Source organism: Prosopis cineraria, unplaced genomic scaffold, assembly GCF_029017545.1.
Source record: "Prosopis cineraria cultivar Desert tree isolate PC_DT_omini unplaced genomic scaffold, ASM2901754v1 PC3, whole genome shotgun sequence".
NCBI lineage: Eukaryota > Viridiplantae > Streptophyta > Magnoliopsida > Fabales > Fabaceae > Prosopis > Prosopis cineraria.
Genome location: NW_026555334.1, coordinates 13,535,928 through 13,608,016, shown reverse-complemented (window position 1 = coordinate 13,608,016; position 72,089 = coordinate 13,535,928). Strand labels below are relative to the sequence as shown.

At 32.2% G+C, this 72,089-nt stretch overlaps 4 protein-coding genes across 4 annotated transcripts; 2 read left to right on the top strand and 2 right to left on the bottom strand.

Annotated features, from left to right (window-relative positions):
• Positions 1-28,794: 28,794 nt before the first annotated feature.
• LOC129305013 (ethylene-responsive transcription factor 4-like) lies at positions 28,795-30,266 on the top strand. The gene has a single exon (XM_054944911.1). It carries the CDS (start codon positions 29,236-29,238, stop codon positions 29,929-29,931), a length of 696 nt encoding a protein of 231 aa, XP_054800886.1. The 5' UTR covers positions 28,795-29,235; the 3' UTR covers positions 29,932-30,266.
• Positions 30,267-37,894: 7,628 nt separating this feature from the next.
• On the top strand, positions 37,895-43,424 carry LOC129306157 (protein yippee-like At5g53940). The gene is made up of 5 exons (XM_054946562.1): positions 37,895-38,201; positions 40,524-40,567; positions 41,968-42,076; positions 42,888-42,943; positions 43,035-43,424. The coding sequence occupies exons 1-5, from the start codon at positions 38,106-38,108 to the stop codon at positions 43,111-43,113; spliced, it is 384 nt and encodes a 127-aa protein (XP_054802537.1). The 5' UTR covers positions 37,895-38,105; the 3' UTR covers positions 43,114-43,424.
• Positions 43,425-49,513: 6,089 nt separating this feature from the next.
• Positions 49,514-50,402, bottom strand: LOC129306522 (ethylene-responsive transcription factor 12-like). The gene has a single exon (XM_054947160.1). The coding sequence runs from the start codon at positions 50,242-50,244 to the stop codon at positions 49,708-49,710; it is 537 nt and encodes a 178-aa protein (XP_054803135.1). The 5' UTR covers positions 50,245-50,402; the 3' UTR covers positions 49,514-49,707.
• Positions 50,403-54,786: 4,384 nt separating this feature from the next.
• Positions 54,787-62,152, bottom strand: LOC129306256 (receptor-like protein 4). Its single transcript, XM_054946732.1, has 9 exons — positions 61,869-62,152; positions 59,790-60,845; positions 59,005-59,152; positions 58,415-58,486; positions 58,062-58,133; positions 56,124-56,195; positions 55,954-56,031; positions 55,637-55,818; positions 54,787-55,242 (listed from the first exon to the last, which is right to left on the bottom strand). The coding sequence occupies exons 1-9, from the start codon at positions 61,936-61,938 to the stop codon at positions 55,118-55,120; spliced, it is 1,875 nt and encodes a 624-aa protein (XP_054802707.1). The 5' UTR covers positions 61,939-62,152; the 3' UTR covers positions 54,787-55,117.
• Positions 62,153-72,089: the final 9,937 nt, after the last annotated feature.

Below are 72,089 nucleotides of genomic sequence, written 5' to 3'. Positions count from 1 at the left end.
GAGTAGAGATTTTTAAAATTGTAATGTTTTAATTAAAAGTGATTCCATTATTTAAAAGGAGAGATTTTTTAAATTATATTATTTTATCAAATTTAATATTACTTTTTTTTTTGTGTGTGAAACTAAAAATTGCACAACCTTATTTTTAAAACTTGGGTAGTACTCTATGTTAATTTTAAGGCCGACAAATTTTAAACTAAGGTTATAATAGTCAATTATACTTACATTGGTATTTTATCCTATTTTTTTTATGGTCTTTTATGATAAATTTTAGTATGATTAGATCTCCTTTCCTAATTTTTTATGGAGTATATGGCATGATAAGAACGAGAAAGTACTAGCATATATTAACTGACTAGAATCTAATTAACCAATTAGCGCACATGTGACTCTTATTTGCACGTAATTGCATTGATTTCAGTCGAGGAGACAAGCATAAAATTCACTAAAAAAATTTCTGGCCGAAAATTATTTTATGTCAATATATAAGAACACGAAACAAATCAGTCACGCATGTCAGAATTCAACATTTGTATTGGAGGGGGGAGACCAAGAAAGTTCCTATATTATAACGTCCACGATACACAAAATATTTAAATATATATATCATGATACCTCATATTAAAACATCGAGTAAGAGAATTGTCAAAGTTCCAACCAAAGATATTGCAATCCTGGTCTGAGAGTCATTCGTAATCAAAGCATATTTTAGAAATGTCAAGACTTCGAAATCTTGATCCAAATTCTTTATTTAAATATAAAAAAATTATTTATAAAAATTTATTTTTTATTATATTTCCTATATAATTTTAAATTTTATCTACACTCTAATCATATAAAATTATTGTCACTTCAAACATATAGTTCTCTTTGTATTTTCAATATTAATGCCTTTATAACTTTGATATTTTTCCTTATCTCTTATTTTTGTCTCTCATGAATTGAAAAATAAAAGTAAACTCATCACTTTCAATTTTTTTATTTTAAATCTCAATTCATATATCTTTTTCATTTGAAATTTTTTATACTATTTAAATAAAAGATTTTAAATACATAAATTTTAAATGTAAGAATTAAAATGAGAGAATTTTGTTTTTGGGTATATGGAGGGGGCTCAAAGCCCAAATCAACAAGAAAATAACAAAAAACTATCCATCCCTTTCAAATCTAAAACCACATCTATCAGTAAACAATATTAGCTTCACAAAGTCCACCACCTACATTGAAACATGCAATCCCAAACCAGGCTCAAAACTCAAATTTACTAAAGAACCAGCACATTGATTTCCTTCCCTAGTAACATGAGTCACATGGATCTCCTAGTCCATCTCCCATCATTTCCAAATCTAATCCATAACATGATAGTAATCTTCACCAACACCCCTTCTGCAGCCTATGAACAATAGCAACAAAATCCAACTTTAGTGAGAGTCCGAGAGGACGGTTAATTAGGCTTAATTAAAATTTGACTAATTAAGCAAAATAAAAGTATAAGTTAAAAGAGATATCACCAAACACAAATGACAGTAGAGAAGAGAAGATTGCATAGGTCAATTATCTTGATTTGGCTCTAACCTCTTGAGCCTACCTTCAGTCCCCAAATTACACTTGAAATTTTCTCCACTTACTATATCAAGATTAAGCTAAAGTTTTAGTTACCTCAGTACAATCCCAAACTTACACTTAAGTTTGAATCACTCCCCTTACAAAGGTAATGATTAAACCCTCTTAAAATCCTTGAGTTTAACATCATCTATTTCAAGAATATAAAACAAGGATAAACAGAGAAAGTTCAAAAATGAACTACTACTATCCAATGCTCTCTCCAAGAGTTGATTTCTAATCAATAAAGCTCACTAGTAATGAATATTATAATAGAGAGTAGGTGAAACAAAATGAATATGCTAGCGTATTAACTTAGTTGTTCATTTGTTCCACCGTCTTTGTAAACGCAACTATTTATAATGTTCTTCAAAAATGATCTGTTAGGCATAAGTAGAAAGCCCTTAGAAGCTTCACCTTCTCTCTTCTGAGTTTCTCCTAAAATGAGGCAATAGCACATTGCTTTATGATAGATTTTCTCTTTCATAGCAAGTAAGGAAAGTAATGACTCTTTGAAATAAATGTTCTGACAAAAAATAGAAGAGACTTTATATTGAAAGAACAATGCTATTCGGGAATAAAGATATCCAAAGAATTAATAAACGTTTAGTCTAACCCAAAGTTGTGTTTAAAAGGCTTCTATGAAGATTATAGAACTAATGCAACTCATAGAATGTAAAAAGAATGAATATATAATGAGATTCAAAGAATCTAAATTGAACACGTAGAACAAAGCAACATTCTTCATGCTTATATTGGAATAAAGTGCATATACCAGAATAGTTAAGAACGTTCAATGAATTATCACAGTATTCATTATTTTGAAATAGCTGGCATATATTGGAATAAATCTTTTGTGAGAAATGGTGACTTACAAAGCACTTTTTAGGAATAAAGATGCTATGTTTGAATAAGGAACATGAAACCCAAATGAGAAGGTTTATTTTAGAACAGGGATGGTTATACTTGAATAAAAAAAAGTATTCTAGAATAAAGCAAATAGGTCATAACTTAGACAGAATAACCACTATACTAACATAAAGGAGTTATACCAAAATAAGGAATTTTGAAAGTGAGAAAATACGATTACTTCAAAATAATAAAGAGACATGGGAATTAGCTATTCTGGAATACACTAGTACAAAATAGTCCTTTTACACCACCATATCTACACTGATTCATGTGCATACAGTGTAGAAATAGGAAGCAGTAGCATTTTTGTAAATAAGTGTAGTTCTAATGATATCTACACAAGTAACGAGTATAGATATTAATATCTACACCGGTTATAATACATTACCAGTGTAGATGTCTATTATTTTTTAATATTTTTTATTTCGAAGAGATATCTAAAGCAGTTATAAGTTATAACTAGTGTAGTTATATATTCTCTTTTTTTTAAAGTATTTTTTTAACATACCTACACCAATTATAATGTAGTAACCAATGTAAATCTTATGGATTCCACCCCAAATTTTCACATGTCCTAATCTCTTATCTCTAAACCCTAGCCTTCTCTTATCATCCCATTCTCTTTCTTCAACGCTAAGGTTGTTCCTCACTGTTGCAAGATCAGTACTCATTGATTGAGGAGCATCAATGGTTTGGAATCATCATCGTTGCTTGTTAGGTGGCATTGTTTGTTTAAATTGCTTCTTTTCGTCACTCGTTTAAACTTGTTCTAGCTCTCCATTACTCAGTCTCCACTGCCATTCTTCCTCTTTTCTCGCTCTCTCAAATGATTTATTATTGCCATACATCAGGGGAAAAGGACCAGTGAACTCTCAAAGAGAATCAATTTGTATTATCTCAACTGATGATACCTTGATCTCAAATTTATTTTGGAAAAGACTGAACCACCAGCCAACTAATTTAAGAGATCATTAATTCTCGACAAAAGATACTTGTTCTTCACAGTCACTTTGTTCAGCTATCGGTAGTTAATACAAAAATGCAAATTACTATCTTTCTTTCACACAAACAGAACTAGCAATCCCCAGGGTGATATACTCAGCCGAATAAATCCTTTATCCAACAAGTCCTTTATTTGTTTCTTCAACTTTGATAACTCTGATAGTGACATCCGATAAGAAGCCTTTGATATTAGTTCAGTTTTAAGAACCAAATCAATCAAGAATTTCACTTCTCTTTCCAAAGACAATCCAATCATCTCATTCAAAAAACCCCTTAAGAAGCTCACTTATTACCCTTATCTTCTCAATACCACCATCATACATTGTGTTAGAGGTAAAGAATACCATATAAGTGTCACAACCCTATTGGATCAACTTCTTAGCACCAACCACCGATAAAAACTTAGACTGCTCATATAAAGTTACTGTTATGGAGAGCACAAACAATGAAACCATTTTTTTGGCGCAATCTAGCTTAGCATTATTTGATGCTATCTAGTCTATGCCAATAATGACATCTATTCCGTTCGTAGGAATACAAATCAAATCATCTCTAGAAACTCTGTGCTTAAACTAAACTTTACCCCTTGATAAGCCCTACTCGTGATATTGGAAGATCCTAAAGGTGTAATCACTCTAATAAGCACTGGTAACTCTCGCAAAGCCAATTCTAATCTATCCACACATTCCTCAAACTCAAAGGAATGTGTTGCATCAGAATTAAATAATACTTTTGCCTCTTTTCCACAAATAAAACCATATCCCTGATCAAATTCGGAGACACTCTGGCCTCTTCTTGTGTTATTACAAATACCCATCTGGGTATGGTAGATTGATACTCTGCCACCTCAGCTCTACCCTCTAGGCATTGTCTCACAAAATGTCTCGATTTGCCACATTTAAAACACGCCCAACACCTTTCCGTATGCATATCTACCATAAATGTTACACTTAGGTGACCTTCCTGTGCTCAATGTCAGCACTGAAACATTCGACGCCTGATTTGAAGACTACAGAGACCTAATTCTCACACCTACACTCCTCTGAATCGATTGAGACTGGGATCCTCTATAACACCCAAACCTTACTGAAAACTTAACCAAAATACCATAGTAATACAGAGTTAAACTTATAATAAAAATGATTACCATGGTATAACAATTTAAAACCAATTTTCAAATTTTTTTAAAGGTAACCATGGTAGAAAAGAGTTAAAGTAAATTTTAAAAACTACCTAATAATAAACATGTATTTAAAAAACTAACTATGGTAGAATAATTAAACTAATTAAAAAATGGCTACCAAGGTTATAAAAGTTTAATGTTAATATTTAAAACCACAAGATAAATATTAATTATCATAAATTATAGGTTTACCAAAGCCCATAGCTATGCATGTCACATCCGATAACACATATTCAAATATTCATTTATTTGAAAACATCTCAATACTAAAATTTTATAATAAAATATGTATTCCAAAAATAAGTCAAGCAGTTCTTATGGCCTCAGGCTTCAGCTAATAGCATTCTCATTAGTCATAAATAAATACCAAACAGTTTAGAAAATTAATCCCGAATGATAAATAAGTCATAAACTGGCAATTGATTATTCTACAAACTAAAATGAGACTTAAGGCTTACTCAAGTTAAGCCTTAAATTTCCATGTGCTTCCCCTTTACTCTGTTAGGCTTACTTAAAATGTTAAAGAAATGGGTAAACATCTCAATAATTGAAAATTTTACTATACATGTTGTTGCTCATCGCAAGTGCACGGGTTATAGCAAGTAATATAATGAAAGTAAAGTATTGTTCCCTCGAGGATTTGTTCAAAAACAATGATCAAATAAAAAACTAAGCAAATTTGATCAAGTTGAGCTACACATAGTTAGGTAAAAATGATTTTGCAAATGAAACTAATACTAGAAAATAAAGAAAGTGATTTATTCACAAACTTCAAACACAAATTAGGACCTAGAATTATTTATCCCCTTTGCATTTCATAACACCAAAATTATCTCCTCTCATAAATGCTTTTAATGAAAATAAATGCTAACCTAAGGTTCTACAAATACTTGGAGAAGCTCTCTCAAGTCATGAACAAGTGTTTAGTTAAATTGATTGTTCAATCTCTTGTTACAATTAATAAAACTCAATTTTAAACACCAACCCTAATGTGGCTATGTAAGACTAGCAAGTATATCTCTATCTTACTAGTAAAACTATCCATTCAACATACAAATATCAAGTTCTTACATAATTTTACCCAAATTCTACACTCAATCTAGCCCTCTCAAGCATTAATTAAGTGAACCCAACATCTAAATGGTGGCCAATCATGTAGAAGCATTAAGGAAAGAGTAAAATAAACACATATATATCATTAATCACAAAAAGAGAGGAGAAATATAGTGTTAATCTATACAAGGGTTTCAAATAATCCTAGAACAAAGGGTTTAGCCACTAATAATCATCCACAAGCTACAAATATATAAAATAAGTGGACCCATTTCACATTACAAGAGAGGAAAGGGAAGAGGAATAGAAAAACTAAAGAAAATGAGCTCCAAATGTCTTCAAAGCTTCAATCTTTTGATCCCAACTCTTTCAATGCCTAAACCCTAGCACAACCAAGCTTAAAAAGTGTCTAAAAGTCTGAAGAATGTGTTCTGGGTCAAGCTCTCAGCTTATATGTGTCCTAGCCAACTAATTTCTGATAAATGAAACGCAAGTCGCGAACGAAAGTCACGACTTTAGGACGACTTTGGTAGTTTTGCATTGTTTTTACAGCTGACGAAAATCATTCATTTTGCTCTTGACTTCTTCATCCAAAATCCTTCCAAAAGCATTCATAAAGCTCCAAAAATGCTTCTAATCAAAACTTCAATCAAAATAACATAAAATTTGGCTAAAAATATCAAATTAAAGCGAAGGACACAAGCCCAAAATAAAATGTACATTTTCCTAAATTGGGAAATAAAAACATATACAATTGAACCAAAATGAATTAGAATCTAAGAAAAATGTGATGAAATAGCATAAACTTTTAGAGGTTAACACATGTAAAACTAACAAACACATAAAATAACATAAGTATACATGTAATTCCATTATGGTTAATTAATTATGAATATAAAAGCTTAAAGGACACAATTCATAATCATTAGATGCAACTCATGATCAAATTCAAAATAGGTAACCCCCTTATTACTCCGTCCAACCTTATACCGTTGATCGAAACCATAGGTGTAACATCTGAAAAAATTTTAACCTTAACTTATTAACCTAATGAGGGTAGTTAGTGAGTTAATATGTTGTGTAGCCAAAGCAGCTTAACTTAGCATAATTTTTATAATTTTAGCCCTAGAAGTGGGTCTGGATCAAGGGCGGGTCACCCAGCCAAGGAAAGAGGATAAAAAAAGTGAAAAATTGTGTTCTGTGCCACACATCACGACGTGTGGTTGGTCCATCATGGCACACGAAGATAATTTAAACATAATGAATTCCTCTATACCATGGGCCACAGCGTAGGGCATCATGCACTGAGGCGCACGGCCAAAAATCAAATATATCTAATTTGTTTTTGCGTGAAAATAGAAGGGAGAAAAAGAAAGAAAATAAAAAGCTCACTTTTGGCTCTGCTAGGGCATGAAATTTGGTTCCATTATTGATGGATTGAAGCTCCTAAACAACCAAGGTAAGATCATGGTGCCTTCTTCTTCCTTTCTCTCCCTCATTGTAATGATTTATGATAGGGTTTGAGTTGGAGATGAATTTTTGGTCCATAAGAGTATGAGTCCAATTCTATTAGTTAAAATAAGTTAAATGGGAGCTGTTTAATGTATTGAAACACCACATTGATGATTTTTTAAATGGTTGGTCCATGAGAGTATTTAATATTTGAATTTGATATTTATGAAGTATTTGGGAGAGGTTAATGTGCATTAATGATGGTTTGAGGTGTTATCAATGATAATGTGCATTAATGGAATCTAATGAGCCTATTAGGTAAGAATGGGTAGTGATTATGAGTTGGTTAAAATAGTATTTATGGAGTTTTATGTTCAAGAGTTAAGTAATAATGATGTTCTTGTGGTTTAGATGAATAGAGGTTTGTTTTGGCACCATTTGAGCTTGTTGAAGCTTTAAAAAGTTGATAAAATGAGGGGTAAACCTTTGACCTCTCAAAGGTTTAAGGTAATCGAAAAAAACTTAATTTTTACTGTTGAATGTTAATTGTATTGTAAAATATGATTTATGAGTTAAATTGATTATACATATTGGCAAAAACTTGATTGTGAAATGGTTTTGGGAAAGAGAAAACTTTGATTCTATCACCCTAGATGTTTTATAAAATTAATCATGATTTATTACTATGGGTGGAGAATTGTGATGAATTATGTGTCAAATCATGGAGTATTTGTGTTATGTGAGTTCATGTGTTGAGAAATGATTGTTAAAATGCATATTATGTGTAAAATGTTCATAATATGATCATTGGCAAGAGTTCGCCTAGGAAGAGGAGTAGATTGGTTGAAATCCACGTGGTATTGGCAGTGACCGTTGGAATCGGGAACTAGCCTTGGCACCAACCATTGGAATCGGGAGGTAGCCCTTGTCCCACAGTTAATTGGAGACTGTCCCACTTTTTCTATGAGGGACTCAAACCTAATTAGTTTTCACCGATTTATGAAGAGGCTAGATTAGGGGTACGACACCCCATGGTTATTAGTATTAGGGGAAACCAGATTACATAAGTGAGTGAGTTAACCTTGGCCCGGTAGCTCCTCATGAGTGAAAGGTTGGGTTAATTCGTGAAAGACGTAGCCATGTGATAGCCACCGATTTTGTGTCAGAAGTAACAGGAGGATATAAGGTTAGTATATGATCATGCATATAAGTACGGTCATATGGTTGTTAATTTTATGGTCTAACACGTGTTAAGGGCACATGGTTGTTATTTTTGCGACCCTATGCTATGTTTTTGTGAAATAACATAATATAGTATTTTATGGCAAGGCTGGTCATATGGTTGTTAGTTTTGTGAACCGTAGCCTAATGCTATGTAATATATGTGTTTATGTGCCTAATTACATCTATTTACAATTAATATGTAACTATAAGGGTTAAGTGAAACTTGATTACTAAGTGGTTGTACTTACCCCCTCAATTCTTAATATTTTCAAGACCTAGCTCATCATATTTGAGTCTGGGAAAACATATTGAGACTTAGGGTTAGTGGAGTAAATCCTCTATATGCCTCTCTTTTGCTATTTACATATGTATTTGTTAATGTAATTGCCAACTAGGGTTAATTGTCATGATTGGTGCACTATTTGCATGATTTTGTATTCAACTAGTGTATTTTATGCCCTGAGTTAGTGAATTTTTATTGTGAACCTGTGGATAGGGCTAAAATACTTGTGCAAGTAGGAACATTTATATTTTTGAGAAATATGAATGAAATGGTTGATTTTAAGCAACTTTTCCTCCCCCTCTATTTTGTAAAAATTGGGGTTGAGTAGTAATTTTATGAAATAAGTATATTTGATTGTGTGTGATGTGTTGCATAAGTCCGCAATAGTCCATTGAGTGTGCTAGGAGGGTTGGTGTAGGCTATTGGCATGTGTAATTAAGTTGGGACACCCCATTTGAAAAATTTTATGAAAATATGGTAGAAATGAGTTTTGGTATCGAACTTATAGAAAATGAGTTTGAATTTGAAACCTATGCCATTAGCTAGAACTAGGAGAAAGCTCCGTGTAGACACTGAAACCACCTCAATCGAACGTAAGACAGAGATTTGGGACGTGTCGGAAGTCTGCTCCCTGTGCTATCAAATCACAATATGTCAAATTTCATGCAATGCGTCGCGGCACATGCATCATTTTTTGCACAGAAATGGCTTTTAAGTTTTAAAACTCATTTTTTAGGGTCCCAATTAATTTTCAAGCTTCCGCTTTATTTTCAAAACTCTGATTTGGAGTCCTTAAACTATGTTTGAAATTTGGATTGGCAAATTGGGATTCCTATGAAATAATTTTGAGAAATTCTTCTTTTAAAACCTTAAATTTATGATTTGGAGTAAATTGTGGTTTAACCTCAGAGAGATTACAAGAGGCTTATCCACGATTTAGCCCGCACACTGGATTAACCAAAGGTAATGCGCCCAAGTCCAAGCTATGGCTCCCCTTCCTAAAGAACCCAATCAAGAGGTATCACTATCACACATTTCCTCTTTACAAACCTAGAGAGATAAGTATTGAAGAACAAGGCCCTGAATAAGGCCAACCGCTATGTGCAAAACCACATGGTCACTGAATCTCATATATACATATACATACATACATATACATGTGTGTGTGTGTGTGTGTGTGTGTATTAACATCAATATCATCAGCTCATCAGCCCATCCCCGATACATGTCATGAACATATGCAACAATTAAAGCTTACAAGACTGCTTTAAAACAAATATAATACCTTATTGGTTATAAGCCACAATCATGCAGGCAAGATTAAAGTAAATAGTCACATTTTTTATGATTTCTGCACAGTTTGTCACACACACACACGATCTCCATATAGGTTTAAGGTATCATAATCAATTAGATAAAATTATATATGAGCATACTTATATAAATCACCACATCAAACATAGTTTGTATCCACATGAAAAAACACCAAGCTACCTATCCTCCTTGAACTAACAAGCAACCACATGTCAAATCCAATTAAAAAAAGCTCTCAACATAAATCACACATGTACAAACATATTAATATATAATTCAAAATTGTTAAAAGATCATCCTAAAGCTACTTTTCGTTACTGTAAAGTTATTTTAAAATTGAAAGCTATATTAGAGAACCCAAAAATTATCTTTTAAATACCTATCCATTTGTATAAACTAGTCTATCTATAATTAGAATTCTAATAACCCCTTTTTCCATAGCTCAAGTATTAGTTTACAGTCTCTACTAGTCTTAAATATTTGTTCTAAGACTCAAACCTTACTTTCAAAGTCCTCTAATATCATAAGAAATTTATATATAGAGATTAAATCTTTTAAAAACTCTAAAATAGATATACAACTATTTCAAAGCAATTCTTTATTAGCAAAAAGATCCAAAAATTCTAAATATGTCAGGCTCTAAATTTTTCTACCATCAAAAATATGAAAAATGAGAAGATAAATACGTAAAATAAAATTCTTAGGGTACTTACATAGCTTTGAAAAATTTCAAACCATCCTCAAAATATCTACCCATAATGCCTAGAATCTAAAATCACTCACCCTCGCTCGCTACGCGCGCTCCTCCCTCTCGTATTCATGCAAAATGCCGCTGTAATGGAATTATGCAATTGTTGTGGGCGCCATACGTAGAGCTGGCAAAAAGGGCCGGCCCGACCCTGTAGGGCCAGCCCTTGAAGGGCTCGGGCCTAAAAGGGCCAGCCCTTTTAAGCCCAAGTTCCTTTAGGACCCTGATTTTTGAAGCCCAACCCTTGACATGACGGGCTCAGGGCCGGTCCTGCGGGCTTTAGGCCCTTTTAACTATTTTTATTTTTTTAAAATTTTTTAATCAAACAAAAAATTACTTCATTCTAATATAATACTCAATCAAGAAAAGTATAAAAAAACTAACTAAATAACATCTAAATGAACTAAAAACACAAATAAAATAATAACAATGCAATAAATAATAGATCGGTTAAGCCGACAAACACCCAATCAAAATTAGAAGAGTAAATGTTGAACTGAATGAATCATTATCATGGATCTAGATGAATTAGGGGATTTAAGGTTGTATTTTTTTTAGAAAATAGCAGCCAAGGATTTCTATATGAAATTTATATCAATTAAGAATCAATTATTGTTAAAACCTGAATGAAAAACAAGCTACAATGAACTATTGTTAATTTAAAATGAATTGTTATTAACATCTAAATGAATACTTATTGATAAAGGCTAACTCGAATTTACAAGTATCTACTCAATTTTGACAACAAGTGATCTTTGACTGATATAATTTTTGATCAGTGATTCTTCATTGCTATTTTTCCTTCTTCTTTTTTACCTTCCATCCTCAGTAAATATGGGCTAACATGTGATGTGGAGTAACATTTAGTTTAATTTTTTTTCAAATGTAAAAAGAGTAAAAATTATAAGAATTAATTAAAAAAATACATATGTGGGCTTAAACGGGTTGGCCCTCGGCCTGCAGGGCCGGCCCTTTTAAGCCCTAGATTAAACGGCTTAAACGGGCAGCCTATTCAAGCCCGATTTATTATTTTGGAGTCATATTTACAAGCCCGACCTACTTTTATACGGGCTTAAACGGGCTAGCCCGACGGGCTCGGCCCATTTTTCCGACTCTAGCCATACGCTAGGTCTACTTAATGGGATGGGAGTGGGCCTTAACCCACATCCAAATCCTTTTCCTTTATTATTATTTTTTATATAATATAAATTATTAAGATATATATATATATATATAATATTATAAATTATAAATTATAAATATACATGTATACGTATTATATATTTTTTATTTCAATCAACCACCAATTCTATAATATTATAAATTATAAATATACATGTATACGTATTATATATTTTTTATTTCAATCAACCACCAATTCTCTTATATATATATATATATATATATTTTTCATTCTTTAAATTTAATTCTCACAATTCATTCTATTTTAGAAAAATTCTCCGTAATTTCTTATGCCTTCCCTTTCTATATTTCAAAGTTGTCTAAAATCAATTTATTACTTCATGAATTAAAAATAGGATGTTACATCCTTTGATAAAACCCTTTCTACCTGTTGATCCGAAATTACCAAAACTATCTATAGATTTCTTCCAAACTCCACCTATTGGACTCAATGGGGACAAGAATCTCCCCAAACTATCGCGTCTCCTCTCAACTTTTGCCTCTCTACCTCTCCTAGAAGCTACTTTCAGCTTATGACACATCTTCTCATACATTGTCACATCAAGCAAAGTAAGTTGCTATCTATACTCGGGTATCATCTTTTTCAACAATCTCTTAACCTTCCACTTTATATCATTACTGTGCTAAAGATATGTGAAATATGCCGATAAGTCATTGAATCTTCTAATAAACTCTTCTTTAGCCAGATCTCTCTGCTTAAACGCATAAAATTCTTCTTCTTTTTCAATTTTGAAAGAGACTAGGAAATACTGATCAAAGAAGGTCTTCTTAAATTCTTCCCAAGTCAATACTGATCAAGACGTGATCCTTGCACTTGTATCTGTTTGTCCGACATTTCAAAGAGTCAAAATATTAAATTATCATCTAAACCTTAATCACTCACTAATTTACTAATTTACTCTTAATTAGACATTAATTTCAAACTTGAGAAATCAAAATGTTACAATTTTCATGTAGGAGAACACGCAACAGTCAGAGCAACATTAGCAGCTGCAACTATCAAGGTTTAGTTTCCACTATCTTTAGTCTTACTGTAGTTCATTGCTAAGCGTACCTTATTTCTTATAGTTTCCTTTTATTATTAGCTCCAATACAAAATCAATAAGGGACTAGTATGTGTGCATTCTGCCTTAACCATTCTCTTGCCGCTTGATTGATTTTCATTGTTTGTTTTCAGACACCATCATCATGGGCTACTTCCAGTGTTGAGGATGTTGCTTCAATTGGACCTTGCATTTTATTTTTCCGACTTTATGTGAGTGCATGAGGATATTTGTCATCTTCTCTTTACTTTACCCTTCTCTTTCATATGTTTAATTTTTTAGTAATTCTTAATTACATTGAATCATCAATTCTCATATGAATTAGGTAGTTATAATATTTTACTAAAGGCCACTTGTGACTTGTGGGTTAGTAGCATTATTAGCTTACTGCCAGCTTCATATGAGCCTATAAGGTCACACACAAGAACAACCCAACTTAAATTATAATGTCCAAATTCATTGAATCTCGAATGTGTCTAGATTTAATAAATGTAATACCTTATCTAAGATGAATGAATTTTATATATAATATATATAAATATTTATTAAATAGATATATGTAAATATTTATCAAATAGATATGATATATATATATATATATATTTGAATATCTATTTCATAAATATTTATATATATTGATATGAAATATAAAACTTAAATTATAATATATTTGTGTGTGTGTGTGTGTGATATATATATATATATATATATTTGTATGTATGTGTATATATAATATCTATATATTATATTATATTATGTTATGTTATTATGTTAGTTTTAAATTTAGTTTTATATGATAAATTTAAACTGAATAACTAACATAATATGAGAAAATATCATATCAATTATATAATTTAAATTTATGAAATAAATTAAATTAGATATGATATCATAAATTAAATTTATGAGATAAATTTAATTTAATTTTTGTTTGCTCAAGATATAATTTTTAAAATAATTATAATTATTTTTAAAAATTCAAAAGAAAAACAAAAACCCTAATCTATATATAATATAGAGAGAAGACATACTTCAAGTATGTAAAAATTGAGAGAGTCTCTTAACAGAAAAATTCTGAGAGCCATAAAAATTCCTTAGAAAATAAAAAGAGCATTTAATTAACAGATGGATGGACATTAAATACAAAGAGCACTGGCACACGGTTTGTGTGGATATCAGTAGAGAAAACAGATCTATATTATCAGCTCCTGAAATTCAACTACTTGAGGACAACACATGAGAAATTTTAAATAAAAGTTAACTCTTCTATCCACTTGACTTAAATGAGTTCGATCGATCTGTAATCGTGATTGGAGTTTAAATTTTTTTAATCTTCCACTATACCTTTCAATCCAACATAAACTTTCCACAAGAAAAGCATAGTAGATGCAATCCTTCATACTCAACCATATACTCCTTTTCTTCTATAATGTATTTCGGCAGGAGTAATTCATTCAAATCAAATTCCACTCCTACACAAGCAAATCTCCTACTCGTCAACAAAGAAGTAGAAATGTCAACTTTCAATAGTCTCTCCAATCCTATTTCCAATACATTCCAAAATATCTTCATCATAATATTCCGAAGGTAAATTGGGAAAACGCACCCATGCCAACACCCTATCAATTGTAGCTATCATCGAGTTGAAATTCAGAATCCATTTTCTCACAATCAAATAATGATCAAAAAGCATCTAAGGATCCAAAGATAGCCAATTGAAAATCCTCTGCATTTCTAAAATGAACCACAAAATAGTCATTCCACAAATCAACAACGTAAACAGTACTTAATTTTCCCCATAATATTTCCTACTTCTTCTCCATCGAGCTCCGATTCGTTCTATACCCCCAACAACTTCCCAATCAAACTCAGAACAAAAGGTTTCCTAAGCTGTTCTTTCTCTTCACTTGTCAACACAAATTTTGGAATAGTCCAATTACCTCTCTTATGCTCAACAATCTTCACTCGCAATTTGGTATCACCATTCTTTGAAGGACTATTGTTTCAATGATCTGCTTGACCTGCTTCAACTCCCATTAAAGTGTGACTATAAGATCTCTTCCCCTCCACAGCCTTCAGATCTATCACATTTGGCTTTTTCATCAAGTTACTAGCACTATTAGATGCATTGTCTTTAATCTTGCATTTACTCCGATAGAGGAGATCAGCCTCCTCCATAGAACTTTTGGTAGTCCCAAGTGTTGGAAAATTTGATATAGAGAACATTCATTTACAAAGAGAGAAGATCTAACAACAAAAATAAGAGATTTTAAATTTAAAATTCAAATCCAAATTTACCAATTTAAATACTATCTAAAATTATGTTTCTCATGTAAGGGGAGCCTTGTCTCTCATATGCGAGGGGTTCTCTTCAATTCATTAAAACTTCAATGATTATAAGTGAAATATAGTAACTTCCGCACATTTTGCTAAAATTATATATAAACCTCTCATCTATTTTTAAGTTTTATAATTTAGTCTAATTCTTAATATCATTAGAATTATTTTGTTAAAAATTCTAAGATATTTATTTTTCAATTGTTATTATGTTGAAATTTAAAACTACTAACTTCCAACTATCTCTCCTTCCCCCAAATTTAATGACTAAATAATTGAGTATGGAAATATTTAAATCAATAATTTAAAAATAATTTGTTAAAATTTTAAAATTTAATAAAACTAAACATAAATTATATTGTCTATACATGTTTCAAATATTATTTCAGCCACATTATATATTTAAAATTTTAAAAATCTCTAAAAGAATAACTTTACATAAATAAAAAAAGTTAAAATATGAATTACATGAAGAAATACATATGTTAATTAATTTTTGGGTAACTAATTCGTAGACAATATCTATGTTTACAATTGAGTATCATGGCCTAACATATATAACTTAACAATCAACTAATAGTTGAGTGGATAAAATTAAAATATTAAAATTAAATGGGAGGTCTGTGTTTTAAAACGATCGATTCTAAAAGGAAAAAATTTATATATCAGGCTTACATTTGTAAATTACTTGTATCCAATTAAATAAAAATATGTGAATCTTTTATAGATTATTTTTTCTATAATAAATTTTTGTTATTAATTAAATTAATACATTAAAATTTACATGTCATAATTTAATTTAATATAAGTATATTAAGTATATAAGGCTATGTACATAAGTCTTACTTATTCTAAAAAAATGCTCATATAGGTTAAAAAAAATGCATCTATAATTAAGTTAAAATAGAAGCAAGGTTGGTGTATTTTATTCAGATATTAACTCTTTTGATGGAGGAAATATTATTTATACCTAACAACATGTACAATTCATTTTTTTAAAAAATTATTTATACATGTATTAAACCCACATAAAAGCATTGTACGTTTAAGACCATAATGAGATTTTTAAAAACGTAAAACTTTGCGGATAGTAAATTAAACAAAATGGGCAAAATCCATGGAACAATAAATGGGCTTCTTCTGTTTATGACACTTAATGGGCTTTAAGTTTCAGTCCAGAAGCGTATTGGGCTTCCACTTGAATAGAGATTGGGCTTGTTATCGTTTATTTGGATCCCTTCCTAAAGCCTGAAACCACGTCTACTATGGCATAATTCTTATATATAGGATGCCAATTTAATTAAATTAAATTGTAAATAGTGTTATGATTAATATTTATCTTGTAATAATTACGTGTTTCACTCATTTTTTAAGTTACTCTAATAGGTATGTAATTTTTGTTCAATTTTTAAGACTAGTGCAATGCTACACATTGATGCTTAGACGATTTACTTCCACGTATGTCCAACAAATAAAGGATACATGGAAGACCCTGAGAAAACGTGTGCCTTGTAAAATAAAAATAGCTTCAAGATATCACCAAGACATGTCACCTCTTTAGCAAGTCAAATTTATTCTCACAAGAAAAAAAAAAATCAATGCATACAATGCTCAATAGTAAAGGAAATTCTCAGGCAATGCAAATATTTTGGACAAGTTTGGTTTCTATTTTCAAGAATTATTTTAAAAAAATAAAACAAATTGTCTAGATGGATATTTTGAATGTAATTATTTTTAAAACTGTTGTCATTTTTTGTTTTGAAAAAATATCTTAAAAATATTTTCATTTTATTTTTCTTATTTTCAAAATATTCATTAAATTTGATTATTAAAAATTACAGTTATTTTAACCAATAATTATCATAAGCAGTGGCGGAATCACGACCCTGATTCAAGGGGTGTGATTTAATTTAAAAATATTAATATTATTAAAATAAAAATTTAATAATTGAAAAATAATTATATGCATTACAATAATAGTGGTGAAAAATAATCACAAAAAAATTATTGCTTTGTGATTTCATGTTTTAAATTTATATTGTTGAGCAAGAAATAAAAAGTAAATAATGAAAAAAATCATTGTGAAAAATTTGAATTTGATTTTGTAATTAAAAGGTAAATAATGATTTTTTTTTTATGAAGGTTGTCTCATGTATAGTAAGAATTTAATATTTTGTGTTAAAATCTATCATGCTTCAACTAAATTATTATGGGTTTGGAAAATTTGTGATTAAAATATTTAAATCTTAATCAGACTTGAGTGATCTCAAATAATTAATTAAGAATATAACTGTAAAACATAAAGATATAAGGTGTGATTGTGTAAAATATTAAATTTCTCACCATATACTTATAATTTTTGCCAAATTGAGGGGGTGCATTTGCCCCCTCAATCAAACGTGGCTCGGCCACTGATTATAAGCCACCATTATTAATTTTCAGTAATTATTTTTATTGATAAGATTTTTAATTTTAAAAATATTTTTAAATTAACACAATTAAATATATTTTTATTTTATTTTAAAAAATAATTTTAAAAATTATATTGCAAAATAGGTTTTAAAATTAAAAAATAACAACGGAAACCAAACAAACTCTTAATTTGGGTTCCAAATCCAAAGCAAACTTCGCAGCCAATCAATAACATGTCTGTGGTAGGAAAAAAACAAAATTAGCTCAATAATCATTCAATATTTTATATAAAATGAAATTCACTATGACTACTTGTTAGCATATATTTCGGACTCACTGGTGTGACATTCGATTTAACACTAAAATGTCCAATATTCATACCACCGAGTTTTCCCCCCGATTATGTATAAATATTTTCTTATTAAAAGTAATATTATTAAATATATAATTAGGTATGAAATATGAATATTTATTTTAACAGAAATTTAAATTTTGGTTCATTATGTGTGTGTTTGATTTTCAGTTTATTAAAGGTCCATTTGCTGATAATTTATTTGGCAAAAATTAATTTAGTAAAAGTCAGTTGTTATAATAAAATTTATATTTAAATATATTTTTTAAAAAATTAGTTTGGTGAATTGAAAGTCATTTGGATCAATGATGATTTTTGTTTTTAAAATATACTTTTAAGTATATAATGATAAAAAATGACATTAATTTATGATAATTAATAATTTTTATTATATAAATATAATATATTAAAAATGTTTAATTTAAAATCCACTAAAAAAAGAGTTGGTAGATTCACACTTCAACCCTATCTCAACCCATATTTAAAGAATCATTTTTCTCATTTAAAAATTACCCAAAAAATATTTAACATCTCAAAAGTCGAAAATTGAATTTCAAATATCAAACCTTAATTATGCAAGCACACCCTGAATCATGAGGAAATGACTCAATTTTTTTTTTAACCCAATCCCCATTTGGCAATGAGTTCCTTTCATATGCATTCCAATTTTTGGGACTGCATTCGGTGCTCATCAGCCTTATGAGGTGATCTGAGCCCTTCAATGTTTTTTAAATTATATCTGCCATTGATTTAAACTTATTTTAAAAATATTTTTACATTAAGTTTATCAAAATAAAAATTATAAAATATTATAATATTAAATATGAACTATTTAGAGTATATTTAAATGATTAATTAATTAAAATTATAAAATTTTTAATATTAAATCAAACATTTTAAATTATATTTGTACTGTCCAGGTATATTTAGATAATGAATTTATAAAATTATTAAAAAATAATATTAAACTAGATCATCCAAATTAAATCTATATTGACCATATTGGTGATAAATAAATTTATTAAAGATTTCTATATTTTTTACATATTTTCTATTTTAATAAATATAAAATAAAATTAAAAAGCTTAAATTTAAACTATCTAGATCTTGAGCCCATTTATTTTAGCTTCTTTTATTAAAAAATCACTTATTTTCTTAAAAAAAATTATTTTGTGAGTTTTTATTATATTTGTTTAAACTTTTAAAAATAATCATAATCCAAAAAAAATATTTTTAATTATATTAAGAAGCTACTTTGAATAGCTTCTGAAAATAATCTAATACACTAGATGACAGAGAATATTTTAAAAAATTGAAATACGCAAAGATGTAATAAAATTTTAAAATAATATAATAATAAGTTATTTTTTATAAAACAAAAATTAAAGAAGATATCATAAAATTTAAAAATAATTAATTAATAATCACTTTTTTATTATTGTAACAAACCATGAAATAATATATGCTTTGTATAAAATCTGTAAAAAATACATCTCTTTTTATAAAATACCTAAACTATCTAAAAATTATTTTTTTTAATCTTAAACAAACGGATCCCTTATTAGGGCTGATAAGTACTGTAATATTTATTCTATAATAAGATAAAAAATAGTTCATATTTAATATTATACTTCCTCCATCCTTAAATATAAGAGATTTTTTAAAACTCTTTTTTGTTCCTAAATATAAGAGGTTGTTGGTATATTTTAAATAAATTAATGATTATATCCTTATTAAAAGTGAAAAGAGAAAAAGATAAATACTTTCATTAATTTATTTTAAAAAAATTCATTTTTTATTTACAATAATTAGAGGTAAAATTGAAATGTTATTATTATTTTAATTAGATAATTAATTTTTATTAATTTATGTAATTTGATTAAAAACATTGTACATATAGAGTCGGAGGGAATAATTTTTTATAATTCTTATAGATTTTATTTTTATAAATATAACATTAAAATCTTTTAAAAAATAATTTTAAAGTAGCGGCAGGGATTATTTGAAAAATAAATGAAGGGTCCAGATCACGCTGCAGGGTGATGAGCGCGCGTTACTGATGACTGATGAGCACCGACTGCGTTTTCCGATTTTTGATGTGATCATGTGATATCAGCCTTTGGTAGACTTATTAGTCATGTTTTTTTTTTTTTTTTTGGTTGGGGTTGACGTGACGATTGTATGAACTGATCTGTATGAAGGTCAAGTTTTGTTATACGTGTTCGCACTTCACATCACACCCTCTTTCATTTGTCTCACACAGTGTCCCACACCGCCACCCCTCTCGCCTTCACCTTAACTGATTATTCCTTCGTTGTCCCTTCCTCATTGCGTTTCTTCCAAATCAAATAAAAAAAGACCGAACAATTTCAAAATCTAAGCTATCCAGATGCATGTATTTTGCCACACGCATATGTCAAGTATATTGTATGATGACTTGAAAGAAATAAACTCAAAATAATGAATCAGAATTTTGACGTATAAATTTGATTGTTGGCCCTGATTTAAAATTTCTCATAATGAAGACTTGTGCTTCTGGAGAATTATACTCCCTCCAGGTCAAATCATGAGATATTTTTTTTCAACTCATCTTGATTCAAAATATAAAATATTTAATACGTTTTAAATTTTTTTATTTTATTATTATATTTATTAACTTGGTTTGTTGTGTAATCTAATTGATATTTATTGCATTTTTTCTCACCCTTCATGACAATTAAAACTTTATTGGTCTGCAAGGAACATCATCCTTTCTCATATTATAAAAATAATATCTCTCTCATTTAATTTATTATTAACGAAAAAGATAAAAAAGAAAACTCATGATATTTTAAATTGAAAACAAGAATATAACTAAATTTTATTAGTATTCAATTTATAATTAAAAATGTTTTATATTTTAAACTGGGGAGAGTATATTGCTGATACATAAGATGGTTCTAGAGAAGAGAATACCGAGTCAGGCTTTTCTTGTGATATATTTGCTGGTGGCTCTGATTATTAAAAATAAATAAAAATGGGATTTATTTTAATTAAATATTAATTAATTATGTGACATATTAAAGTCCACGGCAAATTAAACAATATTCTTCCACGAAAATTTGTCAACACGTTACAGTGGTTGCCTATGTGCTTCATATGCGTTTTTGACTACACGCAACGGCACGTAAAACAAGCCTTCTTTATATAACTTAACTTTTATAACTAGTGTACGTCTTCCACAAAGTTTTAAGACTTGTTTCCCAATTTATTACTCACGAGTAACACAATGTGTTAAAAATTTTTGTAATACTATACGTGTGTGTGACTTCCTCATTTTTATGGAATGAATTTATGGTTTTTTTAAATTTTTTTATAAAAAAATGAATTTATTATATTCTACAAATTTCAATTTTTTTTTCTATGGATAAGTAAAATGTTACATGGGAGAAAAAAAAAATTTAGATATATAATTGATATATTCAATAAGACAACATCAATAATTTCATTAATTCACATTTATTGCAGTGAATTAGGGTGTGTTTGGTTTTCCATTGAGCAAAAGTCAATTTGCCAAATGAACCTAAAAGTCAATTTAATAAAAGTCAATTGTTAGAACAAGATTTATGTTTGGATAAATTATTTTAAAAGTCAATGAAATAAATTGAAAGTTGTTTGGATTAATAATAATTTGTACTTTTGAAATGTACTTTTGAATATACAATAACTAAAAAATATTAATTTATGATAATTTGTAATTTTTGTTATATAAATATAATATATTACAAATTTTTAAAATATATTAATATTAAAAATTATATAAATAGTTCAATATACATTAATATTAAAAATTAACAAGATTAATTGCTCAGTTTATTATGCACTCCCTCCGTTTAAAAATGTAAGTATTTTTTGAAGAGTTAAATTTTTAAAAATATAAGATATTTTTATTCTTTCAAGATATAATTATTACCTTTTTAAAAAAAGTGCACCTATTAATAATGACTTTATATTTACTATAAGATATGTAATGGAGGTAAATATAAAAAGATAAAATTAGTTAAAAAGTAGGTAATTATTTTATTAAAGTGATAAAATTCCAAAATATTTTTAAGTGAAAGGAATATGATTTAATATATTTTTTAAAAAAAAATTATACAAAATTCACTTATATTTTAATTTTTTTTATTTCTTACCTACCATTCATCCCCCTTTTTCCCGTTCAAAAGCATCTATTTTGGTTGGTAAAAAATTTGAACTCACCTTTGAAAACTATTTCAATGTCAGATAGGTATAATGTAGTATGGGCAAAAGCAGTAAATAACAGAGAACAAGAGAGAGAGAGAAGAAAGACATAGGAAAATAAAGATAACTTTGTCATATAAATATATAACATATAATTTTTAATTTCAAAAGCTTTAAATTTTTACGTTGGCCAAATCCAGTTTCAACCTCATTTAAATATACTTTTGCAAAAATCTGAAAAATAATTAGTTTCTAAACAACATCCCACTTTCATAAAAAAAAAATGAGCAAGCACATTCTGAATGTGAAAAGTTATAAAGCCAAACAAACACTTAGTTAAAATTCACTTTTATACAGGATTGGAGGGTATTGGTTTAGGAGGCATTTGAATTTTAGTCAGGTATAATTGATTATGAAAAAATTGATTAACATAATATATTTTTATAATAATTGATTATATTACATGCAAATTTTAAATGTACAAATTACAATAAATGACATGAATTTTAGGGTAAATATTGATAAAATTGCACATAATATCATATGATACAATTAATCATTCGGTCCTCTAATTTTAATTTTATTGTAACTCAATTCTTAAATTTTAATTTGTTGTGAATTGATGTTTATAATTATGACTCAATTATAATAAATGATTAATTTTTCCATATTATTAAATTTATTTTGATTTATTTAACAAATAATATAAATAGTGATATGTATGTAATATTTATTGAATTATTTAACCCTTGCATATAATAAATGTTCGAATTAAGTCAAGCAAAATGAATGCATGGAGTACATTTGAACGCCGAGAAGACTACCGAAGCCACACAATGTAATAAATCATGAGCCACAAAATGCCAAAGGTGTATTGGGAACTACTTGCGCAAAAAGCCAATGTTATAAATTATGAATGTCTGCATTTCCAAATGTTGACAAATGACAAATGTTTCAACAGGCATAATCAAAATTGAAAACCTGAAGAGATTAGGTTAAAGCCAAACAAAGTGTGAGACCTAATATAAAGATATGAGTGTTTAGATAATTTTTATCAAATCCGTGTATATAATCAATTATACCAGCATATCCAGACAGGCACTGGTATTTTTTAAGTTAGTAATATATGTATATCCACACGTGTTTGATATCGTACTTTTTGTCATGCCTTCTAAACGGACGGTCACGGTTTTCTGCTTGACACGTCCTGAGCCGTGTAAAATCACGTACGGAGAGGTTCGTCAACGCCTCAACGGAGTCAATCTAGCATTCTTTAATTCTCGAACGTGGATTTTTGATTAAGTGGGGCCCACAACCTGCTGAATCTTGGACCCCACATTTTCCCCCCCAAGTTCGGGGCTCAGCGAAATCAACGTGCCATTTCCACATCACATCGCTTTCTCTCCAAGGCCTTGCGTGCCTGACCTCACCTCTAGCTCCGGCTGCCTGGCGAGCCAGATTCAATGGTTCAAAGTTGCCTTTCCCTCCTCAGTTCAGCCTTCAAGGCTTCATCGTATGTGGCCTTTCTATTCTCTCTTGTTTGTCTATTTCCTTCGTCCTCGTTGAAAACGTGCTTAAATAATATCTTTTATATATATAAACATACATAATTTTAAAAAAATCCAAAACCCTACTATGTATCTTGAGGATGCTTTTGATATATTTATTTGACTTGATTGTATATTTTAGGGTTGAAATTTGAAATTTTAATAAATAAATCATACATATATTGTTGGTTGGTGGTGACGCGCAATTTAATTAGCAGTCCGAAGAAAGACCTGTATCCATGGAGGTCTGTCTGTTTCATACGCACAAGCTGATCGATTACTTGATAAGATGAACACGATTTGTCAGCATGCATACCCAACAAGGATGTGCACAGTATTGCTGTGTGGAGATGAGGAACTTGTTCCCATTGGCAATCCAGAGGAAGGCTAACTTTTCTCAATATTTCAAAATAGAATTGGACTGACTGAGTGCTTTTAAGAAAAACGTGAAAACACGTGCAATTTGAACTGCTGTTCTAGAGCCTAATTAGACCAAGACAGCCTTTAAAAAGTTAAATGCATGCATCTAGACATGTTTATTCTACTAGCTTTTTTTTTCCCCCTTAATACAGTGAGACGACGGACAAAGAATCCATGTAAAAAAGGACAATCAATTAGTTCATGTCATGATACCAAAGACTCTTGACATTCTAATGGGAGGACATCAAAATTCTTAACCTTTGAACTGTATATCATTCATGGCTTGGTGAACAAGTTATGCATTGATTTGTTTCCATGCATATATGATTGAATGGTGATCATCTACTCTCTCAAGGTAAGATCTCTACTATTCTTTTAAGATTATAGAAAAAGGGTAATTTTGGAAGAACTTGGACCTGTTTGTTTAAAATTAAAAAATAAGTAATTTTTAAATAGTTTAGATATTTTAAAAAAATAGATGTATTTTGTAGAGATTTTATAAAAAAATAGACATTATTTTATGTTTGGTTACAATAATAAAAAAGTAATTATTAGTTAGTTATTTTTAAATTTTATGATATCTTCTTTAATTTTAGTTTTATAAAAATAATTTATCATTATATTATTTTTTAATTTTATTATATCTTCACGTATTTTGCTTTTTTAAAACATTTTCTCTTATTCACCGTATTAGATTATTTTTAAAAATTACTCAAAAAAGTAATTTTTAATAAAATAAGTTGAAATAGATGGGCTCCTTGTGCCAAATAAGTGTGAGAGCTTTTAGAGAATTCGGATAAATGTTAATTTGTGTGAAATGGAAGGCTTGCTTTCTCAATAAAGGTTGAAACCTTTAAGAGTGGCCATAAATTTTGACATATATTGTGATCTTATATATGTAGCTTGGGTTCCTTTCAATGGACAGAAAATTAGATGCTCGAATTTTGTCAAAAAAGAAAAAATAGTAAGAGCTATACCCAATTAAACCCCACAGATCTAAAACCTGCCTAATTAATATGGGATATAAGATGATTAATGATACACATGAAAATAAAATTTTTCATTTTTGGCTTAAATATATAAGATCCCTTGTTTGGGTTAAATATAAAACGTTGCTTAAATATATCATAAGATTAGTTGGGCTGAGTAATTGAAGCGTCAAGCCTAATATAATTAAACAAAAGGGTTGGCCCTGATATTCAATGAAGGTCACAATAAGCAAGCATGTTGAAATCCCATCAGCTGGAAATGTTAAATCATTGGCGTGAAAGACACGATATCAAGTATTGTCGAAATCTACAGACCTAATGCCCACCTATCTTGGTAAAATGGGCTGATTATCAAAATAAAGAATATGGAATAAAGACTGTGCTATGAGTTTTGTGAGATCCTTGATTTTTTGGCAAAACATGCTAGGTCTTAAGGAAAAAGCTACCGCTACTCTGACACCATAAATAGAAGAAGAAGACACAAAAAAAACTAATCAACACTCAATCAAAGACTCACAATTTTACACTTTTTAGCCCTTTAGATTTATCAGTTAATCTTTCAGTTTAGATCTGTAACATTTTCATATTTCAATAAAATCAAACACTTGTTCTATCAAAACTTTATATCTTTTTACATCTGAGTAACTTGTGATAAAGGAGCTCGAGGTCCTTTTATTATCAATTGAGACTCAGCATCTCTGGCACGCCTAGTATTTCTTGTTCACCATGAACAATTTTAGCATGCTCGGTAAGACTTGTGTAACAAAGATGGCAAGGACGCGAAAAGACAAAATGATTGATGAAACAGGTACTGGTTCTCATGAATAAGAAGGGATCTCTGTGCACGCTGGGTCAGAACATTTATCACCTGATGCTGAAGCAGCTGAACATCGTGAGCACATAATGCCGATGATGACAGGTAGTAGCAGCACAAGCCTTGACTTAAAGTCAAGAAGTAGACAACTTAACCCATTAATCATATCCATCGGACCTGTGGCAGAAGTGCTGTCGGGAATTCAAGATCGGATGAATAAGCAACTAGAAGAGAATCGAAGATTTTTTGCACTATCCTTGGAAATGTCAGAATGCAAGGAGAAAGAACGACAGCAAATCATGATGCAGACATTTTTAATCGAATCTTACCCCCAATAAAGTAGTTACCTACTTTTAAACTAACTTGATCTTTTTATGTTTATTCCAATTAAACACCCTATAATAAATATAAAATTATTATCAATAAAGGCACTTTTAAAAAAAAGGCAACGATTATACCTTGAAAGACTAAAAATGCCTTATATTTTTTAACATCCAACTCTTTAAAAAAATATTTTAATGAAGGGAGTATATGTTTTTGACATTTTTTCTTATTTTCTAGAATAATAATTTCAAAATACTTAAAATATGTTTTCTTTTTTATTCTTCCAAAAAATATTTAATTTTTTTCTCCAAAAAATTTTCTTGAAACATGTTACCAAATTATTTTTTTTATTTTTTTTTGTTTTGAAGAACAAAAAACTTTTTCAAAAACAAGTTATCAAAAAGCCCTTACTTTTGATTCTAATATTAATTTTGTAAAGAAAATATTTTAAATGGTAATGACTATATTTCTTTGAAATAATTTTTTTTGCATAGTTTTCAAAAAAAATATTTTAAAATTTTTTTTGAGTCAGTGAAGCCAAACTTGGTCCGAACACTCAAGTATTGGGTCAGTCCAAACTGCACATCAAGTCAAGCACTAGGCAGGGGTGATGCTTGGCCTGACTCTCTCCATGTGCAACCCTGTAATATTAGCTATAGGGAGTTTCAAAATAAATAAATAAATAAATAAAAGATCATTAGGGCAGTTAATTTTAACTATTTAAAGGTATGGAAAGTTATGTACAACTATATATATCAAAATTTACGATAGTTTTATATATTTTAATCTTTATTTTTCAACTAAATTTATGACAATGTGATTTACTTTGGTTGTCTCCTCTCATTACTTTCTTTTGTTTTCGTGAAAATATAAAATATTATTCTCATCAATGGGGAAAAAAACACAGAAAATTTTACTCAAAGGAGTTGAGTTGATATATATTATGCAAACTGGATCAATATTTGGTAAATTTCGAGCATATTATATTCAATTTTTTATGCTAGCAAAATTATCTTTCGTTTTACAAACATTTCTTGATGTTTTTTTATCTTTAAACATTTTATTTTCAGGGATTAAAAAAATAATTCTTTAATTAAAAAATGAATAAAAAAAATATAGTTTACATCAACGTATCAACAAGAAGTAGTTCAACTGATTATCAAGTTTTGTAAAAATAGATAAGGAGAAAGGATGCTGCGTGACTTTTATACCGATGAAAATGCTAATAACATAGGCAAGGCACGGGTTATGTATTGATATGTACATTGCAGGAACCATAGTGTTTTGTTTATATAATATAAATTGAAAAGCGGACGAGAGTTACACATACGAAATCTTCTTATTCTTGTTTTTTTTTTGGTTGTATTAATGTGATTTTCGAAGAGTATCCCTTCTCGAAGGACAAAAGCACTAATTCATCCTGCTGCCGAATTCTCAGCCAGTCGTTTCTGGAACAATCATTCAACATGTTCAAATACTGTATGACCACACAAATTCTTCACGCATTCAAACGCAACGTTTAATTTGCAGGGGAGTGCTTGTAGCGGAACAATCGGACAAACGTCAAAACGAGCATGCAACACAGCGTCTTGGTGAATTAGTTAGGCATTACGTACACATACTCTCTCCTATTTTATATGAAAAAAAGTACAATCTCATTAATTTTATAAGTTACTAATTAATAGAATTATTTTGTTTTAAGTTAAAATTTTCAAACTATAAAATAAGAAGAAAAACAAAAAATATTATATTATATAATTTATTTATTATTGGACCGGCCTTCGGCGCCGAGGGAGTCTTTTTTCTGATTGTTGGCGGGAATTTTGGCAGTTGATAAAATGGAAGGTGGGTGGAAGGAGGCTAGCCGCGTAGGTAAATGGAATAGTTAACTGAATCCAATGATTAAGTCAAGTGAAGGGCATGGGAATAGAATTGAACAGAAAGGGGAGAGGACCGAGTAAAATAATTCTGTGTCTGCTGTGCTGCTTCATCCTCGCTCCTCCTTCTTGCCTTTCTGACGCGTGTCCCCTTCTCTCTCCCTCCTCTGTGAACGCTTCCTTTGCCGCCTCCCTCTTTCTTTCCCTTTTCCTTCCATTTTCTGTTCCTTTTCCTCATTCCCCGTCTTTTCACTCTTCCTCCTCACGCGCCGCCATTCTAGAGTCTACGCGTCAAACAAACACTCATTACTAGCTTCCTTTTTTTAAAAAAAAAATAATAATAATAAACGGCCTTGTTAAAACTGAGAATGAGATCGCCAAAACATCACTAGCCACAATTTTTCTCCCTATTAAATGGCCCGAACCTCACTCTATCTCCCCAAATAGAAACGCTATCCAAACTCATACAACGTGCGTTAATGTTATTGATTTAGAAATTCAATGCCGAGGGCGAGTTACCATGTCCTATGCGGATGGGAGATTGGGATACCGTGTGGACACCCCCCGCCCCAAGCAAAAGCCAAGCGAGAGGGAGCCGTTGGATAGTTATGATACGACACCACTTTGTTTGTCTGCTCTCTAGACAACCCACATGCCACGTAATTCGGGGACTGCCATAGTAAATTGCCTCCACGCTCTCTAGCATAGCCACCCTATCATCCCCTACAGGCAGTCAAATTCCTCGTTGATTGTACCCCCCTCTCTCTCTCTCTCTCTCTGTGGCCCATTACCCCATTTTACCCTCTTCTCCATCTATAAAGCACCCGCCTACTTCATTGCTTCTTCCCCACTCCTCTCCATCGCAATCGCGCACGTTAATCGGACGAGTTTTCCTTCGACTGTCGAGTTTATCGTCGTTTATGGCACCCAGGGAGAAGTCTGCCGCCGTTAAATCTAATGTTCACGGCGGCCTCAAGGAGGTGCATTTTAGGGGGGTTAGGAAGAGACCCTGGGGGAGATACGCCGCTGAAATTAGAGATCCCGGCAAGAAGAGCCGTGTCTGGCTAGGGACTTTCGATACCGCCGAAGAGGCCGCGAGGGCTTACGACGCTGCCGCCCGGGAATTCCGGGGGGTCAAGGCTAAAACCAACTTCCCTTTTCCTTCCGAGAATGTGAGCCAACAAACTAGTCCGGCTCAGAGCAGTACGGTCGAGTCTTCCAGCCGTGACCTTGAGCCGGCTCGTCGGATGGATTCGTCGCCGCTGGACCTCAACCTGTCCTCCCACGCAGGAGGATCCGTCACCAGCTCCGTGCGTTTCCCTTTCCAGCAGCAGTTTCCGTTGCCGCCTGCGATATTCCCCGGCACGCTTCCGCAGGTGAATCAGGCGTTTTACCTTGACGCGGTGCTGCGCGCGAGCATGGCGGCGGGTCAGGCCTTCCATGGAATCGTGTTCGACGGGCGTCGTTCCGCGGCAAGTGAATTTCGCTCCGGTGGAGTGCAAAGCGATTCCGATTCCTCCACAGTGATCGATCTCAACGTTCGCGATGATGGTAAGACTTCTCGAAAGGAGTTGGATCTCGATCTCAACCAACCCCCTGCGGAGGACATGGCATGAAAGTTTTAGCCCCTGCCTTAGCGTTTTTTTTTTTTTTTTTTGGGTTTAAACTTATGGGATTGTAGAGATTCTCTCTAGTTTATAATAAGAGAAAGACAGTAGTGTCCGTACGGAACACGATGAAGAAAAGTAGCACAGATCAGGAAGAAAGGAGCACGATGTGAATACGTAAAAGATTGTCTCCATTTTTTGCGACAGATCCAGGCACGACGAGTTTCGATCTGTTGTTCTGAATGACGAAGCTGTTTGGAGTTTTTATTTCTTTCAACATCTCTGTAGTTGTTGCTTAACATTTAAAGCTCAATTATAGTAAACACTCTATATTTCCGGAGAAACTCATCGTCTAAGAAATTATTGCACGAAAAATTTGTTCTCGACCTTTTTTTTTTTTGGGGTTTTCGTACCGGGGAGTTGTCGGAGTGTAAGAACATATCGGCGATGCTTTTATTAGTTAGGAGAGACGTAGAGCGATTTATTTGTGTAATGTGGATGATGACGACGTGGATAGGAACGTACCTGGCGGTGGAGCGTTCTTAGGGCAGAAAACTGTATCGCCGTCTTCTGCCACGTAGCTGTTGCGGAGTTGCTCGTTTTCCCATTGATACTCGTGCCCCACATCACTGCTCACGTCATGTTTCAGGGTACTGTACGGTCCTCTCTTTTTCTCAAGTAATTTCCAGTTTAGAAAATAAAAATGTTACCCTATGGATATTCTTTGCATGAATTATTTAGTTTCGGGTAGATAAATTACTTGTTGCGATGTCAGGATCAAGCGTATGCATACGTGAAGGAGAAACAGGGGCGCTTTGGAATTTTGTCATGAAAAATGAAAAGGTGCCATCGGCCGCTCTATCGGGTCAGAGAAGAGTTCTTTTTTCTTCTTTAGCGAAGAATAATTACTTCTTTCTATATTGTCAAAAATATAAGCGTCGTTGTCGTTATAAAATTAAATTTCCAGATAATCATTTTGTTTATAATATTTTTTTATCAATAAATAAACGTTAATATTAATTGAATTAAGAGATATCAGCATCACTGTTTTTGTTGGTGTTATTTATTTTTTTGATTTTTTTAATCTTAAGCATTATAAAATAATCGGTTAAAATTTTAAATTTAATTTCACAATGAAATCATTTTTCAAATAAAATCTCTAAATTCTGATACGTCTTCACATATGGAATTTACAACTTTTCCATTAAAAAATATAAATTAATATGAGCAAACTAGAATTTTGCCCAAAGAACAAAGGGAAGGTAAATCGATAATAACCCAAACACCAAAAAAACATCGAAATTTCGATCCTCCGATTGCTTTCAAAGGAATGCCTCCGGTGTGTTCTTTACCAGCCGTATCATTCGCCGCCGACGTCACTTGCCCACCGTGCTGATCAGTTATCCGTCGTCGCAGTGGTTGAGTCAGCAGATGATCTTAATTCTCCTGTAACTTACTCAAATCTCTGCCATCTTTTCGTCATCATCACGCGAAGTTACCAAATTATGATTCACAGTTTTCTTTAGGCGACACTGATTTGGCAGATAAAGATTTGTTCAAGTTAGGAAATACTGACTTCTTGACGTGACGAGCACTTAATGATGCAATCTCAGGGGGTGCTCTTCCGTAAGATTTGGGTATGGATTCGTGGAATATATATATATATATATATATAAATTTAATAATTATACATAATTCGTTAGCTGTAGCGTTCAACTGGCGAATCTTTGGCAGCTAACTGGTAATCGTAACAACGACAAATTCAATAAATTATATGCATTTCTGGATATTTCAAGCTCAGATGCAACTTCAACTGCTTAAAATGAAAATAAAATAAACAATTTTTTTCCCCCAAAAACACGAAGCTTCCATTACGGCACCGTATGGCGTACTATGCATTATATATGAATTCACACTTTCTCAGATGGCATTATCTTGCAGACTAAAACTCCTATAACTATTAATCTTCCGTCTCAGTTTAAAAAAATAAAATAAAATTAAAGGGCAATAATGCAACAATGCCCTTTAATTTTTTAATTACTAATAATGAGTGAATTCAAATTTGTGAGATCCCAAATGTTCCATGTGGGTTGCACGTGCATAGCGCCGTCCCTTTTATTTTTATTTTCCCCCAGGATTGACGCTTACGCGTAAAAGAGGGGCAAAGGGAAGATAGGTGGGACCCATGTGTAGAGGCCACTTGAGAAATGATTCAGTTAAGGGATAAAGCGTTTTGCTCAAAAAAAAAAAAAAAGGGATAAAGCGGCTGCCGCTTCTGGTGGTGGGCCCGCCTCCTCCGCACTCAAACCCCCCAAACACAATATTAAACCATTCCTAATTTATTTCCGCGTAATCTATCAATATTCCAACATTTAATTTAAAACATTCTAATTTTTTTTAAAAAAAAATTATGTACAAATGCGGAATTATTTATAAATAAGTCTTATAAATTTTTAAAACCCTAATCATACACCTAAAAACTTGATTTATAATTTAAAATTAAATACAAAGGCAATAATATTTTTATTAAAAATATATTATATTAATAATTTATAACTATCACTTCTACCTTTTACACAATTATAACTTTATATATTTAATAATTAAAAAATTTAAATATTTAATATAAAAAATTGAATTTATAATTATAAATTAAAGATTAAATAATTATAAATTATTCTATTGATGTAATATAATTATGATCTCTGCATTTCAATTTCAAGTTCCACTTAAGTCTCAAAGGATTTAATTGTAATTTTTAAATTTTGCATGATTTATTTATAAATATTTTTATGCCACGGCATCTATATGCAATTTTACCTAATTGTTTTTTTCTAATGATACAGGAATTATTTATTTATTATTAGTAGTACTACATGCTATAATAGAATATCCATAATTCCACCGAGGTTATTATAGTTTTGATGGCTAGTAGCCATAATATGAAAATAACGTATGAAGGGGAAATGAATGGTGGTGGATATGTTAGGCCGTGTATTTTATGAATTGTGATTTGTATGCGCTACGTTTTATGCTTGTTTTTAATCGCAGGGGTCGAAAAACGGAACAAGTGGGGTGTGACAATAATTGGGATTGTGTTCTCCACCCACTCTTGGTTGAGAATATATATTTTATAAAAATGAGAGCAAATCTGCTAGATTTTTGTTGGCGAATGAAAGAAAGGCGATTAAATTATACGTGAATTATGCAGGAGGAATAATTACCGTGAGAGGAGGAGATTGATACGTACTCCTCCCATCTTATTTATAAATTATTTTTATTAATTTTATCAATATTAATATAATAAAAATATAAAGAGTAAAAATAAGTAAAATTTAAATATAATCTTTAAATAAAAAATAAGTTAATTATATAATATTATTTTTTTATTTTTTTTCTTTTACTTTTTAAAAATAATTTAAAAATTTTAATTTAAAATAAAATAATTTTATTAATAAATGACATATAAAATGAATCAAATTATACTTTAAAAAAGTAATTTAGATATTGGATCAAAGGAGTAGCAAATAGCTGCAGCAACTATGATGACGTGTATATATATTATCATATCATCTGCCAAAATGCTGACAAGATAGGGAGAGAGGGAAAGGAGCAGCGGCGCACCACAAGGTGACGTGTCGCATAATTAGCCAAGGCAGGCGGGTTGGTCCCACCACAGTGTGGTGTTGTTGACTCCATGCTGCGCTTTTTCATTGCATCTGATTCAAAAAGCATATAAAATATCCTTCGTCCGCAAAAAAATATAAAATATTTTTTAAAAAATTAAATGTTAAAAAATATAAATTTTTTTCATCTTTTAAAATATAATTATTATTTTTTTAAATATTTTTTTGATAATGACTTCATGTTTATTACAGAATATTTAATATAGATAAATATAAAAAAATGAGGCTAATTTAAATATAAGTAACTATTTTATTGAAGAGTGAAATTCAGTTAAAAATATCTTATATTTTTTAATAAAAAAATAATTTTAATTAATTCTGCATTTATTTAAAATATATAATAATTATAATAAAATATTGTTTAGGAGTTCAAACAATAATAAATAAATAATAAATAATAAATAAAAATTATTCTAATTTTATTTCAGATTAAAGATAAAAAAAATTTTAAAATTTATCTTTATGATAAGGATAAGAAGAGATAATATAATTGAAGAAATTGGTTTCAGTATTTGCCGGGACTCGAAATTGGGGAATGCGTCGTGATTCGCCACGTTTAGCGCCACCGGTGGAGAGAGAATTGAGAAGGACGGGGGTGGGGTTTGGATGATTAATAATAATAAATAATAATTAGAATTAAAAAAAATGAGTGATAAAGAATTCGTGGAGCGTGTGGGAAAATGGGTTAGGTGGGGGCGGCTGCTGTCTAATAAACATATGATAATCCTTTGTTGGCGCTTGAGGTGACACCTTCTTTTAAGGATTTCCTTGTTTTTTTTTTTGATTTATTATTACGCCTCTGGGGCGGCGCCTTCTTCTCCTTTCTTTCTCCCTTCCGGCCTTCCCCACTTCCCCATTTTCTCACTCGCCTTCCCCTGCGTGTCCTTCCTAATCTGACACGTCGCCCGCCGACTTACGTACATGTGATCAGTCTAATCTTTTCCCATTCACTCGCAACAAAACACAGACTCTCTCTTGCATTTTTAGTCAGTGAAGAAACCGTGAAAGTTCCCCCTAATATCGGGGATCCGAATCCTCATAGATTTCTCTCCTCAACGTCCCTCAGCGACAGCGGATCTCCACCCTTCAATTCATATTGAACGACCCACATTTTACCACATTATCTTGTATTAAAATAATTTAATTTATTTTTTAAAATGTTATACCTTATTCCACTACTTTATATATATACTTTCTCTATTTAAAAATATAAAATATTTTTAATTAAATCTCATATTTCAATAAAATAGTTATATACTTTTAAATTAATTCTATTTTTTAATATTTACTCATATTAAACACTTTACAATAAATATAAAGTCATTTATCAATAGGGACACTTTTGAAAAAAGCAATAATTATATCTTGAAAGATTAAAAAATGCCTTGCATTTTTAACATTCAACTCCTCAAAATGTCTTATATTTTTAAATTGAAGGAGTGTATATTTTAGGATAATGATTCAAATTAATTTTTTTTATTCTCAAAAGTTGTACTGAAAAATTACTCTACAAATTTTTTAAAAATAAATTTTTATTAAATAGATTTGACTAGAATTTGAATAACACAGACTATAAGTTTTTACAAATAATCTTTTATTAAATAGATCTAGCTAGAGTTTAAATAAGTTAGATTGTAAGATCTATTTAAAAAAAATTGCTTTGCAGACTCATTTTTTAGGATAAGCTTTGAAAATAAAAAAAATCAATTTGAATCATTATCCTAAAATTATATATATATATATATATATATAAAGTATTGCAATAAGGTGTTAAAAATTATTTTTTAAAATTTAATTATTTTAATATGGGATGATATGGCGAGATATGAGGCATTAGATATGAATTAAAAGGTGGAGATTGCCGCCACTGACGGACGCTGGGGGAGAGGAATCTGAGAGGATTTGGCCAGTAACAAAGAGGGCATCCTCCACTAGAGACTTATTTGAGATCAAAATTTTGGACTTGCCTTCTTTTCTTTTGTTTCTTGCCCCCTTCTTAAATGGTAAGAAATTAATACCTCATAAAAAATTATTATTATTAAAATGTCAAATTTATTAAAAATAAATAAACAAATTTAAAGTATAACCAATTTCATCTAAACTGTAAAAATAAAAAAAATATAAACTGTTAAATCCTGACTATTTTTTAAATTAATTTGATGATTAAGATGGAAAGTGAAAAAAAAAATGGAGAGAAACAATCTGGGAATTTTTGAATCAGATCTACTTAAAGGGTTACAGAGGGGAAAAGAAGAACTGGCAATGCTCATGATGCTAGTTGGGCTAAAATCCAGAAATGGCGAATACGTAATTGAAGGAGATAATTGCTTTTATCAATACACCAAATATGATAAATGATCTCAAACTGGAAGCGAAGTTGACAACTCTGACCAGTAAACACGAGGTTAGGCTAGATGTGGCGTAGCTACATAGGGTGACCTTGTTTGTGACATAATCAGGGACAATGGATTAATTAAGGGCTTCACCAAATTTATTGAATTTCTTCAACCAACCACCGAGTCAAAAAAAAAAAAATCCAAAATTATTGAAATACTCAATCTCTGTTGGAATGAATACAATATTATCTCCAAAGTCGATGTTTATGCGACTCTTTTGAAGCTATATTAGTTCATAATGAGCATTCATAGAACCATCCTTCATCAATAATAACAACATTGGATTGTCTCCTTAGCAGCTAATCATGCTTGTATATATTGGCTTGCACATCAGACTCATCAAAATTGTATTGGTATAAGAAACATCAACAACCCATTACTAGGGTGCAGGAATCTCTTGCTGCCTGATTCAATATAGTTATTCTGTACCTTGTACAACTTGTTCGTGTCTTCGTTTTTTTTTTTAAAGAAATTGTGAAATTTAACTTACTTATAATTTAAGTATGAATATTTTTTAATTTTAATATTTTTAAAAAAATTATAGAAAGTTTACATGAGTTTCATCCTATATAAGTTTATAGGAATTGAGGCATGTCTTTATAAAAATACTTGCAAATTACTCTTTCTATTAAAAAATATAAGACATTTTTCAATAAATTAAATGTTAAGACATTTTTAATCTTTTGAGATATAATCATTATTTTTTTTCAAAAGAGCCCCTATTGATAGTAACTTTATATTTATTGTAAGGCATTTAATAAGGGTAAATATGAAAAGATAAAGTTAGTTAGAAAGTAGATTGCTATTTTATTAAGGGATGAAATTTGATTAAAAATACCTTACATTTTTAAATAAAGTAAGTACCTTATTGCTAGGCTTTTACATTGGCAATGAAATTTAGATCCGTCCTTGTAAAATATGAGACATGTTGTTGTTGATTGAACCCATTACTTCTATCTTCTCATTAATTATTCATTCACCTTAATTTTAATATTGATGAAAATTTATATACTTAAGGGTATTTATCTTCAATTAAATCAAGGTTTGTGAATCTTTTATAGATTATTTATTCGACAAGAAATTCTTGTCATTAGTTAAATTAATATATTAAGATTTACATGTCATAATTTAATGTCATATAAATATATTAAGTTCATGAGTCTTTCCCTTAATATTTTAAAATGATACGTGTGTGTATGTATATGTGTAAACAAAAAAACGTACCATAGAAATAACAAAAAACAATTCACCCAAGAAAAGAAGAAATATCAAAAAACAACATGCTTCACGTTCAAGGATGAAACAAAGACTTCTACATACAAACCAAGTAAAACAACACGCGAGAGGGGATGAGTGACTTGAATCCTAATTTGATTATTCAATCGTTATATTGCTTAGCAAGCTAGTCAACTGACACGTTAACAGATGATTGAAATGCAGCAGAAACATGTAGTCTCAAATTAACAAACCCTCTTTTAAGTCATTTATTATCTTAGTCAAATTTAGGTCCAGTCAATTACTAGCATCATCTTGCATTTTGTTTAAAAAAATAACGTGTTTTTAATATTGGAAAATATAGTATTTAAATCCTGCTTATAATTGATTTAAAATTAAATTCATAACAAAGCATCTTCAAAATATTTCGAGAAAAAAGTTAAATGTAAATCATTTTATAATTAAGTGTGATCAATCCATGAAAAAGAGTTATTTGTTACCTTTTATATCTTTTAGGAGATATCAAAATTACAGAAAAGTAAACAAATTATTATGGGCAAATATACTTTAGCCATCGTCAAATAGTATATAATTTTCATTTTAATTGTAATTTAATGCATAATTATTACTGATGTTGTATTCATGGGGAAAAGAAGAAAAAAGAGAGAAAAATCAAAAAAGGGCAAAAAAAAAAAATTTAGGCCTCTGACGCAGTGACAGCGTCTGAGGAAAACGAAAAGCATCTGTATTTCCGGATTCGTATTCTGTAGGCGCAACGTCAGCCGGAAGCTGGGCACTCTGACGAGCTACGATCCTGAGTGCGAATTTGGTTTGTCCGCGTTGTTTGCTGTTGTAGGAAAGGAGGTTTGGGCATGAGAGAGCGTTGATGGGGAGGGTTTTTCTTGTTGATTTGGAAGGTAGGGCTTACAGATGCAAACATTGCGATTCCCCTCTTGCCCTTGCCGAGGACGTTATCTCTCGGGTACTTTCGTTTCCCTCTCACCTTTTCTCACTTGCTTCTCTTAATTCGTAGTTGGAACAATTGCTTCCAGATATGTCCGCTTTCGGATGGAATCCACTGTTTTGGATGAAACATTTATTTATTTTCTGTCACTTCGATAATCGATCAAAACCCGGAGGGACCGATTGATAAAATTAATGGGATTGGATTGCCTCAAGTATATTGTTAATAATATATGTGGTTGGCGCCAAGTATTTTGTTAATAATATTTGTGGTTGGCACCGAATATAAGTTAATAGTTAGTTCTTCGCTTTCAGAATCAAAGCCTTGTGATTTAATTCTGTTCTGTCTTTGGGTTTCTGTGACTTTCTGGGGAATTAGGGCATGTAAGAGTTAGCTTACTATTCAAGAGAGAGACGAAATCAAAATTGATGGATTTGAGTGTCTGAAGTGAGGCTAGCATGTACTCATGGTGGGGACGCATGTAACTGGATATTGGCTAAATGAAATTTAAGGTGACGCTAGAATAAAAATGGAGGTAAATAAGTTCATGAGCCTAAACGAATGATCTTTTTTGGAAATGAAGTTACAGCAAGTTGTCCGGTAAAAGTTTGGCGAGAGAGAGTGATTGGGCCAGGGCAGTTTAACTCTAATCGGCAAGCAGCGATATGGAGAAAAAGTTAATGGTGGGAAAGCAGGGATTAACGGACTTTTCTGACACATAAATCACCATTTCTTTTTAGGGAGATGTTGTGGGGAATGGAGGTTGTGCTCTGCCACCATGTCACTGAATTTCCTGATTGAATAAACTTCGATTAGAGAGCAGAAGTTGGCTTTTGAATGTGAGACACGACAAATACTTTAAGTAGTGGGGCGGACCGTGTTTTATATTAAATTTCAAACTAAAAGTAAAGTTTTCTAAGTAAAGCATAGAAAACAGCTTTTAAGTCACTATATCTCAGTTCCTTGCTGGTTGATGTTCTTACACCTCCATTTTGATTCTCGCAGCGTACACTCTGAGTCTCTTGTTTTCTAGGGTGTTTTACACTTTCAATGTACCTGGGCTTTGGTCAAAAAAAAAAAAGTACCTGGGCTTCCCCTCATTCTGCCATTGGGACCATTTCTAAAACTTAGTTTATGCTATTGTATTGTATACCTTCACTGTATTTGGGTTTTCCTTCATTCTGCGTTGGGGGTCTTCTCTGAAAGTTGGTTTTTGAAAAGCCAGGAGTCTCTTCAAAAGTATGCATCAGAAATTTTGGTATTCTTGAGTTGATAAGTGAGTCCGTGGAAGATACTTACTTTAAGGGTGTGAGGTTATCAGGTTAGAATAAATTACTATAGCGAATTATAGAATTAGGAACCTGTTGTTTGTAACAACTCTTTGAGCATTGATTTTCTTGCTTTTTGAAATCTTACTGTGCTAGTCTACAAAAATTAAGTATAGTGTGTATTGTCAAACTTAAATTAGACATCTGGCCGGCAGTATCTAAAATTCTCATCCATTCTTATGCATGATTGTGGTCAAACATATAAAGACTCTGACTTATGATGTTAACTCTTTTAAAATCAATGCGCCTTATGTCCCTGATTAAGTGTAGACCTGACTAATTTGTTTCATTGTTATTTGGACCTGGATTTGAGTGTATATCACCTCGATCCCATCATGTTTTAACTTTTGAGGTTTTATAGAATTTCCAAGTCCATCAACAACTTCTGTGTCTTTGTGGAATCTACTGATCAAATCCATTATTTTTGCTGGCATGCTGTTTGCAGTTGCAAGACATGATATATGGATTCCATATTTGCATGTTTTGAACATATTTGGTGTTAGTGTTGTTTTGCAGTGGTGAGATCCATACCATCTGGAATTTAATGCTTGAGCTGATAGTGCAATGCATAAAGAGTATGTTTTTTTGGGCATAAAAAAGTAAATATTATTTATCCCCATATCTGATATTGCTATTGCTTCTTTCAAAACAAAATTAAATTGTTTGATATTTTGATAATTTCTGTATATTAGTCTTTGTTCTGTGCTTATGTAAAGCATACAGTGATGCTTGAGATGGAATTTTAGTGCTGAAGTAATGTGTTAATACTAGTGTTTCTTTCACATTCCTGTTCTTAACACCCTCACCCTAACACACGTGTTTTCTGTTTTTCATGATAACATAAAATGATAAAATAAGTTAACGAGTTCAACTCATTAAGCTCGCTATCTGTCTTAGAATTTTTTGTTTTGTTTAAATGTTGAAAATGTGTCTAGCTCATTGTGTCAAGTGTATGAGCCTTTCACATGGCCCAGCAATCTAACTTATGTTCTTGCCTTTTTGATGTAATCAGTCCTTCAACTGTCGTCGAGGGAGAGCATACTTATTTAGTAATGTGTAAGTTATTTGAAACTTTTGGTTCTTTTTCACCATTTCTTGTTTACTATTATGAGATAGAGATACTCTGATTACTATTTGGCATTTTGCAATGGATTTGGTTGAAGTTCTTACTTGGCCATATCTTCCTCCAAAGCATTTGTTCCTCTACCAATATGGGAAAATATATTTAAAAATTATGATTTTATTGATTATGGATTTTTTTTTAATAATATACGACCTTTCAACAGGAAGTCTACTACATCAGAATATTGATGTCGGTACCTTATTGAAGTTACCTGTAGTGTCAGTCTTACACAATGATACCAAAGCTTCCATTGTGCCCAGCAATATGGACTTATAGAAGTTTAAAGGAAATCTGAGGTAAATGCCATCTGAGAGGGCAAAGAAGAGGTTGACAAGGGAATAGAGGATATCAAGAGCTTAAAAATTGAGCTATTTTCCAGTTAACAAAAAAAAAATCTAAGGAGTTTGGGTACTATTCTATATTGTGAAAAAAGAGTGTGCCATTTCCCTTCTGTAACCATAATTGTCACACATGATACTTGGAGGATAAATTGAAGCATTTGCCCTCCTGTTAACTCATTGGCCCCCAAGTAATAAATGTGACAATAATGTTTTAGTTCTTGTGACCTCTTCTGTTTTTAGGCAGTGTTTGAATGGATGACAGGGAAGAGCTAAAGTGGGTGTGGGGTGGGTCATTCTGAGATTTCCTTATACGATGAAATTAAAGAGCAAGAGATGGCCTCCAAGCCCCTCTTTGCCATCCGCAGCCCCCTTCCATCTTTTTTTGGAGATAGAATGATTTGTTACCCTAGTATACTCTTTCGTGTTGTTTATTTCATAATGGTAACGTTGGATGATTGATTTCAAGCCTTTCCAGTCTATTCATTTTATGACAACTTCCAAACAATGGCAAAGGACTCCCTTCCTTCATTAAGACTCCCAAATAATCCCAATTCCCAGTCAGATATTTGCCACTCCATCCCCTCGTGAGCTAAAACACAACAATGACTGGACAGTGATGTGATGGTGTATTGAACCCTTACAGACATATTGGAGCTTCTGTGCAGAATTCCTGGTGACTCTGCAATGGTGGAAACAGAATAGCTCTGTTATTTTTGGACCACAACAAACGATTTTCCACTGTTTCACTTAGCCTGAACTAATGTAGTGTGAATTAGCTCTCTGTTCTCCCTTAACATGTTTGCTATCTCTCTCTGTCTCTCTTTTTTTGGTTGGCCGAAGCTATCTCTCTGGTGAAGGTTGTTGTTTATCCTAGTGAATGCCACCTAGAGCCACACTTGTTCAACCGTTTACTTTAACCATTAATGGATTCATTAGCATCTTCCTGAATAAATGTTTTCAATGTATTTTCATTGGTTTCTGGTCTCTGGTAGGGTAAACGTATCAGTTGGGCCTCAGGAGGAGAGAATGATGATGTCTGGCTTGCATACCGTTGAAGACATATTTTGTTGCTGCTGTGGACAAATTCTTGGATGGAAATATGTAAGCTTTATACTTGTACACTGGTTATGTTAAATGAGCCTTGTGCAAGCATGATTCAATGTAATTTCATAATGATTTAATCAATCTGACATTTCTATAGTAGTTTTATGAATGGGTTTGATAAATATGAGGGCATTCTGTTCTTGAAATTACATCTCTGATGGTCTAAAGTGTTGTTTTGTGAAAGGTTCATATATAAAGTAATCCTGGATATATTATGTGCACAGAAGCCTGAATTTATTCTCTTCCAAGTTGCAAGCTACGGTGCTTGTTTTCCAGAGTTTCACAACTTCTAATCAATCTAGAAAACAATTACTTTTAACAGTTTCACAACTGGAAAAGAATGAACTTAAATAAGTCCAGCATTCTCTCCTTCTCTTTATGTATAGGATTTGATTTTGTTGATTTTATTAGAGTGATGTGAATTTTCTGTTGTGTTCCTGCGTGTTCTCTCTTACAAATTGTAATTTAGACAAGTAAAACTCTGTTTCCTGATTCCGATCCACCGTGAGAAAAATGCTTGAGCATTAGCTCTGATTTTTTCAAAAACATTTTTGGGAGCATTAAGAGCATTAGGTGATTGATGGCTTGTAGATTTATTCAGAAGGGTTTATGCCTGGATGCACATCCCATGATGGCATACATGTCCAGCCACTCGGTCAAGTTTCCTGCAGTCCTACTCCTTTAATGTCTGCCTTGTTCCATTGAGTCAACATTAGCTTTGATGGCCCAGTAATTTTCTAATACAAATTATTTAGTATTTGGTTTGATGACACTAGTTTTAACTGACATTGATTTTGCATTTCCCAAGGTTATGGCACATGACAAAAATGAAAGATACAAGGAAGGGAAGTTTGTGCTTGAGAGGTATAGTTTAAACCCCATATGGTTTTGGATTTAATAATTGAACTTGGGAAGGTGGAACGTATAATGTATTATCTGTTTATGCATCTAACAGATGGAGAATAGCTGATGATGTTGCTGAGGAGTTCAATTTGGATGCCCGTCCTGGTTCAAGTGATGCTGAGAACCCTTAGCGAGTTGCTACTTTCCCTTGAAGTCAACTATTATTGGCAGACTTTGACCAGAAAGTAGAAAAATGATTATTAGCAGACACACAGCTAGTATATATCTTGACAATTTCAAGAAAAACTCTCTCCATTGTTAGCGAGTAAATGTAGTGAACGTAGCTCAATTAAAGCAGTTATAGATATAGATATATGTATGTATGTATATATGGGGTGCCAATAGCGCTCATGTCCCGAAGAAACGCCCAGAGATGCCTGCAGATTGAAAGTGTATCACTTTGAATAATTCTCTAATTTACACGCTGAACTCAGTTTTTACTCTTTTAAGTTCACATTTAAATTTTCTATGTTGAGACAAGATTGGTTGCGACTGTGAAGTACCTCCAGCCTCAACCAATGAAAAGGCAGTTTAGTTTAAAACCTAAGCCAACTTGTGTTGTGAGTCTGTTCTACAAGCTTGTGAATGCTGCGGTATACAATGCACTGCACTTTTACTCTCTCTAATACCCTCCCTTTTCCAGATTAAAAAGTAACGAAACATACATGTTGTCTCCATATTTTGGCGCTACTGCGATGGAGAGAGATTATTGGTTATAGGAATTCTTGTTCGTTCTCTGGAATTTTTTTTTTATTCATACTAATGTAGCAGCATCGTCGAGCGCATGAAATTGCATTTGGTATGTGTTTCCAGTAGTCAAAAAGAAGAAATCATTGGTTTTGTTTTTGCAGCTTTTAGGCAATCCTTTTTGGTTGAACAGTATGAAGTACAAACCAATGCGTGGTTTATATGCTCCACTATGAAAGGCTTTTATCCAATGAGGAAGGGGGAAAAGTGAAGCGGTGAAGCAGGGCTAAATCATTCAGCATTTGACTCCTTGAGAAAGAAAAATCGTAATGATAATTCATATAAACACACAGAACCATGGATGGAGGCATGTCTTTTCAACTACACGCTTGTGACCGATGAGACAAGAATCTATGCCGAAGACCCACCAAACAGACAACTTTTGAATTCAAGCAACAAAACAATGGTTCCCACTCTGCTACACTGTTTACGCTTAAGGATTAAAATAATGACAATTATAGAATGCCATTAGCATATTTCACATGTCCCTGCAGCCTCCTGAATCAATTGTGTGGGTCCCTCCCTGGTCATGAATGCTCATGCACGATGCAAGCTATTCTTTGGAAAGAAAAAGAGGCAACACTCGGATAAAATTATTTTATTTTCCCGGTTCACCCTTTTAACAATTTTTTCATTAAAACTATTTTTTATAGTCAATATAAGGAGGTCGACAATTGAAAATAGGAGGGGAATAAAATGAAAAGACCAAAGTGGGATTGAACCTGAAATGTAAAGGATTGAATTTGAATGGGAGAGATAAAAGGGAAAGGATACGCATATCCAATATGTATCCAGGAGACCAGGACTGAAGGGGTGGCGGATCCCACCATTAAAAGAGAGCAAATTCCGGAGACAGAATAAATGATAATAAACAAAAATAAAGGTCATAGGGATGATGATAAATGGAGAGCTGTATGGTACGTGAAAGATTTGCCAATAATATATGATTCAGAATTCAGACGGCTGAGAAAAGAATTGAGTGTGGGAAGAGGGTAACTTGTTTGGAAATGAGGAATGGGTTGGCCCCACACAGTCAGAGAGAGAGAGAGAGAGAGAGAGAGACCAAATATTATAATATAATTTGTTGGTATTAGACTTTATCGGCCCCCGCAGCCGCAGCCGCAGCCGGCACTGGGCCTCTCCTTCCACGTGATCCCCTCTTTCCATGTTTATTTTTCTATTCATTTATTTTTTAAACACATATAGTAAGCTCTCTAACGATACTTCCGACTTCCGGGACAATCTGATACTCCCTCGATTACAAATATAAAATATTTTTTAAAAACTTAAATATTAAAAAATATAAAATATTTTTAATCTTTTAATATATAATCATTATTTTTTTTAAAAGTACCTATATTAATAGTAATTTTATATTTATTATACAGAATTTAATAAGGTAAATATGAAAAGATAGGGTTAGTTTGGAAGTAAGTAACTACTTTATTGAGGGATGAAATTGAGTTAAAAATACTTTATATTTTTAAATGAAGGGAGTATCAAGAAACGTTGATGCAGTCAATAAAAATTTAGTCTATAATTTATAAGATATCAATATAAAATCTTGTAAAAACTTTATTAATGAATTATCTATAAATATTTTTATAAATATTATTTGGACATGAAAAATAAAGATAAAAATAAGATAATAAAAAATAATAGTGAACCACATTCATAAAGAAATGAGGTAATTTAATTCATGATGATAAAAATTATAATTCATAAAATTTTTGAAGGGTGTGATAATTTTCACATTTATAGTACATATTAATAAATTTTATTATGTTTATCAGAAAAAGGAATGATAGTTTAATTTATTTTTATATTAATTTTTTAATATATTCTATTTAATTTCTTTTTAATAATTAAATGTGACCTTAATTTGTCTGTTAAAATTATTTCTTTTTATTTTTTTCTTAAGAAATTGAAGGAGCTTCTCCCCTCAATTTATAACCCACCAAGCCTATTTATTCCATTGTCTGGATCACAACAGTTTTTAGTTAGAGTTACAAATCACAAATATCTGCTTCCCATAGAAGTAATCTATACTCAAATTAAACACAAATGTGACAAACTATTTTCCATTTTTATTAATATATATAAGCACTTGTTCTTAGGTTTTATCATTTTTCTTTTAAAATATCTCCATGTATTGTCAATGACAAACATGTTTAAAAAAAAATGGCATCAACTCATGTTTATTGATAGTTATGCCAAAAATATAATAATCTTTTGAAAAAAAATTAGAGCATTTCTTCCTCTCATTTATAAATATGGATAAAATTTCCGCGTTGAGTTGTATCCTTTTTAATTTTTAAACTCTGAAAAATTAAAGGTCTTGATGTTGAAGACATCAACTTTGGAGGCACGCATAAAAGTGTTTAAGATAACGACGAGAAGTGAGCGGGATGATGAAACGAACTGAACGGTGTCGTTTAAAAAACCGTGAGGATTCCAAATAGAAACAACTTTGTCTTCCACCTTTTTTTTTTTAAAAAAAGAAAATTAGAATCGATTCTATGTACTTCCGTGAAGGTTACGTAAAAGATTATTTGGAAATTTTTTATTTTTGTAACGAAGTCAAATAGAATCGCATCAATAAATAATAAGCAATATCGTAATGCATATTATGTATATTTAAAATTAAAATGCAAAATATAAATAAAAACGGAGTGGGGGAGCGCCGGCGCAGACACTGATAATAATGAGAGTCTCCCATAGACCCATCCTCATGCAATGCCGTAATGCAGTGATGCCTTTAGCTTTATGCGTGTTTTTTTAAAAAAATAAAAATAAAAAAACTAATATTATAAATGTTATCTGGGTGTGCTGCCGACTCCACTCGTGGCCCCTCCTAACTAGTGTCTGCCTGTCTTGTAGTTCGAGCAGATGAGTATATTTATGTCAAATTTATTTGGATTAGATTTCACATACTGGAATATATTAAAAAAACATATATAAATATATAAACTCGACCTTAACATCCTGGCTTTCTTGCCTATTAGAATTATTAAATATTTTTTTAGACAGATTTAATTTTGTCTTAAATAATAAGATTTTTAATTTTTGTTTGATTTTATTAAAGTTAAAGTACAAAAAAAATTTCTATTATAAAATTTGTTGGGTTTATTTAAATTAGCAGTCTGAGCAGACTTGAATTACCTGCTCCTCCTCCGACGTACCTGACCACGTGGACGCGTGTGAGGTCAGCCCAGGAGCAGATTGGTGAGGTCCGATCTCCCACTATGTCGCCACGTGGTTCACATCTGCCCCTCACATCAAAATCAAATCACACCCACTTTCAAGACTCAGCTGTCACACACTCTGCTCAGATGCCTCCATCCACAACCAAAGGGGGCCTAGAGTGACAAACTACTTGATGGATGGGTTGTGAATTAAAAGTACGTTTTCTATAATTGTGAAAGGTCATAAAATAAAATGATGCTCCTTCCAATTTTTATCTTCAAGCAAACTTTCTTTTCAAGTCTTTAATATAAAATAAAATTAAAATAATTAATTATTTTTAATTTTATTCTTTATTTATTTATTATGAGTTAAATTTTTAAGTATGAATTTAATATGATTTTTAATTGTACAGATTGGTTAAATTGGAGAGTTACTCTCACTAATAAAAGATATAAGTTATTTTTTTGGATTGAATGTTTAAAAATATATTATATCTTTAATTTCTTAATGCGTAATTTGTGAGTTTTTTATAATATTTTTTAATAATTTTTTATCTTTAAATGAGATACCTTATTAAGGGCAAATATTGAAAAATGATGTTAGTTTAAAGACAATTTAATAATATAAATTATTTAAAAACACCTTATATTTTTTAATAGATGAAACTTATATTTATTTAAGCATTTTAAAAAGTATAACTATCATTTTGTAATAAACACAACGCGAATAAGTAAAGAAGGGTGCATATAAAATATCAATGGAATTGAGCGAGTGTGACATAAATGATGATCTCTTAAGCATTATTTTAAAATTTGATTCTAAAAAATGTGTATGAAAAAAATTGCTTGAAAGAGAATAATTCATCTACAATTATTAAGATATTAATCCTTTAATCTCTATATATAAGACATTTTTTAAAATATTTTTTATTTTTAAATATAAAAATATGTTAGCATATTTTTTTAAAGAATGAACTATTATATTCTTATTAAATTAAAAAAATAATTATTTTTATTAATTAAATTTAAAAAACAGATTCATTTTTATTTTTAATAATTAAAGGTAGAATTAAAAAGTTGTTGTATTTTTAATTAAATAATTAATTTTTATTAATTTATATAATTTAATTAAAAACATCTTGTGCGTTGAGACTTGAGACCTTGGAAGTAGTTTTTAAGAGATACTTTACGTAAAAAGGAAAAAATAAAAACCGTGAAAAGTGAAATTGGTAGACAAGTGAGTGGCTAGAGCGTAGTATCTAAAGAGTAGTCCATCTATCACACTCCGGATGTTGCGATTGTCGTCTTGTGTCACCGCTTTCATCTTCCTTTTCCTTCACCACAACACTTGCTCATCTCTCCACTAACATGCATCTCCATTAAATGAAAACACCCAGGTTTCATCAAATCATGAACTCGTGACGTCGTCATTCTCACCACCATTTCCCCCATTTCTCATGTCTTTGTTCTCTTTCACTCCTCATCCTCAAGCCTTCATCAATGCTCCCTATCGCTACCTCCATCAACCGCTCCTGACATCATCACACATCCTTATACGCTGTCACCTCCTTAACTGTGACCCTCCATTATTCACTCTTCTCCATTAATGCTCCCCTCTTTACGTACGCACTTGGTGAATCCTCTATTGACTTGACGTGCGTCTAGTTTTTGTCAACCACTTAGACTTACCTCATCCTATATTTTCCTTCCCTCCACTCTCTGCTTCTTTCCCCACAGGACGTACTACAATCCCCCCAGCTTGCGTCTTTAAATCATTTTCAGTAACCCCATCACATTACTTTGTACCTAAACCAGAATATCACAAGCTCAGTCCCCACGGCAAAAGATTCGAGAATCGAGCCTCCCTCATGGCTCATGTCATTCCAGGAGCAACTTTTCTGTTTTCTGTTCTTATTATCATGGACATGGCTTTGGAACGGGATGAAATAAATTGGGTTCAATTCAATGTACAGCGTTGGTTTGAGGGACAAAACATTGGTTAACCTACGAGTGTGGCCGTGTTTAATTATGTAGACCCCAAACATGCATAGTTTCTCTGTCGGGCGATTTGAAAACACGGAATGAAAGAAAGAGCGTGCCCCAGCACAGACGGGGAAAGCCACTTTCTTTATAAAGCCTGCACTCAGTTCGAGAACAATGAGGAATCCCAATCCCTCTCCAGACTATTCCCCACTAGTAAAACCCCCATTCATTATTCACTCTTGTTTTACTGATCTTTTATGCTGCTATTAAAAAATGAAACCAGTTTATCCAAACCACGCTTAATAAAACAGGACACGCGCGCTGGAATAGCGGGTGGGTCTTTTTTCGGGTCGGCTTTATTAATGCGCTGCTACAATTTTCAGAACCAGAATTCTGCACTCTGTTCCAACCTGACTCTGAATGGAATGCCATCATGCCGACACCCACACGCCCGCTTCCCAGACTCCTTTCACTCTCACTCTCCATCTAGTTGCGCGTGCTTTCCACTCGCGGCGGCGAACCCTGCAACGGTCGATCCATCCCGCACTGAGAATAATACTAAACCACGACGTATTTCAAGGACGGAAATGAAAACTTTGGCGGCGAAAACCGGGAATACAAGAAATATATACACCAGATATTTCATTTTTTTTCAATATATTTTTGTTAGCACTTAGCACTCGATACTGGAGTCCCGGCTGAAATATATATAATAAGGCTTACTACAACACATAATGGAGGCACAGAATAAGGTAGATAGAAAGCAGTTAAAAACAACAGTCTAATCGCCATAGGATACAAAATGCCCGTTCATAGCCACACGGGAGGAGGTTCGTTCAAGTCGATCGGTAGGCCTCGCCGAACAAGACCGAGGAATGACGCGGTGGGAGAGCTCTCCGCCACCTGATGATGATGACCACCGTCCACGGAGACAGAACCGTCGCCCCGGTTGTGAACCATCGCAATGGGCGCCGCTGGCGAAGGAGGATGATCAAAGGACATGTCCTTGAGAACACCCGCATGGAGAAGCTCGTTGAGCACGAGGCGACCGGAGGGGATAGGAGGCCAGCGATGATCAGAGGTGGGAGCGTTCAGGTCTAGGGATAACCCTCCGGCGGCCACCGGAGCAGGAGGAAAGTTGGTTTTCGCCTTCGGGCCTCGAAGGGAACGAGCAGCACCGTCGTAGGCCAACGCAGCCTCTTCTGGAGTGTCGAAAGTGCCCAACCAAACGCGCGTTTTCTTCCACGGGTCGCGAATCTCTGCAGCGTATCGACCCCACGGCCGCTTTCTCACCCCTCTGTAGTGACCCTCCCGCGACATGGAAGAAGGCGAGGACGAAGAAGCCATGAAATGACACGAAGCTTCCTTAGTAGTATGATATGATCTCTCACCCACCCACAACAAAGCCTTCCCAAAGCGAAGAAGAAAGAACGAGGGAAGAAGCAGGTGAAGTAGCAGGGACCCACACAGCCTCCCGTAATCGTCGGTTGGGCGGCACAACACCAGGCGCTGTTCGCTTTTCTCTTTCTCTCGTCTTGTTATATATACAACATCAAAGTAACGGACAAGAAATTTAGGATAAAAAGCGGGATTTAAGGAAAACCGTCCGATGGGAAGACGTGTTAAAATAAACGGTTTGGATTAGTGGTACGAATGAACACGCTGAACAAGAAGTGCGTGGAAGAAGGAGTGGGACCCAGGAGGAGAAAAAAGCCGCCGCCCGATTGGATTCGGACGTGTGCGCCGGGAAGAGGATATGATAGGATCATGTGAGTGACGTAAGCCCTACAGAAAAATGTACGCGCCTGACATTTTTATCAAAATATTTCAAAATACTATTCATTTTCAGTGGTGGAAAATATTAAATTTTAAAAATTAAAAAAATAAAGGAAAGAGGGTGGAGTTGGGTGTCTGAGGAGGAGGGAACAGAAAGGATTGGACTCAAGAGGGATGGATAGAGCTGAGATGGAGAAAGTGTGGATGGCGTGTTTGACTCGTTTTTCTTCATCTTTTTTCTGACATTTTTTTATTCATTTTATTTTATTATATTATCAGATTAAATAATAATATATATTTATTTTACTATTATTAAAAAAAGATATGCATATATGTGGGTGTGATGTGAGTGGGATGACAGAGAAAAAAAAGGTGAGCCTCAAAATGACTGCACCAACCTGACACACTGTAAGCAAATAAAAACAGTGGGAGGGGGTAATAATGCTCACGTGAATGTTATTATTTGTTGAGATAATATAATTTTACTGTTTTATGAATGGGGCAAAAGGAATGGTATTTACTGTGCTGAGTGTTTTGGTTGTTTAATGGTGGTGGGTGATAGTTTGGTCAGGGTGGGGTCACGTTTGGTGATTCTCTGCACACACAGACACGTGTGTGTTATTGTTGTTGTTGGTTTTTTTTTAATATTTACTTTTTTATGTATTGGTTTTTGAAAGCTATTTTAAATTTAATAGAATGGAGTTTTTTTTTTGTTACCTTCTTGTTGCCTTTTCTGTTATCTTCTTCTTCCCTCGCTTCGTGCCATGTTATTACTACTATCGCTTAACTTCCTTTCTCATCTTTGTCACTCTCATTTATTTATTATTTTTTTATTTTTCATGTATTTTTATAAATAATTGGTTACATATACTTTCTTTGATTTAAAATATAAACAAGTTCAAAAAAAATTATATATCAATAAAATTTTTATTATCATAAAAATATATATTATTTTTTATTTTTACCTTTAATTTTAATTATTAATACAATTCTTAATGAATGAAAAATAACTTTACACGAGAATCTAAATTAATAAATACTTCCTTCATGCCTATATATAAAAATAATTTTAATTGAATTATATAAATCAATAAAAAGATGGTTATTTATTTAAAAGTACATTAATATTTTAATTTTACCTTTAATTATTATAAATAAAAAAATATATTTTTAAAAGTAAATTAATGAGTACTTTTTTTTTCTTTTTTAATATAATAACAGCATAATAGTTCATTTATCAAAAAATATACTAATGGCTTTTTATATTTAAAAATAAAAGACTTTTTTTATATAAAAGCGAAAGGAAGTATTACAAGAGATAAAGTGAGGGAAAAAATTTATATATATTAAATTATTTATATTTTAAAGTGAGATTAATTAAAAAATAATATTTATATTTACTAACCTATATATACTAGATTATGTATATTTGAAACTAAGGCTACAGAAATAGGTGTTGTGTTGTGTGCTCAAAGAATAGAACCAACATTCAAAACTTTATTGGAGTGAATATGTCGTAGAGTTCTCTTTTCGTTGCTCGTTGAGTTAATGTACTACGTACGTAGCATTGTTTATTTATTTAATTAACACCGAGAAAATGGTGGATATTGAAATGATATGAACATTCATGCCACCAAAGTCCTTAAAATCCACAATCATGCTACGACAATTTCAGTCACATCACATGAACATGCTGATTTGATATTAGGTGGCTTTTTATGTGGCAGTGGGATTTAGGTGGTGAATGGTGGTCAAGGCAGCATCCAAAACCAAATTGGTGATTGAAATGGCTTTCCATTCGGAACTCAAGTCTTAAGTGTGACAATAAAGGCAGTGGAGGCCACCAAGAGTGCGTTTAAGGGTGGGCAATTGCCCCACAATTTCGTGATAACTTGTGTAAGTACGGATTGAGTTTTAAATTATTTCTATTAATATACTTCCACTGCTTAAAGGGCTGGATAGTAAAAAAAAATACTTTTAACTTTTTATTTATAAGACACATTTTAAAAAATTTATTTAATTTTGTTTATAAATTATGGTATAATTTTTTAGATAATATTTAAAATATATTTTTAAAATTAATTTTTATGAAAGAAAAAAAAACAATATGATGTCTCTTTTTAGATACGTTATATAAGAGTATATTTAAAATTTTATATATTTTTATTTCTTGTACTTTTTTTGTATTGGTATTAATGATGTTAGTAGAAATAACTTATAAAAAAAAAAGAGTAGAGGGGTATAAGAGATTTTCTAGTGCTTTAATATATAATTATTACGCTTTTTCATAAGTACCTTTAATGAAGAATCATTTCATATTTATTTTAGAGTGAAATGCTCTATTAAATAAGAGTAAATATAAAACGATTGTGTTACTTTAAAATAAGTTATTATTTTTGTTAGAGTGTGATTCGGTTAAAAATATCTTATATTTTTTAACGGAATAAATATTAGTTTTGAATCCATAGAGTGAAAGAGGAACAGGAGAAGAGGAAGAAAAAGAGATAGACAAATACTCTCTCAGTTTAAAAATATAAAGTATTTTTAACCAAATTTACTTTTTAATAAAATAATTAATTATCTTCAAACTAATCCTATACTTTTATATTTATTCCCATTCAATAAGGTATTTTATCTTAAAATATCTATAAAGTAATTTATTCAATAAATTTTTTTTAAAAAAGTAATGATTACATCTTGATAACTAAAAATACTTTACATATTTGAATATCTAACTTTTTAAAACATATATTATATTTTTAATGAAGAGAGTAACAATCACCGAGATAAAAATGAGAGGTTGTGGTGCAAAGTTTGTTAAAGAGAAGATGAGTTATAGTTCAATCTAAAACTTTGTGTTTACAATATTTGAAAGAGTGAAGATGACACTGGGATAATTAAAATTTGAAATAATAGGTAGTAAGAAGGGATTGAAATTTTAGAATAATTTAAGTATTATGATTTTTTTATTCAACATTTTATTTCAAACCCCTTAATTCTTATTGTACCAAAAAAAATTCCTTAATTCTTATTTTTTAGTAATTTTATCTTTTTAAATTTTTCTATATTTTTATTAAAATCATTTATATAATTTTAAATAATTTTGACCTTTTACATGTTCAATTTGTTGTTTAATTTTTTTTAACAAATCAAATTGGTATATGAAGGTTTTATTATTAGTTAAACAAGTGCCTGAGCTGTCTTTCGAATTTCAACTCCTGTGCATGTAGAAAATTAAAATTAGATCATATACTTCTAAAGTAAGTGGCCAAATTAAATTTTGCTATTAGTGGAATATATATATCATTTATGTCTCCCCAAAAAAATAAATAAATTATGCCCCTACTAGTCTTGGATCCTAAATCCTTCACTGAATAAGGTGGCGATCAACATGGCATTTAAGTTTTTAAATCATATATAGACACACATACATACAGACCTGTTCTCAATTTTATCAAATGGTTGACAATTTCTTTAAGTTGGTCAAAACAATCTTTAATACTTGCTATGTGAGTTAAGTAGTAAATATAATATTTCTTGATCAAATGAATGTCAATATCGTCATGTATAGTACATATATAATAAAATATCCTTGTGCAATGCGTAGAACAATTCTAATAAAATATATAACAAGTTAAATCATCCTCAATACGAAAAAAAAAATTGGCTTATATATTAGTGCATGCTACCAATGATTTCCCCCCCTCAAGTGATGCAGTTTGTATAAAAAACCATTTTTCTTTTAATATCGCCTTTGAAAAATATGGACATGTCTAATTTTACAAGAATCATAAGAATCCAATTCGAACAACTTAATTACCAGTCTACGTTTTTTTTGGGGTAAATAACTGAATGCCACTCTACGTTTTGTGAAGCTAGATAAAAGCTTCAACTCGGGGGCCTAAGGTACTGGTACATATATTATCAGTCAATGCTGATGTGAACTCTCATTTATGGGCTTCAGAACATTCCAAGATTACATTGGGGCTGAAAAAGAAAATCGATTTTAGGGAATGAAAAATGCGAGAAGAGTTGTCTCTAGGGAACCAAATCATTAAATAATTCAAAGAGATTATAATGCACTCGGTTCGCACATGTTAACATAACTTGCAGAACATAACTTGCAGATCTTTCTAAACTGTGGAACATAGGAATTCTATTTTCAATTGATCTATAGAGAGATACAACATCCTCAAGGTTTATTCCTTTACTAAAAGTTCAAAAACATCAAAGAAACTGTCAACGGGAGCACAGCAATGTACAGAACTTTCGGATTTACAAAGCTTGTAGAAGTGATCCCCTTTGCAGAAGAAACACAGAATGGGCGACAGCTACACCAAAAGATCATATTATCTGCCATTGAAGCCACCAAATGAGAGGGAGGTTGTTCAGATTGTGATATAGCAACTGAAGGCAGAGAAGAATAGGACTTTGTTGGGATTTGTTATGATGAAAGCAAGATAGGGCCAGTCTCAGCAGCGTTGCGGCCATTGCCATAACTATTATGCCTGTTCATCTGGATGTCACGGGATGACTGCGTCCTTGATTTTGCATATGGTGCAGCCCTTGCTGCAAGACAAAATCACAGATACAATATCAGTTTTTCATTCGAACATAAACTTGATTTCTTAATACTTCTTTTGTCCCCAGATTGGAGCTTCAAAATAGCAGATTAGCGTGTCTGAAGGTTAAAAATTCTCTCTAGTTAGGTATCCTGGGAAATCAGTACTATAAGCCAAGGGTCGAAGGTCATAAATTTGAAAAGTTTCCATGGTGCTAGGTCTGCACATTGTCTATAGTGATACCGTGATGAATATGGAGTTATGTTAGAAACCGTGGCGGTTTCAGCATTTCAATACATCCATACAGTGAAACACGATGCTGTAAAAATGGTAGAAGCTCTTAAATCATAGGGGATGAACCAAATATGGACGATGTTTTGATAATTGAACGACACCCTTACCTGCAATTTGCTGACATCGGAGGATATTTTGCCGTCTTTTCCACCAGCAAACTGAACAGGTTACAAGAAGTAGAAGTGCTATAGAAGCACCCAGTCCGATGCCAATTATAGCGCCGACAGAAAGGTGAGATCCGCAGGTAGGCAATCCAGGGATACCACACAGGCCAGCATTATCAGTAAAACTGCAGCCATGTACAAACAAGTGTGGTAGCGCAGATTTAAAATCATTATCATCCAGTGAGGGAAAAAAAAACATGGAATAAATTGCATAAACATATTTGAAGCTTCTAAGTGAGTTTAAACCATTGACAACATACTTGAAGCTAGCTCTGTGCAGAAGTCTTCCTCCGAGAGTTGCAGGGACCCTTCCAGACAGCAAATTGCCATTAAGATTCCTGCATGAAGGCATATTAATACAAATTCTACATCGTTTTTCCTTTTTTTTTAAAAGAAAATTGTGATATATTTAAACACAAGATGATTATACAGTCTCTGCAGCGATTTCAACTGTCCAAGGCTTTCCGGGATGGATCCATTGAAGAAGTTGTAGGAAAGGTCCCTGCATAAGCACATCACGTTCAAAAATGGCATTAACATGGAAGCACAAGGCACACAATCATGGAGTGAAATAGATCACTCCTTTCAATAACCAAATGGTGAAGGCTAACTTCAACTGGTTCTTGGAAAAAGCATGAAGAAAAAACTGAGTTTTCTATTTTCCCATCATTGAGATATTGAAGCATGTTGAGCATTCTTAAACATTCCACCAGGTTCTTTCAACCTAAAGAAAGCATCTTCTACCAGGATCAACAAATGAATCCTTGCAAATCAAGAGATGTTAACCTCCATCACCAACCTTTAACGAGATCATTTAAGATAAATGACTCAAATTTGTCTTCTAATTTTTATGTAATGCCCAACCCTTAATTAACAATCAGATCCATGTAAACCCCATGGATAATTCGCAATACAAAAATCCAACTCTTCAGTTTGGCTCATAACTACTGTCAATAGTAGTTGTTGTTACAAACACATTGCACCATGTATTTCCTCTTTTCTTATCATGCTGGGAGGTCTTCATAGAGTAGATTTGGAAAGGCCACAAATGCTCTAGCAAACTCAGGAAACTGTTTAACAAGCTCATCTTGTGTGCGGGTATATCTTGTCCCTTAGATCTTGCTAATGTTTCAAATGGCATGCATGCTTTAGCTAAAACTTAATTCATGAAGCAGAACTGAAAACGGGATTGAAGATAAGAATCACATATTGCACAGCAACTTCTCCTTTCTGACAAACTGGATATATCCCAACAAAAAAAAAAAAAGAAAAATCCTTGTATTTGTTTATTTATTTTGCTGAAATATCTACCATATTTTTCTTGGTACATTATTAAAATGAACTATGAAACAGTGGTAGTGGCTCAGAAACTGAATGGAAAACAAACTCTGGTTTATTCACTCAAAAATTAGCTGCTTATTATACTGAAACTGTGCCCTATTTTATACTGTCATGGCCAAACGAAAACAGAAAGATTAAAACAGAGGCTACACAGGTTACAAAAGGGTTTTGAATGCTATTAAACGTGGGATGTTTCTAAGACGTGAATACAGCATTCATGCTTCCGCTTCTGCAGCTCTTGTTTCTGTTTCAGGTAGAAGTTTCACTAGTCTGCTTAACATGGACAGAGTTAAGCAAAACTAGTCACCACATTGTGAACTTGCAGTAATAAAAGTAAGAATAAGCACCTGTATGAATTCCTTTGATGAACAACTACATGCACAACAAATATTTTATAGTGCGGCGGTCCACATAGGAAAGACGACTGTTATGTCATACTAGCGGATAAGTAGTGATATTAGCATCAAGGAATAAAGAAAATTAATCATTAGTAACTAGCTAGGGGGCGGGGCAACTGGTTAATGACTTAGGAGGAGCAAGTTCTGGCTGCAACTAACCAACTACCTTGTGTGATAAGAGGAAGTGTTTTGGTAAGTCTCTGAAAGATGATTAATAATCAATAAGCTCGCCAAATGAATTTAGCATACTGCATACCACTGTAACAATGGCCAAAGGCTACCATACCGAATCAACTATTACTGTTTCCCAGTCTCTGGATTTTAACGAAATTTATAACCCCTAAATTTCTGAATCCATCATGTAATTGCAGCTTAAATTTGAGACATAAGTACGGATAGTAAGGGAATAATTTAGAAATTGGTATAGAAAAAAGTCACATTATCTAATACCATAAAAAGAGAGATGTTGGACGGCAAATAAGAAATATGCTGAATCATTATTAGAGCATCATTATTTACTTCATAAATTCATCAGTCACGACAACTCAATCTTCAGTCAGTGTATCAATTACTGAGTTCCTAGTAGAGATTCAAAACAGTGGAAAGAATTTTATAATAGATGCACTTACAGTACTTGCAGTTTCCCTGTTGCTCCAAGTGAGGATGGGATGGCCCCTCGAATGCTGTTTCCACTCAGGTTTCTGCAATGAACATGCAAACAAACATAACCTATAGGCAAAGAAACCTGCTGGCTGTTTCTATTCCTTAACAATGAGGAGTTAAAATTACGGATAATAAATAAGGCTTTACAAATTATTCAACCACTGATATTGGTTACTTATTTTATTCAATCACGGCCTCCATATTTTATCATCAACAATGAATCATACGTAATATAGGCATACACGCATTTACATAGAAATTAAGACACAATGTTTCCATGTGAATTACTGAGGAAATCAGCAAAATATCAAGGACTCACAAGATTTGCAGGTTACGCAGTCCAGATATGTCATTTGGCAAGAAACCCTTCAGACCCTGGCTGTCAAGACCTCTGTCCATCAGAAGAGCAAGTACCAACAAAATCAAGATATTGGCATTAAATAATCAAAATGACTTAACACCTTAGTGGTAACGATCTCTTTTCAAGGTAAAATATGGAATTTTAGGTTAGTTTCAAAATCAAAGAAGGACAAAAGGAATTTGAGAATGCGGAAATGTTAATTAATTAGTGCAAGTGGATAAAAACACATAAAAATTTAAAATAAATTAGATTTTGAATACTATTTTTCACTACATGTGCATAATCTACTTCAATCCATTTAAAAGCTCTCATGCTGAAGAATTGATATTTGGCCATCATGCAACTAGAAATAAAAGATAGCATCATGAGAAAGCAAAAACAACAAAATAGTTGTAGAGGAGGAATATCAATTAAATGCTGAAATGCAGTCAGATTGTCAAGAACCACTTCACGACAAAAGCTTAAGCTGTTAGGAAGTCCAAGGATAGGTTTTAATACTATCTCTAAAACTGACGTAAAATAAAAGCCTAAACAAATGAGAAACGTACAGTCCATCAATGACCCATTTGCCACTTTTTCTGTCTAATTGACAATCTGCTCCAGTCCATGGATGTTGCTGAGGAACACATGGATCACCATTCCACCCAAACCTGGGAGGAAGCGCCAAGGCCTTCTTCAATGATTGTAAAGCCCTAACTAGAGTAAAGTGATAGTAATCAATTTTCAAAGCTTACATAGATTTTAGATTACCAGAATAATATTCACTGCTATTAATGGTAAGTGAAAACAAAAGAAAGTTATAACAGCAATTAGAAAATGAAAAGTGAGACAAACGACCAAATAACAACACTCCTAAAAGTAGCAAATATGAACGCAGTACAGGGGCTAAACCAGTTTATTGTGGTTCTCTTTGAAACAATATACCCAAATAATAGATAATCATGAATTGGGCCGTCTAATAGGAAAATGAAAAGCCACAAACTGTATTGTTCTGTATCAATAACATATTCCATAAGCTTGCATGCATTGCAGGCATTCTGCAGGCATTTAAGTTATCTGACAAACTGAAGTAAGCTTTTTTCAGTCATATAATAAATTCCATATATCATAAGGATCAATATCCATCATGACAGAATTGTAACTCGGAACATAATTTTAAAATACAACTGAGACAAACACCAGGAAACATTGCTATCTCTATGATATATTAAAGGCAAACAAAAGAAAAAAAAAAGTACCCATTCGCCAAAAGCAAAAAAGAAAAAAAAAGAGCACCTTGATTCTGGGGAAAAAATGTTAGTATATATTACAAAGCAAGGGTCAGCATATGTACCTTCCTCTGATAATGTTTTTGACTCAGCCATTATAATCTCAAATATCTCAATGGCATTGATGATGGCAAGACTACCTTCTTTTGGCTTCAAGGTTATTGTCAAAGTCCTCCCATTAACAGTAACAGTTGTATTAAGCACAAGGGCAGTATATCGATTACCACTCAATTCTATAATATCAATATCTTCAAAAACAGTATCACCATTTATCATGATGTCAAACACTCTTTGCCCTGCACTCGTCACTGAATTATCAATCTCTGCAAAATGTAACCAAATGGAGTAGTTTCGGTTGGAATCCACATCCATTGTATATGTTAATTCAGGCTGACTATCAGTACTAACAACTGCTGAGCGATAAAGAGTTTCTGGATAAAAGTTTGGAGGAAGTGAAGCCTCTTTGACCCTATTTTCAACAGATCTTGGTCTATCTGAATTCCGACCAAAACTTTTTATGTGGTCCCAAAATCTGTCCCCTCCCCAAGGATCCCCTCCATAATCTATGCCAAATTTTGACTGTCCAAAACCACAGCTCAGTCTTTTGACTGTTCTAAGTATTATCCCTTGACCCCACTGTGGGCCAAAATAATAGGCTTTGTCATCAATTTGGAGAATCTCAATTGATAGGACTGCTGGGTCACCATGACCTGTGCTATGGAAACATATAGAGACAGTTCCATCTGTAAGAAAAAGAAGTGCTTCAGCAAATACTCGATCAACCTGATTTGTCCAGCCTGATTTTAAAGAATATATTTGGGTGCCGTCAATTGAGATGTCAAACAGTGGTTCACTGGTAGCTCTAGATGTTACAACAATTCCAAAGAAGATCCTGACTGAATAGTGCCCCTTTGGAACTCTATGAATATTGTAACAATTTGAAGGGCCTTCAGACAAGGGGAACGAGCGGAGAGTTTTAAGAGGAGGACTAATGTAATTTGGACGAGATGCATTGCCAGGTACGCCACCTGTATATCCAAAATCCTTATACCAGAGGGTACTGGTTGGTCTTGTTTGAACATTTTGACGAGCCCCGCAGCTTATGCGCATAGCAAATGGTGCTGCAAATAACCAACTAAATTAGAGAGGAGACAAAGGGAAGAACAACATTCTAAGGAATAAGAACGAAAATTCTTATTGTCTGATATGTGCAAGCAATCATTCGGGTTCACTGAAACATAGATAACGAAGAGAATAACATTAGACAACTAGAAAACTATCCCTTAATCAATATGAATTTTTTAGATTGCCAACGATGGGTGGCAAATGAGAAATGTGATCAAATCCCTGAGATGATCAAATTATACGTAGCAGTTTGTGCCTTACACGTGCCAGAATTCATGACGAAAAAGCACAGTGAACTCTAGAAACGTGACAAGGTACCAATTATCCCCCAGAATACTGATTTAAAAGTTCTAATGACTGGGAAAATCAAATTCTAAAGAAAAGAGTTCGCAATTGATCCTCCATTTTTTACATGCTGACTTCTTTACAATTAATATTCTCAAGGTCAAAGCATTGAACATCGGAGCAACTTGAATTAGTCAAATAACACTCAAGACAACGCATTAATCAAAATATCATTGACTTCTTACGTTCATCAGACAACAGCAACCAAGTTCTTTTTTTAAGGGTGTTTTTTTTTTGGGGGGGGGGGGGGGGAACAGTCGGTCTATTCTTCTTTTTGAAAGGATTTACTGATTTAGATTCAGTGTAAGAGCATAGGCAGAAAGAATTTCTCAGATGCCAATTGGAATTAAATGGCTGGACACCATTCAAAATCGAATCAAAACCAAGTGAAAATAGAGATGAAGGGAGAGAATACGGCACATATTCCAATTTCAGCTCAAGCACTGCATTACCAAGTCACTCACTTGAGCTATGATGAATAAGAACTCTAGGAGATCCACCTCACATCAAAATGGAATCCAGTCGCCTTTAAGGATCACAGTTACCCGAACCACAACCCGTGACGTGGAGCGGAAACATAGAATTCCGAACACAAAACCTCAAGCATCGCCGCCTTGAAGTGTTTCTACATGTTCGAATAAACAATAAAGAAAAGAAGGGCAACCGAAGCTTACCTCGTCGCGCTAGACACGAAGTTAAAGCGAAGCAGAGGATAAGCATCCATGGCAGAAGAAATCTAAGCATTGTGGAAAGTAAATTCCTGCTTCTCTATCTCGTCCTTTTTTTACTTCATATCTGCACTTCCTCCTTGCCTTTCTGCACACACAGAGTGAGAGAGAGAGGGAGGGAGAGAGAGAGTGGTGCTTGCTTAAATGCTTGGCCGTGTCTGAACTTCGCAGGTTTTATCACACCGTTGAGAATTTACTCGAGTACTAACCTTTACGCAATTAGTTGTCTCGTGACTCCTTAAGGAGCCTCATCGCCGCTGGTGGAGTGTCAACTGTCCATTGTTGTGATTATTGCCATAAAAGATGCAATCTTTTAATGATAAATTTGTGCAGGTCTACATCGGTATCGTTTACCGGTCCTACTTGCTGATTGTTTGGGTTATGAGATGACATAGCATGAGAATGAACACTAAAAATTGGGAAGATCACAATTTAATATTCCATCCTATAAAAAAATATATAAGACATTTTTAATTAAATATTAAAAATATAAAGTATATTTAATTTTTTAAGATAAAATTATTTTATTTTTTAAAGAATACCCATAATAAGTATTCCCTCCATTTCTATTTATAAGAAAAAAATACCACTTCTTGCTTTTTTTTTATAAGTAAAATCACATATTTCAATAAGCATTTATTACACATTTTTTAAATCATTTCTATATTAACAAAAATAATTAATACATGCATATGTTGAATAACATAGGGTGTTTTAGTTTAATTTTTTTTATTTATAAACATAATTATTATGGTTAATTAATTTTTTTAAATTGTGTGATACATTTTTTCCTCTTATATATAGAAACGGAGAGAGTAAATCACTTTATATTTACTTTAAATTAAAAAAATTCTATTAAATAAGGATAAATATAAAAAGATGATGTTAATTTAAAAATAATCAACTACTTTATTGATTATGAAATTTGGTTAAAAATATTTTATATTTTTTAAAAAAGGAGAGCAACAGTTGGTTTGCTGAGAAAGTTTCTAATAACAATTTCAAATGAAATTCTTAGACTTATATTTAAAACATGAATACTTAATTTATACTCTGTCTAGTCCAATTTATAAGCTCGAGAGAAAATAATTTTTTGATCATACTTATAAATTATATTATTATTTTTTTATTACAATTTTTTTACACTCTATTAAATATTGATGAGAAAAAATATATTATTAAATTATGTATATTTAATTGAAAGAAAGTTAAAAATTTATTAAATTTTTAGATAGAGTTAACAAGTTTTAAATTTTTTTATTTATGAAATATATTAAAAATAATTTATAAATAGAATTAGAGCAATAATTGAAATTTGTAAACTTAAAATAGTCTGAATTTTTTATTTTTATTGATTTCACATAAAAATTTTAGTGTCCAATTCATTAAATTGATATTATGGATCTAATAATCATTCTCTATAAAAAAAAATCTTGTTATTTTATTGTAATTAATGTTTTTAAATCTTTCCAACAATATAATATCATTTAAAATAGGATGGTGAGTATTAAAGCGTGGGTTTCTATGCGTTATTTTCTTTATGTGGTAATAATATAGAATGGTATTATTTTTATTAGCATGTTATTTTTATTTTTCTTAAAAATAAAAATGATATTTGTATAATTTCAATAAAAATTGATTCATGTCACGATAATTCATTTCTTATTTTATTATTTTTGCATGAAAAATTGAATATGTAAAATCATGAAAAAGATTTTGTATCACAACTTCATTGATTTTTATATTAAAATACCTCATGTTACGAGATCATTTTTTACCTTAAATTTATAAATTGAAAACGACATGTACTCGTGATTCTACATCTAAAACGAGTGAAATCTATATTTGTGGATGCCAAATCAAGTCTCAATCTTTATTATTGATTATTATCTTTAAAAGCTGGTCGGTTGATTACGAGCGTGCGTCACTATATCTCTATCTAATGTCCTCAAAAGAGAATCTGGCAACCAAAAAAAAAAAAAAAATCCTAAACAGGGCGGAGATAATTTATTAAAAAAATTACACCTAGGGTGGTGGAGATAATTTTTTAAGTAGTCTTAAAAAATTTAAAAATTACAATCATGTATCTTGGAAACCTAAATGCAATTTAAAATTGAGATATAAAGATAATATTACCATTGTTAAAAATACATTACATCAATCAAGTATTTTATAACTAATTTATTAGTAATTTATAATTATTACTTTAATTTTTTAATTATAACTTCATATATTTAATAGTTAAATTAATTATGTATTACAAGTTTAATATTAATTATATATAACTAACTCATTAGTAATTTATAACTATTACTTTAACATTTTACAAGTGTAATTTCATATAGAAAAAACATAACTTTAGGTCATTGCACTTTACTTGCGTTTTGCTATTGGTCGCTACACTTTTTTTGATATTTTTAAGTTCTTATGCTTTTGTTTTTTAGTATTCTAAATCCCTCCTAGATCCTTATACTTTGATTATGGATAGATCTAAAACATTGAAAAATAAAAGTATAGTTATCTAAAATATAAAAAAAAGTGCAGGGATCAATAATAAAATACGAGTAAAGTATAAAAATCTAAAATTATATTTTCTTTTTCACATATCTAATAGTTAAATTAATCACGTGTTACTAACAAAATTTAATACTAGCTATTTATAACTATTTTATCAATAATTTATAACTGTTAGTCTAAATTTTTATAATTGTACCTCCACATATTTAATGATTAAACTAATCATGTATTATAAGTAAGGGAAGTATTGTCTTTATACTCTATTTTTAAATTATACTCAAGTCTCAAGAGATTTGACCGTTATTTCTAAATTTTATGAGATTTTTTCTAAATAAATTTACTTCATGAGACTTATAAATAATTTTTTTAATTTATTTCTATAAATGAACAAACAACAACAACAACAAGCCTTTATCCCACTAGGTGGGGTCGGCTACATGGATTGCAAGACGCCATTGTGCTCTATCATTTATCAAGCTTTAAGAATATTATTAATTAAGAGATCGCGTTCAACAACTTCAAGAGTGTTCTCTTAGGCCTTCTCTACCTCTCTTAATCGGACTCAAAGTTATATGTTCCACTCTTCTCACTGGTGCCTCCCTTGGTCTTCTTTGTACATGCCCAAACCATCTCAACCGATTTTCTACCATTTTTTCCTCAATAGGTGCCACCCTCACTTTTTCGCGTACGTGCTCATTTCGAATTTTATCTTTACGTGTATGTCCGCACATCCATCGTAACATTCTCATCTCTGCTACTCCAACTTTATGCTCTTGCTGTCCCGTTAGAGCCCAGCATTCACTACTATATAACATTGCCGGTCTGATAGCAGTGCGATAAAACTTTCCTTTAAGTTTATTAGGCACCTTACGGTCACAAATAACTCCTTTAGCTTTTCTCCAATTAAACCACCCAGCTTGAATTCTATGTGAAATATCTCCACTGATTTCGCCATCATTTTGAATAATGGCTCCCAAATATCTAAACTTTTCCACTTGAGGTATAATTTGATCTCCCAATTTCACTTCCAAATTATTGTCGAATAGTCCTTTACCAAATTTACAATATAAATATTCCGTCTTACTTCTACTCAGACGAAAACCTTTCGACTCCAATGTCCTCCTCCATAACTCAAGTTTGCAATTAACCTCTTCTCTTGTCTCTGCTATAAGAACTATATCATCCGCGAAGAGCATACATTTCGGGATTTCCTCTTGAATATGTTCCGTCAAAACATTTAAAATCAAGTTGAACAAATAAGGACTCAGAGATGATCCCTGATGTAGTCCAATCTTTATAGAAAAATCCTTTGTTTGACCACTAGGCGTTCTTATACTAGTTTTTACCCCCTCATACATATCTTGTATGGCTTTAATATAAGCAATCCGTACTCCCTTTTTTTCCAACGCTTTCCAAAGCACTTCTCTTGGTATACGGTCATAAGCTTTTTCCAAATCAATAAAAACCATGTGTAGATCTTTATCTTTACAACGATACTTTTCCATTAATCCCCTTAGTAGATAAATCGCCTCTGTAGTTGATCTACCTGGCATAAAACCAAATTGATTCTCAGAAATACTTGTCTCCAATCTCAACCTGTGCTCAATTACTTTCTCCCACAATTTCATTGTGTGGCTCATGAGTTTAATCCCTCTATAGTTAGTACAATTCTGAATATCTCCTTTATTTTTATAAATAGGAATTAATGTACTTCTCCTCCACTCATCAGGCATTTTCTTGGACCGTAAAATCACATTAAATAACTTAGTTAACCATCTCACCCCTTCTTCACCTAAACATTTCCACGCTTCGATAGATATACAATCAGGTCCGTTGGCTCTACCATTTGCCATTTTCTTAAGAGCTTCCTTTACCTCCTTATCACGTATTATTCGATAGAATGACAAATTTTGTTCTCCTTCACCAGTTACTAAATCCTCCAAGTTACTAGATGAATCCTCTCCATCATTGAAAAGTTTAGAAAAGTAAGTCTCCCATCTATTTTTAATTTTATCATCTGTAACTAAAATTCTTCCCTCTTCATCCTTAATACACCTTACCTGTTCTAGATCTCTTGATTTTCTTTCCCTACTCTTGGCAATCTTATAAATATTTTGCTCTCCTTCCTTCGTCTCAAGGTTCTTATAAAATTCTTCAAAAGCTTTAGAACGAGCTTCACCCACAGCTCTCTTAGTTTCCTTCTTAGCCATACGGTACCTCTCCCAATTTTCCTCATTGTTACACAAATGTATGGCTTTAAAACAGTTCTTCTTATACTTGATTTTGTCCTGTACACTATTATTCCACCACCAAGACTCCTTATCTCTCGGACCAGAACCTTTCGATTCTCCCAAAACTACTTTTGCAACCTCCCGTATCTTTTTAGCCATATCCTCCCATATGATGTTAGCACTTCCCTGAGATTCCCAAATTCCTTTATCCAAAAGATTTCGCTTGAAAATATCTTGCTTCTCACCTTTTAATTGCCACCACCTAATCCTTGGTGTTACTACTTGTCGACGTTTTTGGATTTTACTCATAATACACACATCAAGGACTAGGACCCTATGTTGTGTCGTTACAGCATCTCCGGGGATCACCTTACAATTTTTACAAAGTCTTCTATCTGTGTTCCTAACCAAAAGAAAATCAATCTGTGACCTTGAGGCTCCACTTTTGTAAGTGATGAGATGCTCATCTCTCTTCTTGAAACAAGTGTTGGCAATCTTAAAATCATACGCCAATGAGAAATCAAGAAGAGTTTGTCCTTCATTGTTTAGCTCTCCAAAACCAAAACCACCATGCACCCTCGCATACTGACCAGCTTCCCTCCAACATGCCCATTAAAGTCTCCTCTAATAAAAATCTTTTCACTCTGTGGTATGTGTCGAATCAACCCCTCCAGATCCTCCCAAAATAATTCCTTAAGACTGGCTTCTGTCCCGACTTGCGGCGCATAAGCGCTAACAATATTAACAGTCTCACGTCCAATTATCATTTTTAAGGAAATAATTCTGTCTCCAATTCTGCTAACTTCTACAACGTTCTTCTTCCACTCCTTATCTATAATGATGCCTACTCCATTGCGTGCACTTACTTTTCCTGTATACCAAAGTTTGAAACCTTGAATATCCTTAGCTTCTTCTCCACGCCATTTTGTTTCTTGCAGGCAAAGGATATTGATTTTCCTTTGAATCATAACCCCTACAACCTCTAAGATTTACAATTTAATGTCCCAACATTCCAAGTACCAAATCTAATTTTGCTCTTATGGACTAACTTCTTTAGCCGCGTGCGTCCAGAATGACGCGGTAGCCCTTGCTCATTTAACACTACATCCGGGCGCCGATGCAGCGGCTCTAACTCACTTATCACTGTACTCGAGCCATGCAGCGCGTTACTTACGGGCAACGACCTAGCATTAACATTATAACGTCTATTGTCCATGTTCATGATAGATTCAACAAAGTTTTACATTGGCTGTTGATGGCCTAACACAACCCTCCTCCTTTACCCGGGCTTGGGACCGGCTATAAACATAGGCGGAGTTATTTCTATAAATGAACGGCAAGAAAAAAATTGATCAGCATGACAAAATAATAAACAATTAAAATTTGATTCATTTAATGTCGGGGACAAAAACAAAATAATAATAATAATAATAATAATAATAATAATAATAATAATAATAATAATAATAATCTGGGATGCTAGTAACAAAAAATAGCAAAGCGTTTTATTTAAAAAAATTACATTTTTTTATTAAAAAAATTATACAACTAATAAGAGTATAGCAAGAATGATCAAATGCAGGACTATCGAGCCTAGCAAACCCATAATGACCTAACAAGGGGCTTTAGATCAAAAGGAGTTGAATTGGGCTAATACACTTTTTGGTGCATTGAAATAGAAACATTTTGGTCATTTCATCTTCTTAAGGTCTCATATATCTAAATAAATAGTTATCTACCAAAAAAATATATAATATAAAATATAAGTAAAGTTAATAAAATTAATATTTCTTATTAATTATTAATAATATTAATATTTAACATAAAAAAGAAATCTAATAAAAAATATATCGAGTAAAAATATATACAAATATATACAACAAACATATACAAAAGCTGCTGCCTGTAAAGTATGAAAAGAAATCAAATTTGAATTTCAAGTAATAGATATTTTGTAGTTTGTAATAGTAATTATAGTTTGTTATTCACAAATTAATTTAAAGAATTTAATACTAAAAGTAATCCACTCAAAATGGATTTTACAATACTTAGGGCAAGAGAATGAGCGGGCAATTCGTTGGAGGGTCTTCACAGTTAGCTGTAGGGATGTCGAAGGCAAAACTGGATGCTCTTGATTGGAACTATAAGAAGGTTAGGAATAATGGTGCAAATTTCATTAGGAACTTCTCTCTCTTGCCATAAAGGGAGGAATGGATGGAGGAAGAATTATCAGGAAGAAGAAGATGCCTTCCTCTAAGGATGCATTTGTGAAAAAATTGCCGCATTCTTGGTGTGATTTTAAGTTTGTGGAGGATGAGGAGGGTAGAAGAGATGGTGCAACCATTGGATTTGAGGGTGTGTTAGAATCGACAAGGGGCATTACTCTAGATTTTTCTAATCCTTGATGCCTGAACTTTTCATTTGATGAGATAGAGAAAGAAAGGTTTTTAAAACCTTTTGTTAAGATGTTGATTGTGAAAGTGCTCGGGAGAGGAGTATAATTGACTTGCTTGTGAAGAATTTGGACAAAGGTGCAACACATTTGAGTATGTGATTTGGTTAATGGTTTCTTTTTGGTAAAGTTTCAGTGCCAAGGGGATCTTGATGATGTTCTAACTAGGGGTCTATGGATCTATTAGGATTGTTATTTGAGTGTATGAGATAGAGGGATGATTTTGATTCGGCAACATATGTGATTGATCGTGTTGCAGCTTGGGTCACGTAACTTGATCTTCTAACGACTCATTATGATAAGAAGTTTCTATCAAACCTTAGCAATGCTATTTGAAAGGCTATAAAGGTGGATTTGCCAACAGCTTTACATAGGAGAGGTAAATCTGCTTGTCTTTGTGTTGAATTAGACTTAACCAAGCCATTACTTCTTGTGTATAGTTTTGAGGAAAGGTCAAGGTTATTGAATATAAATATATGAGTTTGCTATGCTTATGTTGTGGAAGTTATGGGCATGTAAGGGAATCATGTGAGGAATTCATTAAAAAGAAAGGGAGGAGATGAATGAATAGGATAACCAGGAGGCTCTAGTTGAGAGTGTTGAGGGACAATTTGAGGCTATTGAGAAAAAAAGTCCTTGGTGTGTTGCACAAAGGCCATAGAGGAAGAAACTTGTTAGGGGCCGAAGGTAGAAGTTGGTGGTTGTAATCGGTTTGCAGCTCTTGGCAGCTTAGCAAATAAGAATAATGGTGGTAGGGCTTTGAAAGATATTTCAAATGTATCCAAATATGGCTATGGAAGGAAAGCTAGGTCGATATCTTAAACAAAAAAGGGACACATGGTTAATAAAGATGTGAATTACAGGGGTATGAGTGAATCTTGAAAAGTAGTGCTAATAATGCAGGGAGCTTGCGGTGCTTGAATAGGGGTAAGTGTAACATCTTAAAGTTTTAATCCCTAGATTACTAAAGAAATTAATTAAGTTTAATTATAGAAATTGAGTTTTGGTATGGTGTGTGGCCGAAGAGGTCTAATAAATGTATTCAATTGTGTTTTTAGCCTAGTTTTGGGTTTGAAGTGAAGTCGGGTCACTTGGGCATTAAAAGGAGGTGAAAAATGTGAAAGAATGTCTTTGAATCACATGCTGCAGCGTCTAGCAAATTTACCATAGCGCACATATGACAACTGAAGTAGGAGGGCCTTTTCATGGCAAGTGCTGTGTAATCTCCCTGAGGTTAAATCACAAATTAACTTTAATAACATAATTATTGAAGGTGTTAAAGAGAATTTTACACAAATTATTTCATAGGAATCCTAATTTGCCATTTCAAATGCCAAACATAAAATTTAAGGACTCTAAATCAGAGTTTTAAAAATAAAGCAAAAGCTTGCAAATCAATTGAGATCTGAATAATGAGTTTTAGAATTGAAAAACCATTTCTATATAGAAAATGACACGTGCACTGTGGCTTATAGCTTGTGTGCCATGGTGTGTCTTCTCTGTGCCATGCACCGCATTGCAATGCATGAAATTTGACAGATCAGTGCTGTCATTTGAAAGCATAGGGAGTGAACTTCCAACATGTTCCAAATCTCTGTCCGACGTCCGATTGAGGTAGTTTCAGTGTCTACACGGAGCTTTCTCCTAGCTCTAGCTAATGACACTAGTTTCATACTTAAATTTATTTTTTATAAAAAGTTGGATACCAAAACCTATTTCTACCATATTTTCACAAAATCTCCCAAATGGGGTGTTCCAACTTAACCACACGTGCCAATAGCCTACATCAACCATCCGACCACACTTAATGGACTCTTACGGACTCGTGCAACACACCACACACAATCAAAAACACTTATTTCACAAAATCACCACTCAATCCCAATTTTCTCAAAACATAGAGGTAGAGGAAAAGTTGCACAAAATCAACCATTTTATTCATATTTCTCAAAAATATATATGTTCCTACTTGCACAAGTATTTTGACCCTATCTACTAGTTCACAACAAATATTCACTAACCCAAGGCTTAAAATATACTAGTTAAACATAAAATCATGCAAGTAGTGCACCAATCATAACACTTAATCTTAGTTGGCAAAGGCATTAACAAATACACATGTAAAAAGCAAAAGAAAGTCATATAGAGGATTTACTCCACCAATCCTAAGCCTCAGTATGTTTTTCCCGACTTAGATTCGATGAGCTAGGTCTTGAAAATAATCAGAATTGAGAGGTGAGTACAACTACTCAGTAACCAAGTTTCACTTAACCTTTACAGTTACATATTAATTGTAAATAGATGCAAATAGGCATATAAACACATATATCACAAGTATTAGGCCACGGTTCACAAAACCAACAACTATGTGACTGGGCTTGCCACAAAACACTATATCATGTTATTTTTAAAAACATAACTTAGGGTTGTAAAAATAACAACCATGTGCCCTTAATACGAACCGGACCACAAAACTAACAACCATATGATCGGACTTATGTGCATGATCATATGCCAACCTTATATCCTTCAGTTACCTCCGACATGAAACCTGTGGGTATCACGTGACTACATCCTTCACAGACTAACCCAACCTTCCACTTGTGAGAAGCTATCGGGCCAGGATTAACTCACTCACTTATGTAATCTAGTTTCCCCCAATACTAATAATCATGGGGTGTCGTACCCCTAATTTAGTCTCCTCATGAACTGGTGGAGACTAGTTAGGTTCAAATCCCTTGTAGAACAAGTGAGACAGTCCCAAATCAACTATGAGATAAGGGCTACCTCTTGATTCCAATGGTCACTGCTAATACCATATGGATTTCAACCAATCTACTCCTCTCTCTAGGTGAACTCCCTTCAATGATCATGTTATGCACATTTCACACATAATATGCATTTTAACAATCATTAATTTAACTCATAAATCATATTTTACAACACAATTAACATTCAACTATAAAA

Bases quoted from the DNA above. Each gene is read 5' to 3' on its own strand.
- LOC129305013 (XM_054944911.1), top strand. From the start codon at position 29,236: ATGGCACCCAGGGAGAAGTCTGCCGCCGTTAAATCTAATGTTCACGGC.
- LOC129306522 (XM_054947160.1), bottom strand. From the start codon at position 50,244: ATGGCTTCTTCGTCCTCGCCTTCTTCCATGTCGCGGGAGGGTCACTAC.
- LOC129306157 (XM_054946562.1), top strand. From the start codon at position 38,106: ATGGGGAGGGTTTTTCTTGTTGATTTGGAAGGTAGGGCTTACAGATGC. The intron at 38,202-40,523 runs GTACTTTCGTTT...TGATGTAATCAG, and splicing joins CCGAGGACGTTATCTCTCGG to TCCTTCAACTGTCGTCGAGG. The intron at 40,568-41,967 runs GTAAGTTATTTG...GGTCTCTGGTAG, and splicing joins GCATACTTATTTAGTAATGT to GGTAAACGTATCAGTTGGGC.
- LOC129306256 (XM_054946732.1), bottom strand. From the start codon at position 61,938: ATGCTTAGATTTCTTCTGCCATGGATGCTTATCCTCTGCTTCGCTTTA. The intron at 58,487-59,004 runs GTACGTTTCTCA...TCTGATGGACAG, and splicing joins AAATGGGTCATTGATGGACT to AGGTCTTGACAGCCAGGGTC. The intron at 55,243-55,636 runs GTAAGGGTGTCG...TTTGTCTTGCAG, and splicing joins CCGATGTCAGCAAATTGCAG to CAAGGGCTGCACCATATGCA.